The sequence below is a fragment of the Callorhinchus milii genome, unplaced genomic scaffold, assembly GCF_018977255.1.
Source record: "Callorhinchus milii isolate IMCB2004 unplaced genomic scaffold, IMCB_Cmil_1.0 Scaffold2, whole genome shotgun sequence".
Lineage (NCBI taxonomy): Eukaryota > Metazoa > Chordata > Chondrichthyes > Chimaeriformes > Callorhinchidae > Callorhinchus > Callorhinchus milii.
The window spans coordinates 112,760,394-112,832,482 of NW_024704743.1; the positions used below are offsets into that span (position 1 = coordinate 112,760,394).

Here is a 72,089-nt window from a genome sequence, read left to right on the forward strand (position 1 = left end):
GGATGACCTGGATTTTGTGAATGGTAGTGGAGGGGAGACCGGCGAGGAGAGCATTTGAATAGTCCAGCCGAGAGGTGACGAAGGCATGGACCAGGGTTTCGGCAGCTTTTGGGGTGAGATATTGGCGGAGACGAGAGATGCGTCGGAAGTGGAAGAAAGCGGTGCTGGTGAGGGACCGGATGTGGGGGAGGAAGGATAATTGGGGGTCGAACCTGACTCTTAGGTTGCATAGGGATTCGGAGAGCTTTAACCTAGTTTTAGGGGGAGGTTGGGTTGGTGGAGGACGTGAGAACCGTGCGATTGAAGACTTTGACGAGAGCCAAAGAGTATGGCTTCCGTATTGTCAACATTTAGCTGAAGGAAATTTGTGCTCATCCAGCTCCTAATGTCTGACAGGCAGGCTGACAGAACATCAGGGGACTGGGGGTCACAAAGTGAGGTGGAAAAATAGAGTTGGGTGTCGTCCGCATACATGTGGAAGTGTACCTCATGTCTGCGGATGACATCCCCAAGAGGGAGTATATAGATTAGGAAGAGGAGGGGGCCAAGGATGAATCCTTAGGGTACCCTGCATGTAACTGGGTGAAAGTGGGAGGAAAAGCCGTTTGTGGAGATGTACTGCTGGGCAGTTTGTGAGGTAGGACTCGAGCCAGGCAAGTGCGGTCCCACTGAGGTGGGTGACGGAGGAAAGGCGGTGGAGGAGGATGGCGTGATCGGCTGTGTCAAAAGCGGCGGAGAGGTCCAGGAGGACAAGGATGCAGAGGGAGCCCTGGTCACAGATAGAGAAGATGTCGTTTGAAACTTTCACAAGCGCAGTTTCTGTACTGTGAGCAGGGCGGAAGCTGGACTGGAGGGGTTCGAAGAGGGAGTGGGAGGAGAGGTGTGCGCAGAGTTGATTGGCAACAACGCGTTTTAGGACTTTGGCAAGGAAGGGCAGGTTTGAAATAGGGTGGTAGTGGCTGGGGTTTGAGGGATCTAGGCAAGGTTTTTTGAGGAGGGGGATAATGACAGCAGTTTTGAGGGGGGGCAGGGATTGATCCAGAGCAGAGGGACTGATTGATGACATCAGTCAGTGATGGGCAGAGGAGGGGAAGCTGGGTGACCAGCAAGTTAGTGGGGAGAGGGTCAAGGCAGCAGGTGGTGGGTTTCATCGAAGTGATGGTGGGTGAGAAGGAGGAAGGAGAGATGGGGAGGAAGGAATGTAGGATGGGGGTCATGGTAGGAGCTGATGGTGGAGAGGGTGAGAGGGACGGAGAGGGGGTAGTTTTGGGTGACAAAAGGCAGGAGGATGAGGCTGCCTGGCAGATATTATTTATTTTAGTTGAAATGAAGTCCATGACCTTCTCTCACTTGGCATTTGATGTGAAGATTGAGGATGCCTGAGGGGGCGCACAGAGGAGGCAGTGGGTGGTGGAAAAAAGGACTTTAGGATTGGTTTTTGCCTCCAAGATGATGTTGGAGTAGAAGGCCGTTTTTGCATGCGTCAAAGAACGGCGGTAGCTGTGGAGATGCTCGGGCCACAGTTGGTGGTGAATTGTCAAGGCCAGTTTTCTGCCATCTGTGCTTGAGCAGCCGGTTTGGGATTTTAGGCAGTGGAGATGGTTGTTATACAAGGGGGATCGGATTGGTTTGAAGATGGTCCTGGATTTCAGGGGGATGAGAGAGTTGAAGATGAAGGAGAGGCGATCATGGAGCAGCTGGACGGCCACTTCAGGATCTCTGCGGGTGGAAGGCCAGAGGGATAGTATATCGGAGGATGTGAGGACCTTTGTGAGGGTCTCAGGGGTAGCCTTTTTCATGGGCGATAGAGTATGGTTGAGGGCTTGGTGGAGGAAAGAGGAATGTGAGAGGAGAAGGAGATGAGGAAGTGGTCCAAGTTGGCCTTGTCCATTATGCTCAGGTCGGAAATGTCAAGGGTGTAGGTGATGAAGACGTCGAGGGCATGGCCATAGTTGTGAGTTGGTGAATTTATATGAAGGGTGAGGTTTAGGGAGGAGAGGAGGGCAGTGAAGTCAGAAGATGTGGTGCAAAGGGAGTTAGGTGGAGATTGAAATCGCCCATTATGAGCAGGCGTTCGGAGGGACAGGGAAGAGAGGAGAGTAGAGATGTCAGAGAGGATGAAGCCAGGGGGCTTAGGGGGGCAGTTAGACCAGAAGGATCTTCAATGGGCGAGAGGGATGGAAGAGGGTGAGGTGCTCAAAAGAGGGGAAGCATCCAGAGGATTAGGGGGAAAGACCAAGGGAAGCTTTGGAGAAGGCCACTCCGCCGCCATGTTGGTTTGGACGGGGAGTGTGGTGGAAGGTGTATCCTGGAGGGGAGGCTTCAACTAGGGGGACGGGGTCATTGGGGGAGACCCAGGTTTCTGTAAGCTTAAACCTTTCATAGGTGTTAAAACTAAGTTAAATTGAACCATTCGTGAAGCTCCAAGATTTTTATTATTATTACCTTCTATCAATGACTTTACTTGCTTGTCTGTTCCTCTTGATGTGGATTTCTTCTAACTTTGTGTCTGATACTCTGTAAATTTTGGGCAGCCAGTGGAATGGACGTGTGGAGATTTCTCTTTGCCAAATTAACAAATAGCAATCTGTTTTTCTGGGTGTGCTCTCTTTAATGAGCTTTAACATGCTGCAGAGTTTACATGGGTTTAGCATAGTGTTTCTTGAATCTGTACCAACTTTGCGCTATAGTTCTTAAGGTATTGTTAGTTTCACGGAAGTGGGTTGGAAGACCACCTCGAACATAAAGTCAGACTTCACAAAATTTAGAGTTTATGTACCTTTATAATTCACAGAATTCCACTCTGTGATCCATTTCAGCCGCGCTGGTGGTTTACCCAGGGCACAAATCTAATTGTTAGCAGACTTATTCTTCAATGTGCCAAAAGTAGAGTTCCTCTGTTTGAGTCAGTTATACCAGTTCACTGTAAAACAATTGTAGCTAGAAGCTTGGCATGCATTTGTTCCAGTTTTAACACCGCTTTAGTTATGCTGTAGTTTTGGATCAGCAATATTGTTCTGAAGTGTGGTCCAATGGGGAAATCGCTACCTTCTCTGTTAAAATGTACAGTTCAACTGAAAATTGACCAGTGGCATTTATTAATGACTGGACTATACTAATGCTGTAGTGTCAGTAAACTGAACATTTTGCCTGAGGTAGTAGTCTGCAATTCCTGTTTGAACACTATTCAGACATCTTAACAGACTAAAATAAGTTGGTGAAGTTGATCATTTATTTCAGCTGTTTAGATGCTGTTGACATTTTGACATTGACCGTTCCTGTTTCAAGTTCTATACGTTGAGTTGAGTTACAGACTATGAGACGGTTCTTTCATCCTTATATGCACACCCATGATACGGCTCGCTCTCCCTCACAGTGGTGTTCTCTGTGTTCAATTCTCACTAATGAATGCAAGTCCCTATAAATAGGTGTAACTTGACTAGTGAGTTCTTCCACAACAACAGGTACTACCAATTACTATTTAAATTGGTTTAAAGTAAATTGGGAAATTTCGGTCAATCAGAGGTTTATTTTACACCTCTATGACCTAGGCTGAACCTGTTTGTGTATTCCCTCCTTTGATTTTTCAAAGCGCTTCACAGAATATACAATAAAATGAATTGACTGTATATTTGTGGGTGAAACTCGGCAGCCAATTGCGCACAGCAGCGTCCCACAAACAGTCGTGGATTGATTGACCAATTTTTTTGTTTTTTTTGTGAAGGAATTATTACCCCCGGAAAAGCGATTCGCCAATCGGCTAACAACTGGGTTCCTACTTACTGCTAGGTAACAGAGGTGTGTGGAGTAAGGAAACTTGCTCAACCTTTTTGAATTAATTTGAATTAATCCCACATTTTATTGGAATATCTTCACTAATGTTTATCTGCTTCTGTTTCCAGCTCCCAGGACCCCATCAGAAGAAAATTTATTGGGGGGGGGGGAAACAGTAGATCACCACTGTAGGAATAATGGGTAAGTATTAATGCCAGGTGACATATTTAAAAATTGAAAAGCTTTCTATCCTGTGTGTAAATGTGTGTCAAAAACAATATTGTCGCGTGTCGTCAACAGCAGAATCACGTTACATCTAGCAGAGGGTTAAGAAGCATTGTTTTCCAAATTTCTTACATTCCATCCCTGTTAAGATGCTAAAATGTTTAAGATGTTCCATGGTCATTGTTCTGGGACAAAACGCAAGTTTCTTCACAACTAGAATTGCTAAGCAGGAGTCCAGAACCTTGGGGTCTTGTTTGACCCTCAACTATCCTTTCTACCCCACTTCTGCGCAATGACCCGGTCTGCCTTCCCCCACCTCCCCAACATCACCCGGCACAGCCACTGTCTCACACTGCAGGCCGTCGAAACCCTCACACGTACTTTCATTAGATTGAGGCTCGACTATGCAAACTCATTGCTTGTTGGTCTCCCCAACTCCTCCCTCCACAGGCTGCAGATCATTCAGAACTCTGCAGCCCATGTCCTCTCCCGCACCAGGCTCCGAGACCCTATCACCCCCATCCTTTCCCGACCCCACTGGCTTCCCATCACACAGAGGATACAGTTCAAGATCCTGGTCCTCACGTTCAAAGCCCTCCAAGGCCTTGCTACGCCCTACTTCTGCGACCTCCTAAATCCCTACCATTCTGCTCGCTCCCTCCACTCAGCGGGCTCCAGCCTGCTTCACGTCCCCCTTCTCGCTCACCCCCATTGGTGCCTGGGGCTTCCGCCACTCTGCCCCCACCCTCTGGAACTCCATCCCCCCAGTCTCTCCTCCTCGCCCCCTCCCTTGCCACCTTCAAGACCCATCTCAAGACCTTTCTCTTTGACCGTGCTTTCGATCTCCCTGCTTCCCCTCCTACCCTCCACCCTACCTGACTCACAGCTCGGGTCTGTAACTCTGTCTGTCCAGCGCCTTGGGACGTCCTCCCGATGTGAAAGACGCTTTACAAATGTAATTTTGTTGTTGTAGAATTGAATGAGTCCTTTGAAACTTCCTTGAAACAGTTATTTGTTATATTCAAAGGTCTTTTGCTCGATATGAATAGTTCTCTGAAAATATTTATCTGGGAAGGTCTTTTGGGGGGAGAATAGCCGGTCTGAACAAGAGATGAGAGAGAAGTGATGTGCCTGATTGTTCTCTGTACTGTGATGAAAAAGTACAGTTTTGCAAAGCAAGGAGTCCTACCTCTGAGCATATATCCAGAGGATTCGTCTTCATGCGGGCACAGCTGTTGGCCAAAGCCCCTCGCGTGAGGACTTGGATTAAACAACTAATGCTGCGTTAACTTGGTACTCAGCATTGGATTTGGACCTCTAGAACATCAAAAGCTCTCCTGTAAAGGTACTCCCATCATGCTTTCGGCAGATCTTTATTTAGGAATGTCTGGTCGGTCTAGCTGATGAGGAAACTCTGGGGCTCGGGGCGACAGCTGCTGGAAAGATTTAACTGGACTCCAGGATCGTAACCACAGGGAGTTCCTGGAACCTGGCGTCCAACTAGTGAGGGCTCAAAACTACTTTTCACATGTCAAATGATCAACTAGTGACTGTCCTCCTTGGAGGGGAGGTGTGTGGGTTCTCCTTGGAGCTGAACTGACAGTATTTCAGAGCACTCCTCATGGCAACGCAACCAGCCTGAGTCACTGGTAGGGCTTGGAATCACAGGGAATTCAAGGAACGTCCTCAGGCGCTAACAACCTTGTTATCTCAACATTGGTTTACAATATATCATTTATTTTTTTAAGTTGTGGTCAGACAGATATGTTTTATTAAACTGTATTAATCCATTCCAGATGGAGAAGAGCGGAGCTATGGAAGCTGTGAAGGCCCTGATGCTATGTACGTGAAGCTGATCTCCTCCGATGGCCACGAATTTATTGTAAAGAGGGAGCATGCATTGACTTCTGGTACTATTAAAGCCATGTTGAGTGGTCCTGGTAAGTTGGATGGACTAATTTATTAGCACATTGGTTATTATACAAAAGAACCATATAGCTTGTTGTGAAGCTTTTATTATGTATCCTTGTCAATTTGTCTCACCCCCTCCCACCCTCCATGGCCAATCTCTTTTGTAGCCTTCATTTGTGTTAAATTTTGTGACTATACACCAATGCCGTTATATGGTACAATGCAGAGTGGATCTACTTGGCTGATATACCAAATTTCATGTATGAGTCACTTAATGTCTTTTCCATACCTTCTCATCTTTAGAATTGTGCTCTTGGGCTTCCTTCAATTTTTATCCATTTACTCAGTGAAAACCCCATAAATGGAGAATAAACATTGTTGACGGGGCATTCCAAATCTACTTGTGATTCCTGAGCAATATTATTTGCTAAACACTGCAGATCAATTGGAACTCAGTGGTTAGAGCACTCGCCTCGAAAGCGACCTGGGTTTGATTCCTCGTAGGGTGTAACCTTGGGCAAGTTTCCTTACTCCACCCACCTGATAATAATCCCTTAAGAAAAAAAACTAATAATTTGATCACTCAATCATGACTGTTTATGTGACACTGTTGTGCACAATTGACTGCCGTATTTTGCCCACAAATACAGTCCATTCACATTTATAGTCTATTCTGTGAAGCGCTTTGAGACATCTCCATAAGACGTGAAAAGCGCTATATCAAATGCAAGGATTATTATTAAGTCTAGGTTTGAAGCTTGGACAACATCAGCAACAAGTACTGTGGTAATGGATCTGCCATTGCTGTGACAATAAGCCAGATAGAAACTGCTTTGCAATGATCACGGTTATTGTCATCTTCTCTAACCGAACTATGGCATTGTGAACAACAACAACTTGGTTTATATAGCGCCACTTACACAAGGTAGTGACCCGGAGCCCTTGAAAGTGGTGGAGCACGACAACGAACCGGGGGGAAGGGGGAGGTGACCGTAGGCACCGTCAATGAGGAAAGTCTTCAAGCGCGACCTGCAGATGGGGAAGGATGGGGTAAGACTGAGGGATAGAGAGGAAGAGTGTTCCAGAGTTTTGGGGGGTAGAACGCTGAAAGTGCAGCCGCTAATAGTGGAATGGAAGGTACGAGGGACATGCAGAAGGCCAGTCGAGTGGAGGCAGTAAGGTAGTAAGCAGATTCGAGAGGTAGGTAGGTAGGTGCCAGGGCAGGAAGGGATTTGAAAACGAGCGTGAGGATTTTGAAATCAATCCGTTCAGCAATGGGATGGAGCATGGCTAGAACTGGGTTGCAGTGTTTGCCCTTTTCTGATTAACAAATATTTCTGTATAATGCGAACAGATGAGAATGAATCAGTGGCACTTACTACTTAAACCTTTGTATTTTGAGAGAGGGGCAGAATAGTACAGGTTTTAAGGGATATTGTGAAAGGGTGGGCATTGGGGCCAAAAAGTCTGCCAGCATCCAATAACCTAGATCAACAGCCTAAATGGCTTCTTCTTCCTGTCTTAATATATTTCCTATTCATATCTTTTGATTAAATGTAGGAAACTACGTTTAAACAGATAAGAATTAAGAAATGGGGCAAAGTTATTGACTGATGTTCCATCTGAATGCTTAACCTCACATTGGGATCTCGTAGAGTATCCTAAAGTGCGAGGAGAGGTTTCTGCAATAAAATTGGTAATCATTTCAAAACTGAATAATTTTTTGTTGCTCTTTCAAGTAACATAATCTATAAGTATTTAACAAAATCTTTGGAGCTGAAAATAATTTGTGTCTTAACTTTGTGACATGTTTTCTTTTACAGGACAGTTTGCTGAAAATGAAACCAATGAAGTAAATTTCCGTGAGATTCCATCCCACGTGCTATCTAAAGTGTGCATGTATTTTACCTACAAGGTTCGCTACACCAACAGCTCTACGGAGATTCCTGAATTTCCAATTGCACCAGAGATTGCACTGGAGCTACTGATGGCTGCAAATTTCTTAGATTGTTAGAAAATAAAAATGTAACTTATAACCCCAAATAAGATGGTAAGCTTCTGTATTTAACCACTTGCACTTCATTTAGTGGGTGATTTAAAATGGTTTTCCATGTGTATCTGGTCACTCACACCAAAGTTTTTTTTTAGATCTATTTTTTTATTTTTTTGCGAGTTAAGGGAGAAGGTAATGGGATTTTTATAGCTTGTATATTACATGATTAAACGTTTTCACACATCCTGTAATGTTCTATATTGGTGTGCAGATGGCTCCAGCTGAGTTCTAACCATTTAACTTGCAAGAACATTTAGCAGAGGCAGTAGTTATACTTGCTTAATGTGCTGTTAATATGTTGACACGGTGCACAGCTGAGTTTCCGTCCGCTGCCCCTATAGAATTGAAACTAGTAATAAAGCCATTTAAAGTATCATAACTATTGTATTAGCATTTAACTACATTTCCACTGCACCACACTATTGCCAAAGAAGTCTGAAAAATTATTCTGATAGTTAAAAACGAGTGCTGAAACTAGATTTCTCACATCTTCATACCTGAAGGGGCTGCTATTGACTAAACTGCTCTTCAATCCAAATGACTAAAGCACTTTCTCTGTAATAAAACAGAAAATGCTGTAACAATTCTGTAGCTGTGCAATTAGTATTCTCCACCCTTCAAAATAAAAATTGAACAGATACTCGAAGTACTACTAATGTGGCAGCCAATAAAGAATTTTCCTCTTTTCATTCAAAAAGCCATGTTTGTGTATTAAGTACATGAGCTTCCTGGCTGCTGGAGTGTATTCGCTGGAGTTTAAAATGATGATAATAATAATACTCACATTTAATTTTGTGGCAGCCAATTGTGCACAGCAGTGTCCCACAAAGAGCCATGCAGTGAGTGACCAATTTTATTTATTCATTCAAAACTAATTATCATGCCATTCACATTTGACCCATTCCAGCAGTTTTTTAAAAAAAGTTGCTGTTGATTGTTTGCTCACTTTGGTTGTTAGCTTTGCTGTGGATTGATATAGTCATCAGCTAAGGATGTCCACGTTCAGTCATTGAACACTTCTGTTTTTTCTTCTTCTCGTGTCAATATTATTAACCTTTCAGGCTGGCTGCAGCACTGAGTATGTGCAAAATAAAACTATTTTCATTGCTGCAGCCTGTGAAGGGTGCTCATGTAGCACTAGAATAATTTTCTATGGGCTGGCACCGTATCACTGCCAACTAATGTCAAAACCTGGGCAGTTTGTTTGAGGTTGAGACTGACCAAGGTTCATAGATAAAACGTTTGGTAATATTTGAGGTGATGTTCCAGGTGGTCACCTAGGCATCTTTTTGTTTTTTCACTTTCATGAGCAACACTAATTACTTTTATCAAATAATTCCAAATTGAGAAATGATCTATTCTAAATTTATTTATTCTAGTGTCTGCTCTTTAGGTGACGATTGATTGCATTCTGCAGTATGTGGCAAGCTTTTTATCAACTGCGGTTGGGCAGATGTCTATAATTTCTAGGTTTCTTTGTTGCTTCTTTTTGAATAACANTTTTTTTGAGAATCCATCTAGCCTGGTTGCCATGTAGACGTTCAGATATTTAGTTTATTCAGACTATATGGTTAACTGATATTTGGATCACTGGAATCATTTTTGTAAAGCCTTGCTTATTGTAATGCATTGTCAGTTAATCATAACTGAATTTTTCACTTCTGAAAATAATTCTTATAATGCCTAGATTATAAAAGGCATATAATATATAAGATTAGATATTATCTATTATTACTATCTAATGATATATTAGCTAAGATACTAATATAATGATATTATTATATAATATATTATCTAATATATTACATTGGTAAATGTATGGTCCTCAGCAATATAAGTTTATGATGAGGAAATCATGCTTATAAAACAACAACAAAATTACATTTGTAAAGCGCCTTTCACATCGGGAGGACATCCCAAGGCGCTGGACAGACAGAGTTATGGACCCAAGCTGAGGGTCGGGGTGGGGGAAGGTGGAGGGCAGGGGGGAAACAGGGAGATCGAAATCATGGTCGAAGGGGAGGGTCTTGAGGTGGGTCTTGAAGGTGACAAGGAAGGGGGCGAGGCGGAGGGACTGGGATGGAGTTCCGGAGGGTGGGGGCAGATTGGCGGAAGGCCCGCCCGCCAATAGTGGGGCGGGTGAGGCGGGGAATATAGAGCAGGCTGGAGCCCGCTGAGCGGAGGGAACGAACAGGGTGGTAGGGGGTTAGGAGGTCGGAGAGATAGGGGGGAGCAAGATCGTGGGGTGCTTCGAAGGTGAGGAACAGGATCTTGAACTGTATCCTCTATGTGATGGGAAGCCAGTGGAGTTGGGCAAGGTTGGGTGTGATATGGTCGCGGAGCCTGAAGAGATGTTTTCTGACAGGCCGATTGTATTTCCACTCATTGAAAATAATTTTTGCACTGTTTGTTCCAAGGTCTTTCTGATGTCATATTTTAAATTGAAAGTTTTTGCCACTCATGTCGTCTTAACTAATTCAGTTTTGACTAAAACAAATATAGTATATTAAAAAAGTCTCAGAAATGATTTCAAAAATGTCTAATGTAGCTGGATTGAATGTATTTAGTGTGCTGAGTATAAAGTACCAGATCATTGGGAACCTTTTATACTTGGCTCAGGATTTTGTATTTCGGTATTCTGCTAGGATTAGGAATTATATATAATGAAGGGAAACAAATGGCAATTGGTTTGCTCTTAATTGAATTCTGCAATTACATCAGAATTGTGCTGGATGAAGCATTCCTTATTTCCAGAGATTAAGTATATAATTTGATTTTGTGATTTACAGTATATTTGTGTATCACCAATGTGTATAATGCGCAGTTTCTGCATTAATTTGTTAGGATGGATTTTCCTTTTCGCATAGTATGACCCAGTTTCTAGGAAAACACAGAAGTTCAATTCTGACTTCTGGCTCTGTAACTGGTAGAAGCTCAAGAGCAAAGAGCAGAGCTCAGGGATATGAAAGAAGAAACATCAATTGCAGACTATTCTGTTTCATTATAACTGGTACTTGGGTTCCACTACATCACTTTTTATATTTACGTAATCACTAATTACTTTTTTTTCTGTATAGGTGTTTTTTTTACCTCCTGTCCAATTCACAAATCAAAGGTATTATAGTATCTGTCGATCACTGAACCTTTAAGCTGGCAATAGGATCCTTCTGTCTGAGGTTCTAGGAATGTATTAATTTTGGTTTGACTAATAATTAAAATAGTTCAGTATCTCATTTAAATATGATGTAACAAAATTCAAATCTGGTAATTGAATCAATTTGACTAGAAACATTGGGTTACTTACCTAGTTTACATAAGCAACTCACATTTCACAAGATTACAAGGGAGCTCTAGATGAAGATCAATCAGTAATGCTCACCGCTGAGTCAGAAGGTTGTGAGTTCAAGCTCCTACGTCAGGACTTTGAGCTTACCCTCGATGCTGCCACTGCACTGCAGTTCTGGAGGTTGCTGTATTAATAATAATAATCCTTGCATTTGATATAGCGCTTTTCACGTTGGGAGGATGTCCCAAAGCATTTCACAGAACACACTGTAAAGTGAATTGACTGTATATTTGTGGGCGAACGCGGCAGCCAATTGCGCACAGCAATGTCCCACAAACAGTCGTAGATTGAAAATGACCAATTTATTATTCTTTTTGGTTTTGGAGGGATTATTATTAGGCTCTTGTGTGGAATAAGGAAACTTGCCCAAGGTTTCGCCCTGCCTGGAATTGAACTCAGGTCTCTCGCTTGCAAAGCGAGTGCTCTAACCACTGAGCTACAGGACTCCACAGTCCTGTATTGTCTGTCATTGTTTAGATGAGACGCTAAACCAATGTTTTGGGTAGAGATTAAAGATCCCATGGCTCTGTCCTGAGCAACAATCGCCTTAATAAAATTAGTTATTCACTTCAGGTGTTTGTGGGACATTGCTATGTGTATCAAATGCAAGGATTATTATTATTAGAAGAAGAGCCTCAGCCAAGACCACCATCTGCAAATGCTAATTTTCCAGCTGATTCATTAGATAATGGGCTTATGTGCACTGAGTACCATGTGTTTCTGTTTTGAAAAAGTATATTTGATGCAAGATTCACTCCTCATAGACCAATCCAGGAAGATAAACCAGATGCCACAGATCTGAGGCTTCTTAAGGGTTAAACGTGTGGAAGAGGTAAAATAATTTAAATGTTTACTTTCTGTGGGGAATGCAGGAATGGATAAAGAAACAAAAGGGAGTTGTTCTGAAACTTTTACTAGTTCAATGCTTTTTCTTACAAGTGTGCTTTGTTCTGAATACAATGATTGAGAAACACAAGGAAATAAATATCACAAGATTGCTTTGGATGAAAAATGTCCTTCAGCCCACTTGTTCTCAGCCTTCAAGATGACCCAGCCTACAACCCACCCATCACAGCATAGAGGCATTGAACTTTTTTTAAATCAGTCCAGCATCTTGATCTCAACTATCCTCTCTGGTAGCCTGCTCCAGTCTTGAATTACCCACTAGCAAAAGAAATACTTCCTGGTTTTCCCACTGCACATTACAAATTGATTGGTATTGTTGTATTGATTGAAACAATAGTCTTCATTGTAAGCAGTTAGCTTTTAAAGTCTTGGCTACAAACCAAGGTCACCTCCTATCTGTAATGAATCTAATAACTATTTCCTGTAGGTATAAATGTTAGTAGATCAGCACTTCAACTGAATGAAAGAAGCAGAGATTGTTATAGAGGTCACTTAAGTTATAGAGCTCAATCATCATATCCTGTGGAGTGAAAGAACTGGCTGCAAAGATACACAACTGAAAACGCAAAAGTACTATAATTCAATCGAGTGAATATTAGATTTTGCAGTATGTATTCTGTACTGTGTTCAACAAAATAATCCTTTCCAATAAATCCTGTGAAGTGCTTTGAAACTTCCCAACCTGAAAGGCACTGTATTAAATGTAAGGATTATTATTAGCTTAGTAGTTAGAGCACTTGCTTCCCAACCGAGAGGACCTGGATTCGATTTCTGGGCAGGGCGAAATGTTGGGCAAGTTTCCTTACTCTACACTACTCTGTTTACCTAGCAGTAAGTAGGAACCCGGTTGTCAGTTGATTGACAGATCGCTTTTCTGAGGGTAATAATCGCTTCAAAATAAATATAAACAGTACATTCTGTGAAGCGCTTTGAGATGTCTTGAAGATGTGATAAGGCACTATTATCAAATGCTAGGATTATTTAATTATTTATTCCACTGACACTGTAACCATCCCCCTAAAGACATTCTGATATCACCCCTACCCTCAAAAAAAAAAACTTTCCCTTGACCCATCTCTGCTCTCCCAACTACCGCCTCATTTCAAACCTTCCTCTTCTATCAAAGGTCATGGAACAAGCTGTCGCTTCCCAGCTTTTTCCCAGCTCTTTCCTCTCCCAGTGTTCCCTCCGTGAACTGCTCCAACCTGGGTTTTGTGTGGCTCACAACAGAGACAGCCCTGGTCAAAGTGACAAATGACCTGTCCACCTGCAAGCATAGCTCTCTCTGTCTTCTCAACCTCTCGGACGCTTTTGATACTGTTGACCATTCTATTCTTCTCCACCACCTCTCCTCTCACCTCAATGGTTCTGTTCTTGCCTGGTTCCAATCCTACCTTTTCCACCTTCTGCACTTTGTGGCCACCAACGGCTTCTCCTCTAGACCCTACACTGTCACATGTGGCGTCCCTCAGGACTCCGTCCTCGGTCCCCTCTTCAATCTGTTAATGCTCCTGCTCGGTGATCGCTCGCAGGGATGGGGTCAATTTCCACATGTATGCAATGATATCCAACTCTCTTGCCGCCAGAAGCGTTGATATTCTGGCTAATTTTCTGTCTGACATCAAATCCTGACGAGAGCCAACTTCCTCCAGTTCAATGTTGGCAAGACAGAAGCTCCTGCTTGGCTCCCGGTAGCGCCTCCTCACCTCAGCCACTGACATTATCACCATTCATGGCTGCACTCTTCACCTCACTGAGCCAATCCGAAATCTCTGTGTCCTTTTTGACCCTCAGTTATCCTTCAAACCCCACATTCATGCTGTGACCCGTTCTGCCTTTCCAAACCTAAGCAACATTGCCCACCTCTGCCACTGCCTCTCACCGCAGGCTGCCTAGACCCTGATCCACGCTTTAATTATGTCCTGGTTTGACTATGCCAACTGTCTGCTTATTGGGCTTACCAACTCTCCATCCACAAGCTGAAGATTATTCAGAACTCTCCAGCTCATGTCCTCTCCAGCACCAGGCTCCCGGAACCTATCACCCCCGTTCTTGCCCAAATTCACTGGCTCCCCATTCCTCAAGAGAATCGAGTACAAAACCCTCCTTACCTTCAAGGCCCTCCAAGGTCTTGCTCCGCCCTACCTCTCCGACCTCATAACCCCATATCAGCCTGTCTGCTCCCTCCGCTTGGCGGGCACCAGCCTGTTTCAGGCTCCCCGCAGTTCCCATCCCACCATTGGCAACTGGGCATTCAGCGCCGTCTGAAGACCTTCCTCTTCAACCATGCCTTTGGCCACCTCCCGCCCACTCCCGCCCTCCTCCCCTTCTGACCCCAACTCCCAGCCTTCCTCCCAGCTGACCCCAACTCCCCTGATTGTCCAGAGCCCTGGGATGTCTTTCTGATGTGAAGGGCGCTATACAAGTGTAATTTGTCATTGTTAAGGATTATTATTATTTTTCTTTGTCCAGATCATTAAAAGTAATAACACACAGGGATTGCCATATATGTAATGGTTTAATATGTAGTATCCAGCAAAAAACCCTAACATTTAAGTGTCAAAATTACAGTATTCCTTATTTATTGTTGGCAATAACGTATTTGTATGTAAATACAATCCAGAATGCTCTATTGCCATGTAGGCTGTTTAAATTTAGAAGAGAGAACATGCCTACTAGCAATGATCACAAGAAATTGTATCTATACTGTAATCAGATACAATGGTGTATATGGTGAATTTAGAGAGCTAAAACCTGTAATAAAAACATAGACTGTATAGGTTATACTTTCCTTGTGTTGCAGCTTCATATTTTAAATTAGTCTTTTTGCTAAATATATACACTGAGCTCAGTCATAACAATCCAGATCTCAGTCTCTTCAATAACATCTGCGATTCTGATCTATTTCCGGTCCTTGACCACTGGTCTATTCTTATCTCTCCTCCCAGTCTCAGATCAGCACCTGGTTGAATCCCAAATGCATGAACCAATTGACATATATCATGATTCTCCTTAACAAGCTGCATTAGATAATAGTTAATTGTTGTACAATAAAGAAATAATGCTCCGCATCCATAATAATGCTCCGCATCTTAAACACCTCCACATGAGGTGTTTAAGATGATCAAGGGATTTGATAGGGTAGATACGGAGATGCTATTTCCTCTGAGGGGAATCCAAAACAAGTGCGTAGTCTTAAAATCAGAATCAGGCCATTTAAAAGTGAAATCAGGAAGCATTTTTTCATTCAAATTGTGATAGAAATCTGGAACTCTCCCCCAAAAGGCTGTGGATTCATCCATACTTTCAAGATTGAGCTTCCTAGATTTTTGGTTGGTCAGGGTATCAAGGGATATGGGGAAAAAACGGGAAATTGGAATTGATAGGATTAGTTGAGGTGCAGATCGACTATGATTTAATTGAATGGCGGAACAGACTCAAAGGGCTGAATGGCCTACTCCTGTTCCTATGTTAACAAAAATAATAATCCTTGCATTTGATATAGCGTTTTTCACGTCTTTTAGACGTCTCAAAGCGCTTCACAGAATAGACTGTAAAGTGAATTGACTGTTTATTTGTGGGTAAAATGTCTCAGCCAATTGCGCACAGCAGTGTCCCACAAACAGTGTTGGATTGAAAATGACCAATTTATTATTTTTTGGTTTTAGAGGGATTATTATTAGGCGTGTGGAGTAAGGAAACTTGTCCAAGGTTTCGCCCGGCGTGTATGTTCCACAGCACGGTGCAAATAAAATTGGTCATTAATTTCATGGCTGTTTGTGGGATATTGCTGTGTGAAAATTTGTTGCTGGATTTGCGCACAAAGCACATAGCCATTGCACTTCACAGTATATCTTGTGAAGCACTTTGAGACGACATCCCAACATGAAAGTTGGCATACCAAGTGCAAGGATTATTGTGATTTATTTATGTTACTCCCTTTTGAAAGTTGTTATTGAATCAAGCTTGCTCAAGTGAAGTGTAAAAGCAGGCTGGGGTTACTGAATCTCTTGATTTTTCTTCTCTCCCAGTAGCGAAGCAGCAAGTCTCTACTTGGTGCCTTTCCTGCAATACAGCTGTTTTTGAGAAATAGCCATCTGGAGAATCACAGGCATCAACAATGTTTTCAGGCGTCCAAAATGACTTTAATTAGCTTTGTATATTGTGCATATCTGGTGGCTATATAGCACCAATACTCCCAACCTCTGGAACTCCCTCCCACAAATGCTCCATCTCACCCCCTCCCTCTGTAATTGTCTTTACAGCCTGCCTAAACACCTAACCCTTCGACTGTGGTATAGTTGCCTCAACCTCTCCTCCTTCCTTGCTCGGTTTCCAACTCCGTCCTATTTTTGTGAGCATAAATATAGACAATGGTGAATTATTACTCTGTGCTACGCAGTGTGTTGTGACCTTCCTCTGGGTGAAAACAAACTCATCTCTTTGCAGGCGAGACAGATAGTTTATTGCGGTAATGCGGAGTCACGGGACAAAGGGATACTTGGGAGTCACTGGACAAAGGGAATGACACAAAACTGCACACCCAATTATGTTATATTGCCAACAAACTAAAGAGGACAGACCTCAACCCTGAACACAAATTGTTTTACTTCCACCAAGTGGAGTCCTGTGGCTCAGTGGTTAGAGCACTCGCTTTGCAAGTGAGAGACCTGAGTTCAATTCCAGGCAGAGGGCGAAACCTTGGGCAAGTTTCCTTACTCCACACAGAGCCTAATAATAATCCCTCCAAAAAAACAAAAATAATAATAAATTGGTCATTTTCAATCTATGACTGTTTGTGGGACATTGCTGTGCGCAATTGGCTGCTGCGTTCGCCCACAAATATACAGTCAATTCACTTTACAGTGTGTTCTGTGAAGCGCTTTGGGACGTCCTCCCGACGTGAAAAGCGCTCTATCAAATGCAAGGATTATTATTATTATTATTAGATGTCATTGGATTGGATTGTCATTGGATTGGATTGTCATCGGATGTCATTGCAGTTGGAAATTCCCCACAGTGAGGCAGAGGCTATGTTCTTTCTCGCAACCTTTGCATTTATTGCTACAGTCGGCCCCAGTGAAGGAATCATAAAAGAAGTCATGTCAGTCGAGCTGTAACCTGCAGCCACTGCAGCCAAGACAAGAAGCTCCACCAAGTCACACCTCACTGCTGGGTGGCTCTGCACGTAGCTTGCGTAGCGCGGTGACGTAGTGACGCAGACGACTGACGCTCGGAGGGACGGACGGAGGGGAGGAGGAGGTGGGGGAGGGGGGGGGTTCCATCATGGCGTCGATGCAGGTGAGCGTGTTACCGACTCGGGACCGGGCGCTGCCTGGCGGCGGGCGGGCGGGGCGGGGCGGGTCGGGCGGCCGCGCTCGGCTGCCCGCGCACCGAGAGGCCGAGTGGCGGCGGGTACCCGCCGGGGTCCGCGGGGAGGAGCGGGAGGGCAGCGGCGGCCCCGCGGGCGTCCCCATACGTTGTCCCGGCTGCTAAATCTTTGTTTTGAAGTGGCCGGTGGGGGGGAGGGGAGGGGAGGCCGAGAGCTTGGGCCCGGCCCGTGCCTGTGCCTGGCGGCCTCTCCGTTCAGGTGATAGGCGGCGGCGTCAACATCAAACGTAGTTGCCGGTTTCGTACCGGGTCCTGAAGGTTACAGGTGTCAAGAGGCCGAGTCCGCGGCGGCGGCGGCGGCATAACCGCGGGGCTGAGTGAGTGAGTGAGGGAGAGAGTGAGTGAGGCGGCTCGGCTCGGCTCGGCCCCCGCCTGGTGCTGCTCTGGGTTTGTCTGTGTTTTAATCAAAGGAGTTTGTCGCCCAAAGAACAACGAGCCGCTCGCTTTCTGACCCCGACTTCGGTTTGCCCTGTTTCTCTCTCTCTCTCTCTCTCTCTCCCCCCCACACACACACACACAAAAAGGACCGTGTGCAGTCACGTCCTTCCCAAACTATATAACACGACCGAGGGATTTGTTGTTGACTGCTATCTCGCAGGCGGTGCAGCCTTGGCTTTCCGTCGAGTCTCTTTTGCGTTGCATCTCTTTAACTGTGTTTCTATCTGTATGGCGTCTCTGTGTGTGTGAGTGTGTGCGTGTGTCTGTCTGTCTGTGTGTCTGTGTAAAAGAAAAGATCATCAGTTAAACAGGAACTCGAAATGCGGAGTTGTTTGTGGTTTTGCCGACCCGTGTCCCACGTCCATGGGACTGGAGAAGCTTCAGTGCCGCCGACACAATTTTTAAAAAAAAACACAACCCAATGGTTCACGACCTAAAGCTCAGTAAGTGTTAGCTTTGTTGTGGGATCCATTAGACCGCAGGAAAAAGGTGGAGGTACGGTCCGTCAAATCCACGTCTGGTATTTTCAATGTACTAATGCAGTGATCGGTTAATACAATTACAGTTTGTAACCAGACATACTTATATATAAGTAACGAAAGCCCCAAAAGGTAGGAACCTGTGGGATTTGGTGAAAATGTTGTTCCATACAAAATTTGCTTATGTTTTGGTTCAGTGCTGTTGTTCTGTACTCCTGTCGAATAAGATTATTTTGTTTTACAGAAAGTCAGCTTTAATCCAACACTGTTTCACAAAAGTAAAGATTTGATCTATCAGAATTAATGGAATTATTTGAACAATTACACTTTGTTTCTTTGTTTTCGCCCACAAAGTATGCAGTCAATTCACTTTACAGTACATTCTGTGAAGTGCTAAGAAACATCTTGGAGACATAAGGTGCTATTTCAAATGTGAGGATTATTATTATTATTGTTTCTAACTACTGTATGCATTCTCTTATTAGAAAAGACTACAGAAAGAGCTGATGGCTTTGCAAAATGATCCACCCCCAGGAATGACTTTAAATGAAAAGAGTGTGCAAAATTCAATTACACAGTAAGTAGTTTAAAATATTTTCAGCAATTTTAAAATGTCTGCAAAGCAAGCTTCATCCTTCCTGTACAATTGTCTAGTTCTGAAGATCTCTGAACCAGTTGCATAAAATTTCAGTTGGATGCAATTTCAATTCGATAAATGCTGGTTATATTCTGGCAGAATAATAATAATAATCCTTGCATTTGATATAGCGCTTTTCACGTCAGGAGGACGTCCCAAAGCGCTTCACAGAACACACTGTAAAGTGAATTGACTGTATATTTGTGGGCGAACACGGCAGCCAATTGCGCACAGCAATGTCCCACAAACAGTCGTAGATTGAAAATGACCAATTTAATTATTGTTTTTGGTTTTGGAGGGATTATTATTAGGCTCTGTGTGGAGTAAGGAAACTTGCCCAAGGTTTCACCCTGCCTGGAATTGAACTCAGGTCTCTCACTTGCAAAGCGAGTGCTCTAACCACTGAGCTACAGGACTCCACAAGGAAGGAAGTGGTGTAACACTCTGAGACTCTACCCTGTGGGGAGGGTGCTATATAAGTGCAAGTTGTTGTTGTAAGCAGATGAAGAAAATTACAAGATGCTCACTAATGTTAACACAATGATGCTAAGTAAGATGATTATCGAATCTAACCATGATTACTTAAGAATTACATAAGATTACATAAGAATACATGGTGACTTATCTGTTCCGTCATAATGTGAGTATTTAATGTTCAGTAAAATTTTCATGGAGAAACATAAGAGTATAAATCTAAAGCAAACATGAATGGATCACATTTATATAGAGAACTGATGTACTGTACNTTTTTTGGTCAAATGTTTTTGCAAAACATCTTGTGCCTTTATTTTGATTGTAGGCACATTGTTTTCAAGAAATTCAAGCTATATTGTTTGAGGACTGAATAAAAACATGTTTTATAAAAGGAATATTTTGTTGTGTTTAGCACACATCAGCAATCTGTTTTCTTTCAAGTATGTTCGCATATATTTATAGAATGAGAAGTTCCAACCTACAATAATATCGATTTTACTTAGTATGATGCAGCAAATTTTTTTCTCATGATAAATAGCTATTTTGTTTACTCTTGACGTGCATCTGGACTTAATATTTTTCTGAGCAACTGTGGAATGTTGTAATTTTTGTATAATAATAATCCTTGTGTTTGACATAGCACCTTATGTCGTTGATACGTCTCAAAGCACTTCACAGTAAAGTGGATTGACGGTATTTTGTGGGCAGCCAGTGTGCACACATCAATGTCCCACAAACAGCCATTGAGTGAGTCACAAGTTTTATTTGGGAGATTTGTTAGCCAGGGCAGAATAAAACTCTTTTTTTGCATCCATTGAAGAAGAAGTGCATTTCAATTTCCATAATTCAAGCGTTTTTGCAGTAAGATTGTTTGACTTTGGGATACAACTGATTATTTACATTATTTTTTTATAAACCTTTTTACTGCTATTGAATAAGCAACAAACTCTCACCTTAATTAAAGGTAATAGATAGGAAATCTATAAACTACATTTTATAGCACAGTGCACAGCACCAGCTCCCTCTTGGGGGAAACTTCTCCTGGGGTCACCACAATGGTTCTGTATTTTTGTTCAGGCGCAACCGCACGGTGCTCAAAGAATATCCCACAACACTCTCTTTCCCTCCCCTCTCCCCCACACAATTTAATTCTCCTGTAAAGGGATATGGGTTTGTCCAGCAGAGAGATGTAGACTGATGGGTACCTTAATCATTAGGTGGCATGGTGGTAGAGGGGATGTATAGCTGGAACTGGAGCTGACCATTTACTGTCCTGAGAGAATGCATGGATGGGATGGGGGCTTGTGGTGTGGAAGAAGGCACTTGACAGTTGAAAAAGGTCTTCATTTTAAGATTTCATCCACTAGCATCAGTTCTGAAGAAGATCAGGTTTTCATAGAATAGTATGGGGATGAAAAGAGATGTATAACCCTCAACTAAAGAATGCTAGAGAGAGGATAGTGCACTCAGATGAGTTTGGGGGAGTTGTATGTTTTAATAAGGAGCTAATCTTTTCAGCCTGGCATATTGACCAAAGTTGCTGTTTTCACATTGGTGTGAAAGAGTTGCACTAGATTTTTGCTGATGATTTGGTTTCTAAAGACCCAGCCAGTATGTAACTGAGGAATACTAGGCAAGAGGAGGTTTGTTTTCTGAGTTAGTTGATCTTAGTTGGATAGCAGTTAGGGTCCACGGTTTGCCTCATTGCACTATAATCCTTGTATTTAATGTAGCACCTTATCACGGCTTCTAGACGTCTCAAAGCGCTTCACAGAATATACTGTAAAGTGAATTGAGTGTATGCTTTGTGAGCGAAACGTGGCAGCCAATTGCGCACAGCAGTGTCCCACAAACAGTCACGGACTAAGTGACCAAATTATTATTATAGTACTCGGGAGGGAAATATAGTATACCAAAACTTGTTAGCTAAGTAACTACATGAAGAATGGCCTTTTGGTTAAAGTACCGAAGGATACCCATGGAACTACTCAAACTGATTACACCAGCAGAGAGGGGAAAACGCAAAGGCATGTCTTATCGCTGAAGACCTTGTGCAGTAGAATTCTGCTGTGCTTATTGATAAAAAATCCTGTGATGCAAGAAGATATAATGTGCGTATTATTATTCTGGCTCGAAAGTTTATGGTTTGAGCCATGTTGGTACTCAGTCTAGGCTGATATCAGGAAGCACAGCATTGACAGAGTTGCCTTCCTTCTGCTAACACGTTAAACTGACGTTCTTTATGCAGGTTGGGGTGAGCATTAAGGATCTCGTGACTATTCAAAACGAGTAGGGCTTCCAGTGTCTTGGCCAACAAGAATTTACTGTGAGCAGTCTGACTATTGTGTTTATAAATAGTCGCTACTCTTGACAGCAATTACCTGTGAAGTGTGTTGAGGCATTTTGAGATTATAGGTTCTATATTAAATGCTAGGTTTATCTATTATTTATCTTCATCTAGTTTGAAGACCGTGAGAGCTTTTTTCGCATGTGAGCAGTTTTGCTCAATCTAATGCAGTCTATTAAAAAATAGTTTTCACAGAAAATTAAACTAGTAATCATCTTGTCGGCAGTCAAGCCTGTGTGAGCACATTTGATCTGATCTTCCAGATCCTGTTCTACAGAAGACTGCTGGCATCATTTCAATAATGAAGTAATTGCTGGACTATATTTTTACTTCTTGGCTTATTAACTAGGTGGAATATGTAATCGCTGAAGCATTAAATGTGATCTGAAGCTTTTGATTGTGAGCCATGTATTGCTGTTGATTAAATAATAGTAAGCCTATTATAAATTAATTATTTTTTCGCATATAAAACATTTGACACGTCCTTACGCTGATCATTTACAAATATATAGTCAATTCACTTTAAAGTATATGCTGTGAAGCGCTTTGAGACATTCAGAAGACGTGGAAAGCGCTGTATCAAATGCAAGGATTGTTATTATTTATGTCTTTAATGTCTTGCCTATTTATTTCAACAAAATTGTTTTTCAAACATGTACTAAAGTTTGGCCAAACACAGAACTATTTTCACCAAAAAAAGTTTAAATATATTGTAGACCTTGAATATTACAACAACTTGCATTTATATAGCCCCATTTATGCAGGCTGGTATCTCAGAGTGCTTATTAACACATTTAGACAAATCTAATCTTGTTGGAATGCTGTGAGGAATGCATAAATTTGATGGAGTAAGGAGTTGGTCAATACTGTTCTTTATCTTATATAAAATAGGTAATTTTTCTACTTTTTTTGATGTTTTGTTGATGGGTTCACCTGATTTTATTCTTGTCCATGTAGCTGAATTAGTGTGCCAGACGAGGATACTTTAATATTTTATGATTTTTTTCCTCTGCATTTTCAATGAAAGGTGATGATCTCCACATGGTTAGTCAATAAAATATTTGGTATGTTCTCTTCAAAGCGAGTAATTTTGGCTTCTAAGAGTGAAATTGTAGGAGTTAATTAAAAAGGGAAATGGAGACTGAAAATCCAAATTGTCACATGTTACTGAGGCAGTTGCAACTAGTTGAGCATTTCAGGCACTGACCCAAATTTCAGGCAATGAAACGTGGAAGCCAGTTATTGACGTATCTGTAAACATTTGGGTTAAGAAAATGGATTGGCACAAATTAATTCAGATTCTTTTAGTATTAAAGTAAGGATTGAAGGGTCAATTGATGAGGTTTCTTCCTTTCATGGGCCAAATGGATTGTTTTCATCACTCTTAATCTGGTTATATAGTTGCATTTGTATAGTAAGGATGGGATTTCATGTTCAATTTTATCTATCACTTTGTAACTGTTACCTAAAATTTTTAACTTGCTTGGTTTAAGATTTGCTGATGACTAGCAGATGGTTAACCCTAATGTGACCATTGCAATATAAAAGTATCAACACACATGAATATTAAGCATTTATTGCAACTCTCCTGATGCTTATAGGTAAACAACCCCCTCCCCTCCCACCCCCCACCACACAGTCCAGTAAGGGAAATAAATCTGCCAGTTCCTATTCCTAATCGCATGTGTGGAAGTTAGGTCGGAACAACATTAAGCTTGGTTGTGAATAACCAGACACTCGTGAAGAATGGCTCCTTGGTTAAGCTGGCTGGAGGGGTGCTCATTTGTGGAAGAGTCAATGCCGTTCAAAAATGCACATGGTTTGATTTAAATACAAGGGTAGTATCTTTATTTTTTTTACTGCTTATTTCATTACAGTTAATGAGATCCATTGAAATAATAGTTTCTATTAATAAACAAATGTTTCATGGAATTGACGTAGCTGGATAGTGTACATTTCAAAGTAACAATGCACATTTTCCAGTAATGTATCTGAATTGCTTTGAGGAAGTTTGGTTTGATGTGAAGATGTATTGATTTGACATAAAGATGTATTGCTAGATTAACAACATTTTACATTCAGTAATTGAATTATTTCTATACTGCCTTAGGCAGATATCTGATGTTTGCACATCTCAGAATTTGCTGTACCTCTTTTTAAGATTCAAAAATGATTGCAATTGAATCTAAGTATGATGTACCACTATGAAATCAACAAGCTTTCCCCCCCCCTTTTTTGTGAATGGGTACATTGAAAGAATTTTTCAAGTATTTTTTCTTATACGTGCTTTTAGTGCTATATTTGGTGAGTGTTATACATGGAATGAACAGAAAGATTGCTAATTCTGATTTCCATAATCAATGGTAATTGTTGGGTAGTTCATATGTAAACAATCATGTTTTTCTCACTTCATGTCTTTGTGTAATATCAATTTTATTTCACAGCAGTGTCAGGGTTAGTTGCATTTTTGCTGCTCAATTGGACTGAATGTATCTATTGTTTATTGGCTTCTGATTGCTGGTTTGGTTATGATTGATTAAACAGTTGAGAGGGTTTGTTACTTTTATTAATCAACATATAAATTGAAGTACATTTTCCGGCAGGACTCCAAACCAGCTGTTTTTATGCAATAGTTATCTACAGGACTTTTCTTGTGTTTTTTGAAGCAGGTTCCTAATAAAAAGACACTGTTGAAAACTATTGTGATTACATACTAGGAAGGCTGCCCATGTTTTCAATACAGTCGTCCGCTTTTCTTTTACACTCATAAAATAAGGAGGATGTTGGGACTGTACAGAATCTCCTTCACTAGCTTGTATGTCTGGATTCAGCCTTCCGTCACAACTGCATTCCTTCTCTCTCTGTTTAGTCTGTTCTGTAGAGTTATTACAAATGAAACCAAGGAAAGAGAAACCACAGAAAGGGCAAACTGAAAATATCTGCTGTGAAAATGCGTGTTTTGAAAGATTGTTTAATATTGTGTAATATTCGTATGCTCCCTCATCTCTGGGTATTTAACTTTACAGCATTTTTAAAAAAAAATTGGCAGTGTGCTGGAAACTCAGTTGATCTTGCTTTGCATGCAAGTCTCCAGATCAGAGAAATTGTATCAGTCCCTGAAGGATATTCTACCTTGGAAATGCGCATTAACTCAAGGTGCCCTCAGTCTGCCGTCATTGAAAATAGTACCCAAGTGAAGTAGCAATATTGTTGTTCTATTCTTTCATGATCTTTTTAAGAAAATAATATTGTTGAAGAAAAGTATTATGGCAGAATCCAAATTATCCTTGCATTTGATGTAGCTCCGCATCCCATTGATAAGCCCCCTCCCGGGCTTCAGTGATTTTGACTGTAAAGTGTAGTGACTGTGTATTTGGTAGGGGAAATATTGCTGTTCTGTTTCATGCTAAAGCAAACTGCTTTTTTTAAAAATAGTAAATTCAATTGTTTGTGAAACTACAAGCTGCATTTTACAAGCTTGAAGTTATTGTGCCTCGAGTGTATATATGAAAGTGTGGAGAGCTCTGGATAAATCTCCAGATGGAGTGGTTGAACAGATCAGTCCCTGAGAGTGTAAGTGATACCAATAACGTGTTATAGGTAAAGAAGAGCAGTTCTGGCCAAGACTGAGGAGTGCTGTTTATCCAGTCTTTATCCATTGGTTTATCCATTGAGCATGTATTTTTTCTCTTCCACAAATTGATCTGGAGAGGCTGATTATTTTGTGATCATACTCTTATCACTTTCATAAACAGTTTAGATACTCCAGTCATTCTAGAATAATTGATATGGTAATCACAGGATTTGTTTGACTGAATACAGTTCTCATTCAGAATGATCAAGATTAACCCATCTTAAAAGCTGCTAATATACATTCCAATGTGAGTTCATGTCTTATTTACATTTGTAATGAAATGAATTCCTCATTCCTAACTCACTTTGTTGTTTTTAGTCGAAGCATAAACTGTTGGGTTCCCATTCAGAGCTCCAGGTTTGAATCCCAACATTTTAATTTGTTTTAATTTAATTTTAATTTTACCCTCCAGACCATGAGTAAATTTAACTCATTCCGGGGAAAATTATTATATGGGATGCTTTACTTCCAGGCACAATGAGGGAAGACTCACTGTCAGGTCTTGTGGAGTGTTATCGGCATTAATAGTTGTAAGAAAATCTGTGAAGTTGTTTCTGTGACAGTTTTTCTGCTTTGCTGAAAGAGGAAATTTGAAGGTAGACCGATGAATTCTTACATTTGGCATAAGGCTTTCACATCGGGAGGACGACACAGGGCACTTCACAGAATATACTTAAGTCCAGTGACTGTATGTGTATCTTCTGGTGTGCTTTACTGTGGCTGTATAAACACAAAGGCTTTTTGCAGCTTTGACATTTCAGTGCTGAGGCCTAAATTCAATGAAGCTCACATTGTTCTCATTGTGGAGTCCTGTAGCTCAGTAGTTACAGCACTCGCTTTGCAAGCGAGACACCTGGGTTCAATTCCAGGCAGGGCGAACCTTGGGCAAGTTTCCTTACTCAACACGCCTAATAATAATCTCTCCAAAAAACAAAACAATAATAAATTGGTCATTTTCAATCCACGACTGTTTGTGGGATACTACTGTGTGCAATTGGCTGCCTCGTTTCGCCCACAAATATACGGTCAATTCACTTTACAGCATATCTTGTGAAGCGCTTTGAGACGTTGAGAAGCCGTGAAAAGCGCTATATCAAATGCAAGGATTATTATTATCATTATGAACTAGTCAATATTGTATGAGTTCTCTGGGCTGCTCCTCCACCCACCGCACCGTCACATGTTTGGATCTCATCAATGCCTCCATACCTTGGGCACTAACAGCATCACTCTTCACGAATGCACTCTACACCTCACGGAGCCAATACGGAATCTCGGCGTCAACTGTTCTGCAGCCCCCACATCTGTGCCATGACCTGCTCTGTCATTCCCCACCTCCGCAATATTGCCCGGGTCTGTCACTGTCTCTCACCTCAGGCCGTCAAGACCTTCATCCACGCACCCATCACATCCAGGCTCGACTACGCAAACTTCCTGCATGTCGGCCTCTGCAACTCCTCCCTCCACAGGATGCAGATCATCCAAAACTCTGCAGCCCGTGGCCTCTCCTGCACTAAGTTCCGCGACACTATCATTCCCACCCTCACCTGGCTCCCCATCACTCAGATGATACAGTTAAAGATCCTCACCTTCAAAGCCCCCCATGCCCTCACTCCTCCCTACCTCCATGATCTCCTAACCCCCTACCAACCTGTCTACTTCCTCCGCTCAGCAGGCTTCGGCCTCCTTCAAGTCCATTGGCAGGCAGGCCTTCAGCCTCTCTGCCCCCACTCCCTGAAATTCCATCCCACAGTTCCCCCGCTTCGCCCCCTCCCTTGCCTCCATCAAGATCCGTCTCAAGACCTTCCTCTTCGTCCGTGCCTTCCCCCGCCCCCACACTCCCTGATCCCCAGCTCGGGTCCGAAACACTGACTGTCCAGTGCCGGGTGATATCCTCCTGATATGAAAGGTGCTATACAAATGTAATTCTGTTGTTGCCTGTTATTCAAATGGAATTCTATGTTTTGCAATTGAAATCTTAGGCAAGTTTCCTTACTCCACACACACCTCTGTTTACCAAGCAGTAACAAAGAGCGCTTAACAGTAGCGGATCCTGCCTCCGAGCCCAGGGGGAGGTGGCCGTAAGCACATTCGAAGAGGAAGATTTTCAGGCAGGAGGTGAGAGAGGGGGAAGGATGGAGGGATTGAAGGAGAGTGTTCCAGAGTTTTGGGGCATAGTTACGGAAAGCGCAAACTCTGATGGTGTGGCGGAGGGAGGGAGTAGGAAGTAGGAACCTGGTTGTTAGTCGATTGGCGGATTGTATTTCTGGGGGTAATATTCTCTTCAAAAGAAATAGTAATTCATAATAATTTGGTAACTCAATCCATGACTGTTTGTGGAACACTGCTGTGCGCAATTGGCTGCCGCGTTTTGTCCACAAAATATGCAGTCAATTCACTTTACAGTGTATCCTGTGAAGCGCTTTGAGATGTCTCGAAGACGTGATAAACCACTGTATCAAAAGCAAGGATTATTATTATATGTTCCTGTGTCAACAAATAATATAGTAACCAATATGGAGCATGTAATTCTAAATTAAAAGGAAATTATGACTACGTTGTGTTGCATTTACTTTGAAGATTACCCAGAGTGGAGAGAGGGAAAATGTAAAGTCCCTGATGTATCGAAATATTTAGTTTGGATAACGATGCATAGGATACAAGTTTTCTAAATTTACTAAATGGGAGAGTGAAATTGGGAATGTTGCTCTTCAAGGGATCATAATGATAATAATTATCCTTGCATTTGACAAAGTGCCTTTCATGTCAGGAGGATGTCTCAAAGCACTTCATGGGATATACAGCCAACTTGCACATAGCAATATCCCACAAATAGACATGAAATAAATGACCAGTTTTATCTGGGGGGATTATTAGCCAGGATACCGGAAATGACTTCCTTATCGTATAGTGTCATGGGATTGTTAACCTGAACAGGTAGATGGGACTTTGGTTTAACATCTCATCCGATATTGTGCTTCCCCAGCATCACATGACTTTCTGACTCGGCCATACTGACACTGATTGCTGTATGGGAATGATAAGCTAGTTTTGAGACTGACGTACTAGTTCAAATTTCAGTAAGTTACCAAGTGTCATCATACCATATCATGGATGTACATAGACTGGCCAACCAGACTATGCCGCTGTTTATACTCCACATGACGCTCCACACACTCCTCTACCATACCCTTCTATTCCCTTCTTTTTCCCTGGTGTGTATATTTAGCTTTCTCTTAAATGTATCACACACTTTTTTTTAGTAAATTATGCAAAACATGAACATAACATACAATCATTGTTTCGCCCACAAAATATAGTAAAGTCACTTTACAGTATATCCTGTGAAGCACTTTGAGACGCTTCGAAGACATGATAAAGCGCTATATCAAGTGCAAGGATTATTATTATTGTTGTGAACAGTGTTCCGATTACATTATGTCAATCTTCTCAATCTTTTTGATACCATAGACCCGCTCAATTTTCTAAAGAAATTGTTGATATCCATTGCCCATGCGGTTAGCATACACCAGTGCTGTTGCTCAGACTACTCATTGCTACATGTGACTGTTAAGAGTGTTCTGATGTGAACTTACGGTAATTGCTACTTGTGTGCATTACTATGGAGAACAGATTATTCTGCTTCCGCTGATTACATTAAGTGTGACTGATTCTATCATGTAACTGTAGTTTCTGTGAGATCGTTGCTGCATCCTTAAAATGGCAATTAATAAAACAAATTGTTTTGTATCATCCAAAGGACAGCACTTCCAACACTGCAACACAACTCCAGCACTGCATTGGAGTGTCAGTTTAGACAATGTGATTCCAAGTTCCAACGTGGGATTTGGACCCACAACCTTCTGACTCGGAGGCGAAAGTGCTACCGCTGCATCAGGCTGACACACAAACTAGTCACTGAGCCCTTTCCCTTTGGAGTGATGAGTTATCAGGAGCTTACTGTAATTTGTTGACAAGCTTTTTACCAGGAGAAAACAGTTATGATTCATGTGATAATTGCATTGGAGGAAAGGGAACCATAAACTGTTTCCGTGTTGGCTCCCACTTTCTGGAACTCCATCCCAAATTCCCTTCGACTCACCCATTCCCTCACCTCCTTCAAGGTTTACCTCAAGAACTTCCTCTTTTGGCCAGCTTTTTCCTCCCGATCTCCACCCTCAGCCTGGGTACATACCCTGGACCGTTCAATACCTTGGGACGTCATCCTGATATGAAACGTGCTATAAAAATGTCAAATTGTATTGAAACAAGGAAGCTTTTTTTTAAAAAGCACCTTCCGAGTCGTAAGTTTACTGCCGATGTCACTTTCTTCACAAAGTGTCATTGGGGCTTTCTGTGCATATCTTGTTGAAAGTGATGTCGGGAGTGAGTGACAACTTGGCAGCTGGCCTTTTTTTTAAATTTAGAAGCAAGCCAGTCAGTGCCGGAAACCGGTGTACCCCAGGTCCACAGTATATACGTGCAGAGTTAGACTTGTGCTTACCCTTATTTGGTCATCCTATCGTTTTTGTCCATTGCATTGTGATCTATCTATGCTAAATGTGTGCAAAGTGCATGCAAGTTAAGTGACCAGGTTGCATATTCCTCTCCAAGCATACTCAAAACTGCCCTAACAAGTATCCAGTGTAGAATGTCACTAGATCAGCTTGTTCATGATTTATTTACCAAGATTTACAAATGTAGTGGTACTCATTCCAAAACTTGGGTGTGTGAGTAGGTTTCTTTATTAGTAACTCAGAGCATGACAAGCCATTAATCATAACAGCTAGTAGACTGTAACATGACCTTTTTTGACTTTTTTTCTCGTCTTTCCTTTGCTTTGTGTTGGGTGGTGATTGGGGGCGGCAAGAGTGGGAAAGAATTACTGGGGCAAGTCCATCTCCTGCCCCTTCTTGCTGCTATTTTTATAGCATCCCAGCACTTTTTTTCTACATACAATTTACATTTATATAGAACCTTTCATGTCAAGAGGATTTCTCAAAACGCTTTACAGTGCCGGATAAGCATTCGAGCTGTGGGTGGAAGCTGAGAGGGTTGGGGTGTGGAAGGGCAGCAAAATGCACAGTCAAAGAGGTATATTTTCGCCCACAAATGCACACTGTCACGACACTTTACAGTATATCCTGTGAAGCGCTTTGAGACATCTCAACAACATGATAAGGCGCTATATCAAATACAAGGATTATTATTTTATTTTGAGATATGCCATATAATAATAATCCTTGCATTTGATATAGCGTCTTATCATGTCTTCGAGACATCTCAAAGCACTTCACAGAATATACTGTAAAGTGAATTGACTGCATATTTTGTGGACGAAATGAGGCACCCAGTTGCGCACAACAGTGTCCCACAAACAGTCATGGATTGAGCGACCAAATTATGTTTTGTTTTTGAAGGGATTATTACCTCCGGAAAAGCGATCCGCCAATTGACTAACAACCAAGTTCCTATTTAGTGCTAGGTAAACAGACACATGTAGAGTAAGGAAACTTGCCCAACATTTCGCCCTGCCGGGAATCGAACCCAGGTCCTCTCGCTTGCGAAGTGAGTGTTCTAACCACTAAGCTACAGGACTCCACGCCTTGAAAGAGGAGAGAGGGATTGATTTTTCTAATCTGCTAAATTGGTTTTTAAATCAAATCAATTTATAGTTGTTAATGTAATGCATTCTTAGAGGTTGCTACTAGATTTTCCAAGAAATTGGGGTTCATATCTTGAACTCAAATTAACTGAAGTGTCAAGTTACTCTTTCTATTATTTTTGCTTCAGTACAATGCGCTGTCCTAATTTTAATGATGAATCGTCTTTGGGAGGAACTGGACCTAAACAATGATCATCAAGCAAAGCAATATGTGAATATTGTATCTTGGCACAGGAAATTCACTTTAATGAAAGTGGTACAAGATTTAACTTTCTGTTCATCCCTACCCTTTTCTGAAAGAATAATGGCAGCTATCCATAACAAGATAAAATTTAGTGTGGGTGTGCTTTTGCAGGGTATCGAGTACAATTCATCCCCTTAGCACATGATCTTATAGGTAGCATCCCAAACTGAAGCAACTTCCCCTTAGAGGAATACTGTCTAGGAAAAAAGATGAGCAAAAGCAGTTTATTTCTTTAAAAAAAAATTTATGTGGAAGCTGAGAACATCTTTGGTAAGGTTTTTTCAAATGTGCATGGATGAAAGGATGTTTGAAGTCCATTGAAAAATGAGAGTAGGAAGCTGTAATTGGAGGATTTAGAAATAGTAGAGGTGTTTTATCCCCTTTCCCGACAACTGTTAACTCTTCTTTCTGTTGGGGCATGGTTTAACACTTGCTCTTTATATATTTTATCCAACTGCCCATTGCCTATATATTTGAATCATGATATAATAATCCTTACATTTGATATAGTGGTTTATCACATCTTCAAGACGTCTCCAAGTGCTTCACAGAATGTACTGTGAATTGACTGTATACTTTGTGGGCAAAATGCGGCAGCCAATTGCATGTAGCAGTGTTCCACAAACATTCGGGATGTCCAAATTATTTTTTAAAAATTTTTTTGAAGTTGCTTATTGCCCCTGCAATCCACCAATCGACTAACAACCAGCTTCCTTTTTACTGCTAGTAAACAGAGGCGTGTCGAACAAGGTAACTTGTCTAATGTTTTGCCCTGCCCGGGAATCAAACCCAGGTCCTTTCGCTTGCGAGGCAAGTGCTCTAACCAGTAAGCTACAGAGCTACACCATGATGATCCCCAGTTAGAGATGAGAAGGCAGGAGCGACTTCATAAACTAGGGTTCTTCCGAAAATTTCTGAAACTGTAAAGCTGGTTGTGTATATCCAAGTAGATTTTTTATCTTTGAAACTGCAGATTGATATAATCCAATCACTTTCTAGATGATAGACATGGTAACTGAGGTTAGATGAGATGAATAGGTTAATAAACAAAACTGCTAGAATGCTTAATTTCTGTGTTATGTTTGCAGGTGGATTGTAGATATGGAAGGAGCTCCTGGCACACTATATGAAGGGGAAAAATTTCAGCTACTCTTCAAGTTCAGCGGTCGTTACCCTTTTGATTCACCTCAGGTAAAGTTTGCACCCAGAGCCTGGTGATCACAGTATCTGCAAGGTTTTATTTGCATAACAGAAAGTTGGTCAAAGTTGATGTAAAGTTTATAAACTGGGTCACAATGAGTGCAAGTGGTTAGCTGATTATTTTTTATGATAAATTCATGGAGGTTATGGATGGTAGAATTAAGAAGGTTGGCAAAGAGTGCATTTGAGAAGTCTAGCTGGGTGTTAACATGAATGAATGGGGATTTCAGTGGCATTTGATACAAGAAGCGGGCAGTGGCAGATAATGTGGAGAAGATGAAAAAAGCAGTCTTGGTCAGGGACCAAATCTGGTGATGGTAGGAGAGCTGAGGATTGAATTGAATGCCAAAGCATCACACTTGTTTGATGGGTTTGAGAAAGGTTGAGGAGATCTTGAAGCAAGGAGACATTGCCAGGAACCGAGGAGACTCGTTTCTGTCTTGTCCTTGTTAAGCTGCAAGAAATTGCAGCTTATCCAGGCTTTGATGGTTGATTGGTGGACAGGACATCATTGAACCTGGAATCAGAGTGGAAAATCAGATGGTAGCGTGAATGCATTAACCCAATGTGATGTTATTCATGACTTGCCATAATCCAGTTTTCTGATGATCCTTACAATTCAGTATTGCTCAGATAACCATTCTCAACAACTACCACCATTTGAATAGCTAAATAATTATATAGATTAAAATGCAATATCTAAAATCGCCATCTAGTGAATAAACCATGTTGTTACAGCGCTAGCTTGAAGAGAACAGAGTTGGTCTTGGTGTCTGCCATAGAGTCATAGGATTTTTTAAACACAGGGACCATTTGGCCCATTACCTTTTTCAATACATTGAGCCTCGTTATAATGTGGTGGTTATGGGTCCATATAATCCCAACCTATCTTGTAATGAGGCTGAGATGGTAGACGACCAGTCAGCAATACTTCACCTTATGCTCGATGAACTGGTGACTGTTTTATAAACTTTCTAATAAGTTAGTGACTTTGACTACTGGACTTATTTTATAGTAGTGAAAAATTGGCTCAAATGAATATCCTTGCTTATTGTTTGATTAAAAACACTCCCTCTCCTCCTCCTCCCTCCCCCCCCCCCCCCCCCCCCCCCACCCACTGCAATAGCCCATAGTCAGATTTAGACCTGATTTAAATTGAGTTTCTTTGGCTCAACTATTACATTTCTGAGTCAGTTACTGAAAAGGGCATTGTGTGTACAATATGTAGATTGTCTTGATCCTCTACAGATACTATGACAGGAGAATGTAACCTCTGGAATACACTAAGCTATGACTGGTGATGCAGCACATTTCTTGCTTGGAATAATGTATGTCATGTCCTTAAAGCTGATTGGTTCCTGCAAGTTGCTTTATTTGATTGGTGATCACTCAACACTGTATCTGGAAATTATAGAAAATACTTGAGATGCCAAATCATCCAGCAGATTTTGACACTTCAAAATTGAATTTTTTGTAGCCTATAGTTAGTTTTGAAATTAGTTTTGTTTTCCCCTTCCTCCCCGTACGCTGCTGTTTGACGTTTTGAATAATAGTAACACCCACAACTGCCAAAGTGCCATTCTTGGATTCCTGCTAAGCCTGCTGTTTTCCAACTTGGAGTGGGGTTTCAGGCATTGCTTTACAGGATATTGATTTAGGTAAGTAGTCATGCTGTAAGCAGCAGTGACAGTTACACTTGCAGGATATACAATTTAGATTTATCTTGTGACTTTCACTTTGGGAAGAAGTCTCAAAACGCTTTATACATGCTTGTTTGGCAGCCAAACTGTTGGGATGGAATGGGAAAGATGACTGAAAGTACAGTCAAAGGGGGAAGATTAAGGCAGACGTTAACAGCAGCTATCCTCTTTTGGAGGGGTGTGGAGGAGGTAAGTGGGGTCGCCTTGAAACTGACCTGCCTCCAGGGTGACAATAATAATAATCCTTGCATTTGATAGCGTCTTCACGTTGTTGAGATGTCTCAAAAGTGCTTCATGGAATATATTGTGGAGTCCTGTAGCTCAGTGGTTAGAGCACTCGCTTTGCAAGTGAATTGACTGTCATTTGAGGGCGAACCGGGCAGCCAATTGCGCACAGCAATGTCCCACAAACAGTCGTAGATTGAAAATGACCAATTATTATTGTTTTTTCTTTGAGGGATTATTATTGGCGTGTGGAGTAAGGCTGCCCGGTTCGCCCTACCTGCCTGGAATTCACTCAGGTTCTCGTAAAGCGCTTTCGGAGTGCTCTAACCACTGAGCTACATCAAAATGCTTATGAATTATTATTGTAAAATGGATTGACTGTATTTTGTGGGTGAAACCCTCTGAAAGCAATCCACCAATCAACTAATAACTGAGTTCCTATTTACTGCTAGGTAAACAACAACAACACAATTACATTTGTAAAGCGCCTTTAACATCTGGAGGACGTCCCAAGGCGCTGAACAGTTAGGGATCAGGACCTGAGCTTGGGGGCCAGGGTTGGGATGAGGGAGGACAGAGGGGGTAGGAAGTGTGTGGAGTAAGGAAACTTGCCTAAGGTTTCACCCCACCCAGGAATTGAACCTTGGTCCTCTTGCTTGCAAAGTGACCGTGCTAACCACTACCTATGGGACATGTTTGGCAACGGAATGTCAGAATTGAGCCAACCCTCGCATGTCCACAGTACATCAGGCGCCACTGCTGATGATAGCCCAGTAAGCCTAGTTCATTGGCAGGCCTTGGAAAGGCAGACTAGCCACTGGGGGCAGGGACTCTTCGCATGCAACCCGTTGGTTTGCAGGGTTAACAGGAACTAACAGATAAAGTGGTCCTAGCTGGATACCCAGTGGGAAAGCTTGCCAGAGGGTACTTTCAATGGCAAGTAATGCAGTTTTAACTGGTCAGACTCCAGCAGTACCCCATGCACACTCTGTGGTCCTCAAGCTTTGGCTCTAGCCAACCTGTGCCTAAGAATCTCTGGAATTAGGTACAAAGTCCCAACCCCCTCTCAAAAGTGGCGTACTTCAAGGAGGCATTGGGAGCCCTGGTCATAGACAGAATTGGAATAAGTTGTTTTGTTGCTTTCTTCTCCTTGGTACCCACTAATAATTTCAGAGTAGAAATACCTTGTGATTGCATCAGCCCAGAGGGAACTAATTGAAATTCACAATCATTTATAGACATTATAGTTGCACCCTGATCTGTCACCTAATTTGTGGGTGGGGGGGAATGTTGGAGTTGGTACATTGCCATTTAATTAGAAAATGAAAGATCTGCTGGTTAGCAGATCTGCTGATAATAATCCCTCAAGAAAAAGAATAATAAGTTGATCACTTCAATCCATGACTGTTTGTGGGACACTGCTGTGCGCAATTGGCTGCCGCGTTTTGCCCACAAAAAATACAGTCAATTCACTTTACAGTATAATTCATTTTGTGGAGTCCTGTGGCTCAGTGGTTAGAGCACTCGCTTTGCAAGTGAGAGACCTGAGTTCAATTCCAGGCAGGGCGAAACCTTACTCCACACGCCTAATAATAATCCCTCCAAGAAAACAAAACAATAATAAATTGGTCATTCTCAATTCATATGACTGTTTGTGGGACATTGCTGTGCGCAATTGGCTGCCACGTTCGCCCACAAATATACAGTCAATTCACTTTACAATGTGTTCTGTGAAGCGCTTTGGGACGTCCTCCCGACGTGAAAAGCGCTATATCAAATGCAAGGATTATTATTATTATATTCTGTGAAACCCTTTGAGACATCTAGAAGACGTGAAAAGCTCTATATCAAATGCAAGGATTATTATTAGTCATGAGTTTTAGTGCTGGCCTCGATTGCCCCAATCCCTGCTCTTAATTCCAATTTTGTAATCCAATGAGTTCAGTTTCTTCCATAATGACGGTAATGGGCTGTAAGGTGCTAGTTACATTTGTGTTATAGCTACATAAACACTGATTCTTGTTTCCCTTATTTTTAGGTTATGTTCACTGGTGATAATGTTCCTGTTCATCCTCACGTTTACAGCAATGGACACATCTGTTTATCCATCCTGACAGAAGACTGGTCTCCAGCTCTTTCTGTGCAATCAGTCTGTCTTAGCATCATCAGCATGCTTTCCAGTTGCAAAGAAAAGGTAATCCATGATTAGATTTAAAGCTGCAATTGACCAAATAATGTTGCTCTTCACTGACCTGATTTCTTTTAACAAAAGGAAACTTGGGAGGCGAAAGAGAGAAATTCCTCTCGAGATTTTATATGAACATGAATTTGTGTGATGCACTAGAAAAGCAATTTGAAAAATATTGCAGAAAATAAAACTAGGTACTGCCACGAGAACCAAACCTGTTTTCAAAGCCTTTCTCTTGGTTAGGGAGAGAAAACAGTGAGTTACTGTATACTGTATACTGAGTTACTGTACTGTATACTTTCTAGCTGTGATTGGTTTAAAGTGGTTTAGGCAAAGGCTATGGCATTATGAATAACTATCCCTAAAAGAACCGTGAATTAATGAAAAGGAAACCACAAAGGCCTTATTTATTTCTGCAAGTATTTGTAGCACCTTCTGATTCAATTAAACGATTTAAAAAGTATGTTAACCATCAAATGGAATTAACCTTCAGCAGCAGATGTGGTGACCAGCTTGTAGTGTAGAATGTTCAGTTAGGGAAACTGCAAGTATCTGAGAATGTCTTAACAAATAGCATGAAGAATTCATGCTTAGAATCACCTGTTTACTTCAAACAAATTCTTACCAATTCTCTGGGCTCCCAAAGCCGCACAGCTGTTCTGTGAAAGAGCTCAAGACACTTGCTCCAGGAATCTGTAGTTTCAATAAAAAGTGACCTAAAATTGGGAGGAAGTGGTCTCCACTCCACTGAAGCACTTGGATAGATTTGGAAGTGCTGAACCAGCACTCATCACTTTGAGACAACAAGCACACTTTTATTACTTAGGAACAATTTAGCATGATGGTTTAATGTGAATCTATGAAATATAGTTAAAAGGGAAAAAATCTAGAGAGAGTACAATTGTTTTCCCACTGTTTTTTGAAAACATTAGCCTGAGGATAATTGTCATTTGATGTCAATGTTCGTACTGGTGTGGAGATCTTTGAATCTGGTTTCCCTCACTACTTGTCTGCTTCTGCAATGTCATTGAGTTCCAATGTGTGCTGTAATTGATCCATAGGAAAGGAGAGGGATAATGACCTCAAACTGAATGAAAGCTAATGTGGAACTACAGAAATTGTGAAACTCATACATTTGGGGTTCAGATTTTCAAGTGTCTCGCTCTGCTTAGGTCATTATTCTTTTATATAACAGGGAATCTAAAATACACTTTTTGATTCTACTTACCTTTTTTTAAAAAAAGCACTTTCTCGAGCATCAGTTTATTCTGATGTTTTTTTTTGCTGAACAACAATCATCTGAAATTTCATTTCCACTGGGCCAAAATAGATTTCAATGTGCAAAAAAGCTACTGCAGTTTTGAATCTTGTATATAAAAAAAGTCATGTCCCCTGAACATTGCTACATGTAATGATAACAGCAGCATTTATATCGCTCCCTTCACTCGGGGTAGCGTCCCGCAGAGCTTGACAGTGGCTGAGTCTGACCCCAAGCCAGGGTAAGAAGGAGGTGGACAAGCAAATCAGATATGTAGGGGGGTGCGAGAGCATGAAGGGATTTGATAACGAGTGAGAGGATCTTAAAATTGATCCGTCCAGTGATTGGGAGCCATTGGAGCCAAGCAAGGACCTGTGTGATGGGGGTGCAGAGTTTTATGCGGGTGAGAATCCAGACAGCGGAGTTCTGAATTAGTTGAATTTTGTGTATGTTGGAGCTGGGGAGACCAGTGAGGAGGACATTGGAATAGTCCAGCCAGGGAGTGAAGAAGGCGTGGACGAGTGTTTTGGTTGCTTTTGCTGTGAGGTACGACGGAGGCGGGCAATGTGATGGAGGTCGAAAAAAGTGGTGCTAGTCAAGGAATGGATGTGGGATAAAAAGGAAAGCTGGGGATCAAACCCGATGCCTAAGTTGCACATGGTTTCGGTGAGTCTGAGGGAGAGCCCAGGGAGGTTGAGGAGTTCAGACCCACAGGAGAGAAGATGTTGACGCAAACCACATGGCATTTAATTGATTTGAACTTGGGGTCCGGTTTGAGCTGTAGAAGCTCCCTCCCCTCTCTCTGGGATTCTAGCCCGCAGTCCCTCGACCTCCTCCTCCCCCATTTTCTTCCCACCTCAAAAACCCACCTTTGATTGTGCTTTAAGCCACCCTTTTCCCTGCCCCAACTCCCAGTTCAGGCTCCCATTTAGATATGTGAAGCCCTTTCTGAGTGTGTCAGATACCTGGCTGGCTGGCCCCCCAAAATTCCTGAAGATTGATTGTCTACCTTGATTTGCCAAGTCTATGTTTGAATGTGACAAGCATGCTCATAATGGTGCCAATCCATTTATATCGCAGGTTACAGGAATTTACTGACTGAAGGGAATTCTCCATCAGTGGTGGTCAGCCTCTATGGTCAGCCAAAAAAAAGTCTTGATTGAATGAGTATTTCTTGATTTATCCATAAATCAAGAAATATTCAATCAAGGAAAAACTGAAAACACACTACCAAGCGAACATGGGCTTACCTAGACCTGTGCGAATGATCAGGGTGATGCTCGACGGCCTGGCAATGTGGACCATTTCCTGGCTGCACTTTACTTCTGTAAAGTAAAGAATGATAATTTAACAAATTACAACACAAAAACTGCAGTTTGCATTTGCTTCATTATTATACGTGTGCTAAATTTAGCTATAAAAGGAATTTTATTGGGCACTCAACCGAGCTGCATTCCGTTCTTTATTGCCAGCAGGTATCAGTGATTGTTCTGTTCCTCACTGACCTCCTTAATAGCAAAAGACTAGATACAATTGACATCGTTTAGTAAGCAATTTCTAACAGGACTGAGATTAGCCAATCTCATTTAGTGTTTTCTGAATATGATTAAGTCCATGGTTTATCTAAAGTATTATTTTGCAATTTGAAACTAAATTTCGTTCCCAAATGTCACATTGACGGTTTAAATAACTTCCTTTTAGATTTGTTCTAATCGTTCGAGTTTAGTAGATTTGGACTTGAGATTTTTGTTTTCATGGATGGGCTCTCCGCCTCACCGAGCCAGTATGGAACCTTGGTGTCTTTCTTCGATCCTCAACTGTCCTTTAAACCCTACATGGCGAAAATTAATATTGTCTAATTCATTTCTTTGCCAGAGGCAATTGGGTGAGGTCCACATTACACAAGTATTTGAAACGTCAGTGCACCTAGTGAAAAGGCAAATTGAAGTAGACTTATCAAATACTACTTCATAGATGTTTAGCTTTACTTTTTGTAGCAAGCTTCTTAGGCTTGTATTAGTCATAATGTTGGCAAAAATACCTATTTTAAAATTGTGTCACAGGATCTTTTAATATTCTCCTGAATACCTTGTCTGAAGGACCATACCTCCACCAATGCAGTGCTTCCCTAGTATTGCATTGAACTGCTTCAGGTGTACTTTGCGTAGTTGAAAACTATAGAATGAATCTAGTTAACTGCCCCTTTTTTGTAATTTTTTTTATAAACTCCTTGCAGAATCTCAGGGAGTGCAGAAATGCTTCTTAGTGTCTTTCTTAAAATTGTACTTCATAATCCTGAATCTGTAACTTTTTGTCTTGCTGACTTGGATTAACTCAAAGTATTGCTTTGGGTTTATTTTTCCATCACATTTATTATCTTAAAAATTCCCCTCTTAGATATCTTCTTGTCATGGTAAAAGAGCTCAAGCTTATTATATGCTGTTATTCCTCATAGTTCACCCCTCTAAATGCTGGGAATCATTCTTGTTCTCTCCACTGCCTTCTAGGGCATTAACAGTCTCCCATTATCGTGGTGATTGGAACTGTATGTACGAATTGTAATGCAGACCTAAGGGCAGGATATCAATGATTCTCTTCAATATAATGATGTCAGGCTGAAACTTGCACCTCAGTAAACATGAGGATTTTGAAGGAACATTGATAAAATTTCCACCCTGCAAAGCTTGTAACTTGTGCTGGAAGCTGTAAAAGCAAATCTACAAGATTTCTGTACTGCAAACATTTGATGACACTGACATTTTCATTTTTGAAGCACTGCTGAAACAATTTCTATTGTTACTCTCCACCAGGATCAGTAACCATTTTATTGCTTTACTATTGTACTGCTAGGCTTTTTATGGTTTGGATCAATAAGTATTGAATGTTATCTACCTCCACTTTGAGCCATGCATCAGGTTGTTAAGAGTGTTTTTTTTAATTCTCTTAATACAGAAAGTGCTTTGGTAAGTATTTACATCCAGTTAAACCTGAGTTCCAGTTGTAATTGGAACAATGACTTGTTCACCTTGTCAATCTTACTAAATTAGTTTTGAAGTTTATGGTTGAAGGTTGCAAGGTTTCATTCATTTTAGAATTCTTCCTTGTTAACTAATACGAATAATGTATTTTTAAAAATCTGCTTCAATAAATCCGTATCCAGTCTGGCCCAGTTGGGAGCACTTTTTCCTCAGAGTCAAGATCCACTGGAACTCGTATAGTCTAAGATGATATTCCAATGCAGTGCTGAGTATGTGCTGTTTTGTTGGAGGTGCCATCCTTCTTATGAGACATTAAACCAACACCCCATCTGCCTGTTCAGGTGGGTATTCCCATGGTATTTGAAAATAGAAGGGAATTTCTGCCGATGTCCTGACCAATAACCCCTAAAATTGGTCATTCACTTTATGGCTGTGGGGCATTACTGTGCACAAACTGGCTGCCATATTCATTGATAAAACATACAGTAATTGCACTTCACAGTATTTCCTGTAAAGTGCTTTGGGACGTCCTCCTGACATGAAAGGCACTGTACCAAATATAAGTGTTATTATATCCAAAAGTCATAATCCTCTTTCTTATGAGATGTAATACAGTATTTATGTATATAAAAAGCAAGCAATGTCACTCCAATTCTGAGGAATAAGCTATCTTATCATATAACAGATTGTAATAATAGATGCATTCCAGTGACTTTTTTTCCTATATTACAGAGGCGGCCTCCTGATAATTCATTTTATGTAAGGACGTGTAATAAGAATCCAAAGAAAACAAAATGGTGGTACCATGGTAAGTGTGGGAACTTGAAGAGTTGACTGTATTGTTCCAGAAATACTGGTGAATTTCCATCAAAGATCAAAACCATAATTTATTTTTCAGAAAATTTTAGGTGCAAAATTCAATTGTCTTCTGTTGATCATATATAAAACGAACTGGAATATTCAGTTGTATTATTAAATCTTTGAACGAATACAAATAATGCTGTTTGAAACTCACAATGAGTAGAATCGCCGGCAAGAGAAGTCGTTGTACTTTACAGTAAATCCTGTGAAGTGCTTTGTGATGTTCCTCCAAACATGAAAGACACAATATCAGATACAAGCATTATTTTTATTTTCTCGGTGGTATCAAGAATGCCATTTAGGTATTTTACTTTATTTTGACCTGACACATTGTTGGGAGCAGGGAGGAGGATAGCATTATTCTGCAGGTTAACAGATATCTAAAATGGAGAAACTATTGCATTTCTCAAATTCACATCGCTTAATAACCACAAAAGTCTCCCTTCTTTCTTCAACCCTCACCTGCTCAAAAAAAAAAAGATGGTGCAGTGGGAAAGAACACTGGAATATGAATTCCTTATCCCACAGTTGAATATAGATTCTGACCTAAAACTGCTGGCATTCCAATTTCAGCAGCTTTGTTTTGTTGACCATGAAGGAAAAAAACTAGCCAGGGAGTAGCAGAGAAAAACTCTGGAAGCAGGTGACTTGCCCCTTCTCTTAAAGAGCACATTGCCTGGCATAGACACAGCAGACAAAATGGAGGTTAAAAAAACATGGGAGCAATGTGCACAAAGGAATATTCAGTATGACAGTGTACAATAATTAATATCAATTAACTTGTTAATCTACTGCAAGATCTTGTGATGCCATTTAGACATTCTTCTTTATTTCAGACACCCTTCATTATACCACTGGGTTTCGGCGCCGTTGGGAAGAAAATGTGAAAGTAACAAAGGGCAACTTACCTTTAAAACTGATCTAATGATGTTGGACACTCACATACACTGTAAACACACCACCATCCTTTGTTTTAGTTTACATTGCCAGGAAAACTTATATATCTGCCTTGTGCTAGAATTTTTCCTGTGATTGGGATAGTTTTCTTGGTTTGTACTTCAGGATCGTTCATCACTTTTCTTGGTTGATCCCACATATTTATAAAGATGCACATGTAAATGTGATTTTTAGTCATATTTCTCATGTACTGGTTCAGTAACAGTTATTAGGATCTTCGAGTTTTAGATTTGAACTATATTTGGAACCAACCATAGCACGTTTTATGATATCATTCTATACTGACAAACACTGCGTCCATTGCAATCCAGTCTGGAGCATCACTGACTCCCGTGATTGATCTCTTCTGGTTAACTTCTTACAAACGTTTCTGTCCACTTTTGTGTGATTTGGCAAGTTAAAAGACTGGCACTGATCATGTGCAAAATCTTAACCTCGACTGGTTGCCAATGTGCACTGTAGAGTGGCACAGTTGGCTTGAGCGGATCCTGCTCTATTGAAGCTTTGAACAAATCATCCGACCGTGTTAGGTTGGTGTGGGGGGGGGAGCAGGAGCCAAAACTGCTTCATTATCAGGACATCAGAAGAATTCTATGCACTTGATGCAGCAAAGGACCAAGCAGAAAGGTACATTAACGCAATTCAGCACTGAATCGGATACTGCCTCATTGGATTCAGATTGAGAATGATTGACTTCCCTTTTTTGCCACAGTTCTAGACAATCTTTCTTCACTATTTGGCAAAATCTGAGTACAGCTGTTGATTAAAAAGAGAAGGGCAATTTGCACATCAGTTGTGTTTGCAGTTGTACAGGTGTGAGTTGGACCATCTGAAGCACCTTCAGTGGGCTTTCTCTTTGCTTACGATCATTGATCTCTGACTGTGACTTTGTGTGGTAATGTAGGAACCTAACCTTGCCTAGCACCCTGATTCTGCTCTATCTCCGTTGCACTATTGGGCCTCGCGCTTTCAGCAACTATGCCCTGAAACTCTGGAATATTCTCTCCCCTTTTTCAAGTCCCGCCTGAAAACCTTCCTTTTCGACCATGCTTACAGTCACCTTCCCCACCGACTCAGAGTCAGGCACCGCCACTGTTAAGTGCTCAGAAATGCTACCCTGCATGCAAGGCGTTATCATAGATACAGCACAAAAAGAGGCCATTCGGCCCATCAAGTCTGTGCCGGCTCTTTGAGAAGAGCAATGTAATGTCAATCCCACTCCCCAGCCCTTTCCCCATAACCCTGCAAACCCATCCTCCTCAAATACCCGTCCACCGCGTTTTTAAAAGTCCTCGACCATCCTTTCAGGCAATGCGTTCCAGATTTGAACAACTCGCTGCGTGAAAAAATTTCTTCTCACCTCCCCTCTGCTTCTTTTAGATACTATTTTGAATCTGTGACCTCGAGTCACCGACACACCCACCAGTGGAAACAGCTATATAATTGCAAGTTGTTGTTGTACCTAAGTGACTAGACTTTTTGATGCAGTTAGGCTTCAATCTGAAAATCCAAACGAATGAGAAGAAAACTACCATCAGATACGGTTTCTTAGAGTATTTCCCAGCTTTAGGCTCTGATTAGTGCTGTCAAAGCTTTTTGAAGGACCTGTCCATAAGCAAAGAATCCCCTGTTTTCACTCTTTCTCCAATTATGTAGCATTATTGCTGAAGTTAAGTTCGGAGATTTCTTGCTAAAAGATATAGGAAGATGAAATAACTTTCTTGCTTAAAGCAGCTGGAAAATGCTTCCAATACCATTTTACCAAAAGGCTCGGGAAGAAGAGTTCCATTCCTGAATGTTCAATCAGTATCGGTACAGCTGAGTAGACTAAGATGATAACAATTACACAGGTTATTAGCGCAGGGTTCATGAAATTTGCTGACCACTGTAGACCTAAAGGACATTATTTTTTACAATAATAATAAAAAATGCTCTCTTTGAAGTAGTGTCTCATCAAGTCACCAAGATATCTCAAAGTGCTTTACTGGATATACTGCAAAGTAATGTTGCTGTGTGTATTTTGAGGGCTCATTTGCCATTTGGGCTAATTGTTGCAGTATCCTGAGATTTAATTTCCAGGATCACATTTAATACTCACCTTTGCTCTTTCCATTATTGCAGCTCTTCTGACATTGCTGTGCTTGCATGACTATCCTTATTTATACCTATTTGCTGAACTCTCTGTCGAGAGGTTCGGATAATTACCAATGGGTGTTCAACATGTTCTGTTCGTAAATATTTATTAACAATGGAATATTTGATAGATTCAGAGCAGGATAGTACATTTATAAGTGCCTTCTTTTGGACATCTCTGAAGTCTTCCTGCTCCCCACCACTTCCTTATTCCTTCAAGCACCAGTGTCTCCTAAAACTAGGTGACTAATCTCTGCTGAACACTAACATTGTTTGATGGCAAAATTCATCTTTATATTTTAGTTGGCGATACTGTCCATGCAATCTCTCCAACTGAACCTGGTTGAGTAATGGTATTTGTTGAACAAACTCACCAAACTAAAACCTATATCATGATGATATAATGATTCCACTCACGATGGTTTCTCTGTACTTTGTTCCTATTGGGGACGAAACCCAGTATTTTATGGAGGGTGCCCTGTCAGTTAACTATGAAGACTGCACAAGGTAGGTAGTCTTTTGCAGTAATCTTGTTTTTTCTTCTCTCCATTGATATAATTGGAAGGTGTTAATTTTTTATATCCTCTTGAATCCAGCATCTTGGGATGTCATCCCAATGTGAAATATGCTATATGAATGCAATTTGTTTTTGTTTTGATTGAATTTCTGCCTTGTAATCCACTTGCATGCATTGCTTACCAATGTATTTTTGTCTTACAACCTGAATATGAAATGATAATAATCCTGATTTGGTCCTTTCCTGGAGTTTATAAAGGGGGTATAGAGAATTACTTTGCAAGGGATGCTTTGAATTAGCCTACCTTCAACTGTTGTCGCCAACAGTTTACATGATCATGACATTGAAAACGTAATTGTCTTCCTATGAATCTGAAATGCTAATTTCTTGACTTGCTATTTACCTTGGTGTATAAACTGCACTTCTGTGCAGATTTGATGCCCTCTAAATTTAAAGTTAAATTCTTGGACCACAATTCTCAGGATAAATTGGTGTATTCAGTTGTGGGAAATTGCTATTTGCAAGATGCCTGCCAATTTTGCTTACAGGTGGTCACTACAATTGAAGCACTTTACAGGGAATTGATTTGATGTTTTATCAAAATATACGACTTGTCACTCCCATTTTCAGACATCTTAATCCTATGGATTTTACAAGGATCCGTTTGCACAATTTCACTAAACCTAATGAGGAAATTCAGTTTTAAACTGATGCATTTATAAAACCTAGTTGAGCCATATTAAACTTGTCCCTTCAAAAAAAAACACTCGTAATTTTAATCAATCCAGGTTAGAACTACTCTTGGCAAAATCAAATATTTAAAGTGATGCAACTACAGAGGCTATTAATTATACAGACTAGGAGCTGGGGAAGGGAGGATGGACTTACTCGAGGATAAATCTGTTGGATAAATAGACAACCTTCAAAAGCATCTTGTGACACATTCGTAGCAACCAAATTAAAGGCACCCCATTATAAGGAGGGTTCACTTAGGCTAGGCTCTGTGGACCTGCAATTGGCTTCAGGGTACAGACCACCACACTCCACTGCCCTAAAAAGGCCAACGTCTGGGTTGTCAGTTTGCCATTAATGCCTATTCCTAGATGCATGATGCTTGCAAAATGTGCAATTGATGTAACTTTGAAATGACAAATCAAAAGGCAGCCATTTGTCAGATGGGGCGTTGATAAGCTACTACACAGAGCAAAACATGTACAAACTGAGGCCATTGGCGACCTGAAGTTGGCAGTTCATTCATGTTTGTTAAATCCAGGCTTGAGACATTTGACCCAGAGAACTGTTATAATAATAATAATCCTTGCATTTGATATAGCGCTTTTCACGTCTTCTAGACATCCCAAAGCGCTCCACAGAATATGCTGTAAAGTGAATTGACTGTATATTTGTGGGTGAACGCGGCGGCCAATTGCGCACAGCAATGTCCTACAAACAGTCGTAGATTGAAAATGAACAATTTATTATTGTTTTTGGTTTTGGAGGGATTATTATTAGGTGTGTGGAGTAAGGAAACTTGCCCAAGGTTTCGCCCTGCCTGGAATTGAACTCAGGTCTCTCACTTGCAAAGCGAGTGCTCTAACCACTGAACTACAGGACTGAACATACCTAAGTGCAGTGGGAAAATATGAAATAAAAATACTCTGGAATGCATCAACAGGAAATTGAAAAGGAAAATGAAGCACAAAAACGATGGTGGAGCTTGGGACACACATGGAGTTACTGATTCATTGTTGACAAATCTTGCAATTTAACCCCTATTTTATCCCAACACAGTAATTACTGACTTGGATCTGTTCTCTGTTTCCACAGATGATACATGTTGATGCTTCAGATTCTTGATTCTAGTAGAGGAAAAAATACTACTGAGTCCAAAAGCACTTTGAACAGTCAATCTTTGAACTTTGAACTTTAATGGAGAATGGCCTGCAGGCACTGAAGACTACTTCCTATACTGCATTTCTACTAGTGTACATCTGGGCGCATGCTGATAGCTGGTTAAGTCCTTGCAATTGGCCCAATTTGGTTTATTAGCCAGTATTAATGCAGCATTTAGGAATATGTTGTAGTTTCACCTAGATAACCATCTTTTATTATTTGTTTACTGTGAGGATATACCTTGTGAGAAGGTTTGAAGCCCTCCTATGTTGTGCAATAAATAAACATTGATGCATGCGTGGAGATTTAAAAAACGGAAATCTATGTGCAATAATAGCAAAGGGATCCATTTTTAATCAACATTCTCAAATTTATTGTACTAAATTTAGTGCGCTATGGTAATATGGCAGGGTATGAAAAAGCTTATGGCATATTTTTGCCATGCCCTTCACAGCAACAAATTGCGTTTAATGAAGCATTCCAAAAATAAAGGAAAATTTAGAATATTAATTGCCTCATTAGAAAAGGTGTTCAATTAATTTTAGTTAAGTTGAACCAAATGGCCTTTAGAATGACTTTTGTGTATTTGCCAGGGTCATTGACTAGCCTTCAGTGTGGGCCCTTTAGTATCCCTTTCTCTCCCCAAAATGCAGTTTTAAACTGGAACACAAACCATAATGTATTGCTTCCCATTAACTTTTGTTTTTCCAATGTCACTTTTTTGTTGTCATACTTGAAGAAGCTTCTAATATGAAATATATTTTGAATGAAAGGCTGTTTCGTCATATTGTTTTGTAAATTATTTTCATTTCACCTGTAGATGGTATCTTGTCTTTAATTCTTTACTATATAAAAAGCCTGATACATTTTGAAGGATACAGTGATGTTCTGACATTTTTTATTACTTAAGTGTTTAACATAAAATGTGTTATGGGTTATTAGCTTCTCTTTATAATGTAAAGCATAGAGGTAGTCTTTGTATTACCACTATTTATGAATGAAATTAAATGCCATAAGTTGCAATTTGAAAAGAACTGACTGTTAAAATACGGGACTGAGGCTTATTTACAAACTAACAGAAAATTATGATAAATGCACAACAGGTCAATCAGTGTCAGAATGTGTGGCTTTCTAATAGTCAGATTTAAAATATTAACCTTTTCTTTCCATGCTGATTGATCTGCTGTGAGTTTGTGAGATTTTCTGGTTTTATTTTAATTTCAACTTTCCAGCATTTGCATTTTTTTCTTCTACTTATTGATAATCTGTCTCTATATGGCATATATTCCTAGCAGCAGAATTTAGGGCTAGAAGCTAGATGGAAACATTTTCAGGGCACAACCTTTTAAAACCTCCAAAGATATTATTTGAATTTGAACACACGGTTGGTGAACTTCTTGCAAAAGAGTGCTGATCTGTATAGGAATTTAACACTGAATATCCTAAGCAGTTTTCCAAATTACTTTTTTTGTTTGTGACCCTTACACAACCTCTTTGTAAATGTTGAGAACCTGTAAATAACTATGTATTTATTCAGAGTATGCTCTGAATAAACCAAAAGCATTGAGAAGGCTATTATTAATGATGTAGAGGCAATTGTAGACTTCAAACGGTTAAATACTATGAACATGCTTTCCCCTTTAAAGTATACAAAATAGTGATCATCTTACTATTTATTTTCAAAAGATATTGAAGGATGAATTAAACAAAAACAGGTTATCTTTAACTAAGCTTCTTTTAAAAAAAATGGATTAGCAACTCTCCTTGACTTTGCTATGGTTGGTTGTTATTCACTAATTATTATTATGCACAGCACTCAAATTGCTTTGTCGGGATGTAGCCTTTAGCAGTTCTGTGCGCTGTGATAATTTTGAGCAGCATTTTGTAAATTCTGACCTGCACTCTTTTTATTTTCCACTGCTTTACTTCAATCTCCAGTGCCTAAATGCTACATGGATTTACAGTTAGCCATATTACAGACAAAACTCTGTTTTTTGGAATATCAAGAATTACACCCATTGATTGAAACTTCAGGTTCAATTGCATGCAAACAGTCTACTGACTGTCATCAGGATTGTTCAATTATTACATAGTAAGCTAAAACTAGGATTAAAAATGCAGAGAGTTTGAATATCAACAACCAAGCACTGTGAGACCCTTTTTCAGACGAGCATGGATTTTTTTTGTACAAAGATTATGACTCATTAATGCTTCTATTTTCCCATCCATCGTTTGAATATAGGCTCCACAATGCACAACATTCTAGGAAAATTTTCATTTTTCTGTAAATACCATTTTTTTTAAAAAGCAAAATAATGTGAAATCATTGCCTGAGCAGATCAGCAGTATCCCAGTGTCCAATTTGAGGTGGAATTCCTGCAGGATCATTTCTTTTAACTAGATTTACTTTTATTTCTTAATTTTTTTTAAAAAAAGAAAAAAGACAATAAATTGTAATGACTAGCTAATTGACTTGATGTGACCCGAATGTAGTTTGTGTTCAACTCCTCAAAACCTTATACTTGTAAAAGATTTGCTTTCAGCAATTGCCATTTTTCAATTAATTTATCAATTTTCAATGTCATAGGCAGTTGGATTAATATTTTTGTTGTCTGTGATTAATTTGCCACTGTGATGAGTCAAACTTGTACATTGCTTAGTCACACATATGTAATTTCTTTTGAGTGTTGCACTATTGGAAAATATAGAGATTAATTAGATAAACAGTAAAAGCAAATCTTAGTTTTATACAATAGGACACTTAAATGTACACATTTTATTTCTTAATAATTGACAGTACACTTTTAGAAAATATTCTCTGAGTATCATTCAAGCTTTCTTTTTACAGCTGTAGTGAGGACTCCACATATGGGAATTTCTTGCTCTGCTGTGAGGTAAATTTTCGTTGTGAGATGTTCCTCCGGTTTTAAATATTGTAGAAATGTTGCAGTTCTTCAGTGGATTTTGATCCATTCCATTTAGATCTTTCTTAACTGTGCTAAGGCAGAATTCTATGGTCTGCCCTCTGCTCAACAAGATACCTATTAAGAATTTGTATCCTGAGTTTTGCATCAAGTAATTGATTTAAGTACGTGAGTTAAGAAATTCTTTGATTAAATACTGAACATTGTGCATTTACAGTGTAATTGGTAGTCCGAGACTACCTCTAAATCGCCCAATGCTAACCAGCTTGTGAAGATATGGATGTGGTACTTTCATCTGGTACAAAAAGCCTAACCCTCTGGAAGCTTGGTGCAGATTTTGATGTAATTTGTGTATGTATATCGCACGGTGCTGAAAGCAAGACCTATATGTGTGAAGTTGTGCATAGGTCTGTTTGGGTTTAGGCAGTAACAGAATGTATGAGATTGAGATTGTTTCAACCAAATGTATTCCTACAACGAGAGTCAATCTATTTTAAGCAGTACATTGTACTTCCCTGCTGTGTCTGACCTTGCTTCTCTCACTGTTTCTACCCAAGTACGGTTTATTAGTCCTTTATTCGATGCCCTCTTCATCCACTATCAACCTGTTCTTTTACAATGTATGGTGTTTTCCCCAAGGATGCTATTTTTAGGTAAAATAAACTCCTGAGATTTCCTCACCCCCATGACTTGGGGGTAAATGTACTTTGTTGTGGTGTTGAGCCATGCAGACCAGAAAAGTAACATATTTCATCTGTGGTGAGTTTGCTGATATGAGTTGGGAGGTGGTGGTGGGTCTGCTACAATTCTCTGAGCTAAGAAGGGAAAGCTCATAGCACCAGCCTCAGCTGTCACATCCCAAGTGGATGAACAACCCACCAGTATTCGCTCTTGATTAGGAGTCACTGGCTGCAATAGATGAAGAGGAAAGCTGGCCTGCCCTCAGACATGAAAGAAAGAACTTGCATTTTTATAGTGCCTTATCAAGTCAATATTTCAATGCTTTCCAAGTAATTGCTGGCAGGTGTTGTGTTTGCGTTTACCACCAAAGGTAACTATTTTGCACCAGTAAGAGATGAATGACCAATCAATTTGGAAGATTTGGACCAGGATGCTGGGACAAACCTCATTCTCATTTTGATTTGTCATGAGATTCTATAATCCACTCAAACAATCTTTTCAACGTCTCACCCAAAAGATGCAGCACCAAGAATGCAGGGACCCCTCTGCTCAGCCTAGACTATAAGCTAATTTTATTACTACGCGTTTCTTTTACCACCATCCTCCCACCCCCACCTGCCCGGCCATAATATGAACTGTGCCAGGCTCCTATAAGGACTAGAACCTATTTACCAGTAGCATGACTGAACTTTCCCACATCAAAAGTATTTCCTTTAAAGATTAATGACAATTTGCAATTGGAATCTCCAAATATATCCCTTAAACCGCTCATGCTTCCTTCCTATCAATATGAATCTTGTAATCAAATTTAGGAAGTTGAATAAAAGTAGATAGGCACTATATAAATGTAAGCTGTATAATTTATGTAATGAACAGGCTTAAAGATAGCAGTGGGTGACATTAAAGACTCAAAGCATTGTTATGGTTGTCTACTCTGAATCCCTCTATCAAATTACAACCTTTAATTCCCACCTAGTTCCTGATATCTGATATTTCTGTTTTAGACTTCTTGGTTTGTACAGGTTTATGATGTCATTTCTGTGAATGTGGTATTTGCTGCTTATGCTCAGTGGGAACAAGATGTGGTGATGGACAGTCATGGGAATCACTTCTGTGAACATGTTCTATATTAATAAATTGCCTGTATATTTTATAATCTTCCGATTACCTACAGAAGGTGACATTTCATACTTTTGATTGTGTTTTTTCTTTTCTCCCCTTTTCCCACAAAATTAATTTCATTCTTATGCAAAAAAATGACATTCAACATAGTTGTTTAAAATAATAAAAATTAACATAAAAATCTTGTCTGGTTTTCATTTGTTTCTTAAATTAAAGGTGAAAACTGTAATGCAAACGGTAATAGGGAAGTGCTTGTGTCTTGAAAATTCTGTGAAATTGATCTGACCCTGACTATTTCCTGATCTGTTCAATTACATAAGTATAAATTATTGAAATTTTCCTGATTCTTATCCACAGTTTAGCAATCCCTGCTGGAAAGTATTTGTGGACAACAGCATGCTGAAATTTTTTTTAAAAAAATTGTGGGAATAATTGTTTAGAAATTAAGTCTCAATTTAAGAATCAACGAAAATTCTGCATGATCTTTAACTTAGGACTGTATTGAGGCTACGAAATGTTGGACTTCAGCAAGATCGAGCTATGATGTGATGTTCCTCTGTTGAACAGCTTATGCACTCAGGGCCCAAGTCATACATGGATAAAAATGTGACTCTTGAGCGATATCAGAGTGCTGATGGTCGCAGGGAACACACAGCAAGTCAAGCAGCACCTGATGAAAGGTCATTGACCTTAAACGTTAACTTGCTTTACTCTCTCCATAGATGCTGCCTGACCTGCTGCGTGTCCCCAGTGATTTCTATTTCAGATTTCCAGCATCTGCAGTATTTTGCCTTTGATTTAGAGTACTGATGGTGTCTGACTTCAGGGTTATTGAGTTAGTGAGTTGGCCAGTTGCGCACATGCTCAATGAACAAGGTCCACAGTGCACCCATGCTGTAAGTGAACTCTTACTGTAATGAAACTGCAGTCGTTATAATGCGGCTGCACTGTAGCAGCGGCACAGACAAAATATATATTTTTAAATTAACCCAAATAAAATCTCCCAATTTGAGAAACCACAAGAGAAGAAAAATATAAATAAGTTCCAATATCTCATTGGTTCTAAATAAAGTGAAGTAGAGATGCTGCTTTTTAAACTTTTCCTCTTTCGGACTCGGTTTCGTTGACCACTGATTCGTTGACCACCGAATCTTTTTTTTCTCCAACTGTTGTAGTGCATGATTGCTGCCACTTGGCGGTGCGCTTTGAATGGTATTGAAATAGTTACGATTATGACCAGAGATCTGTGTCATTCTGAATATACACTGATTAAATATAAGGCTTTGTACGTGTTTGCCTACAACACATTACAGTCACAACACTTTACACTATATCCTGCAAAGCACTTAGAGATGTTCTGTCCAGCAAATCCCGTCTTAAAAATCCATGTTTGATCAATTTCAGCAATCGCATATCTAACTTACTCCCAGCTTGGGTTCCCATTCAATCATTGTAAAGTGCTTTAGAATGTTCTCCTTATGTAAAATTATTGTTGACTTCTCCGCTGCTTTTGATGCTTTAGACCATTCCATCCTCCTCGACCGTTTCTTTTCCCTCTGAGGGACTGCACACTCCTGGTTCCAATCCTACTTGACCCATCACCTCCACTTCATCTTCACCAAAGGTTTTCCTCCCACCCTCACATAGTCACTATTGCCTCCCTCCTTTTCCTCATCTACATGCTTTGTCTTAGTGATACAATCCACAGACATGGTTATTTTCGTTCTGTTTGCAATCCAGATTTACTGATGTTCTGTCTGCCTGCCTATCAGGCATGAAGGTCTAAATGAGCTCCAACTTTCTGCAGTTCAACAGGGACAACACTGAAGCCATCATCCTATAATCTTGTCTCCTCACTTCCAACTCTAATCTCGTTGGACTATCCCTAAAACCCATCAAACAAGTGGAAAACTTAGCAGTTTGATCCTCAACTGCCCTTCTTACATTTGGTCCCTGACCAAGACTACTTTCCTTTGCCTCTGCCATATTGCTCACCTCTGCTCCAACCTCACTGCAAATTTTGCCGAAACCCTCATCCGTTTCGCCCACAAATATGTGGTCAATTCACTTTACAGCATATTTTGTGAAGCGCTTTGAGACATCTAGACTAAGTGAAAAGCGCTATATCAAATGCAAGGATTATTATTATTATGATTATTATTATCCACACTTTGATCGCCTCCCACCTTGGACTTATCAAATGCATTCATTGTTGATCTCTCAAGTTCCACCACCTGCAAGGTTTAGCTGATCTAAAACTTTGCTGCTTTTTATAGGTTATATGTTAGTTGTTATTGTTTGTTATGGATTATTGTTATTGTGTGCTATTTGTTGGTGTGTTGGTTATAATTTGTTGCTGTTTAAGCACTCTGGGACACTCCCCTGGGTGAGGGCGCTGTATAAATGCAAGTTTTTGTTGGGTGTTATTATTTTTCATAGAATTCATAGAATGTTACGGCACAGAAGGAGGCCATTCGGCCCATCGAGTCTGTGCCGGCTCTTTGACAGAACAAGTCACTTTCACTAACCCCAATCACCAGCTTTCTCCCCATAACCCTGCAAACCCATTTGTTGTGTTATAAGTTTTGTTTGTGTTTTTGTTTGTTGCATGTATTGGATGACACCCAACTGTGCCTCTCTGCTTCCATTCTTGACTCCAGAACCACCGCTGTCCTGATAGAATGTCTGTCGGACATCAAGTCCTGGATGAGAGCTAACTTTCTTCAGTTGAACGTCAACAAGACGAGGCCCTTCCGATTGGCGCTGACAGCATCACTATCCATGGGATGCATATTCCACCTTACTAAGCCAGTCCGGAACCTTGGGGTCTTGTTTGACCCTCAACTATCCTTTCTACCCCACATCTGTGCCATGACCCGCTCTGCCTTCCCACACCTCTGCAACATTGCCTGGCTCCGCCACTGTCTCACACCGTAGGCCGCCGAAACCCTCATATACTCATTCATAATATCCAGCCTCGACTATGCAAACTCCCTGCTTGTCAGCCTCCCCAACTCCTCTCTCCACAGGCTGCAGATCATCCAGAACTCTGCAGCCCGTGTCCTCTCCTGCACCAGGCTCTGTGACCCTATCGTCCCCATCCTCGCCTGACTCCACTGGCTTCCCTTCATACAGAGGATACACTTCAAGATCCTGGTCCTCACCTTCAAAGTCCTCCATGGCGTTGTTCCCCCCTATCTCTGCGACCTCCTAATCCTCTACCAACCTTCACACTCCCTCCGCTCAGTTGTCTCGTGCCTTCTTTGCATCGGGTCCGAAACTAAGTTTCCAGCACCTTGGGATGTCCTTGTTTTGTTATTGTGTTATTCGTTACTTAATCTTTGCGGACCTGCCCTTGCCTGGTTTGATTCCTCTCTCTCTCACCATCTCCACTTTGTTGCCTCTAATGGTTTCTCCTCCAGTCCCCACATTGTCACGTCTGGCGTCCCCCAGGGCTCTGTCCTTGGCCCTCTCCTTTTTAATATCTACATGCTCCCCCTTGGTGACATCATCCACAGACACAGGGTCAACTTGCATATGTATGCGGATGACACCCAACTCTATCTTTCTGCCTCCACCCTCAACTCTAGGACCACTGCTGTCCTGACAGACTGCCTGTCAGACATCAAGTCCTGGATGAGGGCAAATTTCCTACAGTTGAATGTGAACAATACTGAGACCCTACTGATTGGCTCACGCCATCGCCTCAGCACCTCAGGCTCTGGCAACATCAACCTCCATGGTTGCACACTTCAACTCACCAGCCAGTCAGGAACCTAGGTGTCTTGTTCGACCCTCAACTGTCTTTTTTTCCCCACATCCAAGCCATGACCCTCTGCCTTCCCTCCCCTCTGTAACATCGCCCAACTCCGCCACTACCTCACCCCTCAGGCCGCTGAAACTCTTGTTCATGCCTTCATCACCTCCAGGCTTGACTATGCAAACACCCTGCTTGTCGGCCTTCCCAACTCCTTCCTCCACAGGCTGCAGATAATCCAGAACTCTGCAGCCCGTGTCCTCTCCCGCACCAAACTCCATGACCCCATCTGCCCCATTCTCGCTCTACTCCATTGGCTCCCTATCCTTCAGAGGATCCAGTTCAAGATCCTGGTCCTCACCTACAAACAACAACAACACGATTACATTTTGTTGTCATTACATTGTAATTACATTTTGTTGTAATTTGTTGTATTCTGCCCCCAACCTCTGGAATTCTATCCCCCAATTACTCTGCCTCGCCCCTCCTTAGCCTCCTTCAAGTCCCACCTCAAAACTATTCTGTTCAACCATGCCATCGGCCACCCCCCCTCCCCTCCCTTCTCCCCCGACCCCAGCTCGGGTCTGAAATGCTGTACACTGTCCAACGCCTTGGGACATCCTCCCGAAGTGAAAGGTGCTCTACAAATGTAATCTTTTTGTTGTTGTGTGTTAGTTGGTTATTGTTTATGTGTTGGTTGTTGGTTATTATTGTATGTTGTGTGTTATTTGCTGGCGTTTGATTGTGTATTGATCGCTATTGTGGATCACTTTTCCGGGTTTAATAATCCTTTCAAAAACAAAAAATTTTGGTCGCTCAATCCATGACTGTTTGTGGGACACTGCTGTTCGCAATTGACTGCCGCGTTTCGCCCACAAAATATACAGTCAATTCACTTAACAGTATATTCTGTGAAGGGTTTTGAGCCCCAAAAGACATGACTAAGGTGCTATGTCAAATGCAAGGATTATTACTATTGTCTGTTGTGCGTTATTTGCTGGTGCTCTATGTGGAGTCCTGTGGCTCAGTGGTTAGAGCAGTCGCTTTGCAAGCGAGAGACCTGAGTTCAATTCCAGGCAGAGGGTGAAACCTTGGGCAAGTTTCCTTACTCCACACAGAGCCTAATAATAGTCCCTCCAAAAAAACCAAAAACAATAATAAATTGGTCATTTTCAATCCACGACTGTTTGTGGGACATTGCTGTGCGCAATTGGCTGCCGCGTTCGCCCACAAATATACAGTCAATTCAATTTACAGTGAAGCGCTTTGGGACGTCCTCCCGACGTGAAAAGCGCTATATCAAACGCGAAGGATTATTATTATTATGTTGCGTGTTGGCTGTTATTGCCCTCCGGGCCTGCAGGTGGCGCTGGTGGCGAGTGGCGGGCGGCGGAATCGGCGCCGGTTTATTGACGCACATGCGTGGCAGAGGCCGGGGCGCGCGGGCGGGCGGGCGCTCGCACGCTCGCTCGCTCGCTCGAGGGTTGATTGAAAAAAAACGGTCGTCGGCGTCGGCGCGCGGACTGCACCATTCGGCCGCAAAGCCGCGAGCGGGCGGGGGTGGGGGAGGGGGGGGCGGGAGAGGCGCGGCCGGTGCCGGGGCCAAAAGCCGATGACACGGTCGCCCGTCGACAGGGAAGGGGAGTGAGGAAGGGGCTGCCGGCTCGGAGCCGCCATGAGCCGAGCGACGGGTGCGGCGGCGGCGGGGCGGTGGGGAGGAGTGCGTGAGGAGGGGCGGGTGGTGCAGTCCGCCTCCCTCCCTCTCTCTGCTCCCTCCCCCCGCGGGGGCCGGTGTCATTTCTCTTTAGTGTTTGCCGATGTAGGAGCTGTATCTGGGGGTCTCTCCCTGGACACAGGTAGGAACCGGCCCCGGGGGCCGCATAACACCCCCCCCCCGCCCCACACACCGCTCCCTCCCCCCCCCCTCCCTCCACCCCGCTCCCTCCCTCCCGCCTACTCTCTCACCTACACTCACACAGCTTTCCCAAAGGAGGAGGGGAGCGAGCGGAGGTGAGGGGCCTGGGTGGGTGGGTGGGTGTATCGGAGGCCGTGGGAGCGGAGGGGAGCAGAAGGGAAAGGGAGACCCCCCCACCCTCCCCCCCTGAATGTGGGCCGGGCTGGCAGGACGCGAGCGGGGCTGCAGCCATGATGTCTTGAGCCTGATTCAATGGAGAGCCATGAGCCGCGGGCAGTCAGTCAGTCAGTGAGTGAGTGAGTGAGTGAGAGCCTGGGCCGTGGGGGAACACCTGCTTCCTCTCCTCCTCACTCTCTCACTCACTCACTCACTCTCTCACCCTACCTGCCCAGCACTACCCCAGACCCTCGGCACCAACACCCCATTACAACAACAATTTGCATTTATATCGAGTTGCATTATATGGTTACATTTCAATTTTTTTTGGGTGGGGGCGAGGGGGTGTCCGCACAGGTGTCTTGACACATGCGGGAAACCCATCACCATGTTTTAAGAGTGTCCAAACTAAGCTGAGATTCCCATGCGTCCCACCTACACGTGGAAATCCCAGATAAAGATGTTGGAATGGACTCTCTCCCCGGAGGGACGCATCCTGCTTATCTAATTCCGGAAGGCATTAGGCGCAGGTTGGCAAGAGCCAAGGCTTGGGGACCCCAGAGTGTGTGTGTTGGGGGTACTACTGGAGTCTAACCTGCTAAAACCACATAGCTTGCCCTTGATATTGGTGTCTGGCAAGCTTGCCTGCTGCTTGTCCAGCTAGACCACTCTACCCGTTAGGGTTTTGGCTTGCAGGCGTAACAGGAGCTGAGTGGGAGCATTCCCTGACCCAGTGACTGGTCTGCCCTTTCAAGCCCTGCCAATGAGCCAGGTTGGCTGTGCTGTCATTAGTAAGGAGTACAGCAGAACTCCTGGCTCAGGAACCAGACTACCAAGACCAACACAGAGGGCTCATGCGATGGGTCCTAGCAGATAGACGTGCATGCAGACGATGGAACCCATGACAACAACAAATTGCATTTATTTCACGTTAGAATGACACTTTCAAACCTGGCAACCCCAAGTTCCCTAACACTAGCTACAGTGGAGTCCTGTAGCGTAGTGGTTAGAGCGCTTGCCTTGCAAGTGAGAGGACACGTATTTAATTCCCGGGTGGGGTGAAACCTTAGGCAAGTATTCTTATTCCACATGCCTCTGTTTACCTAGCAGTAAGCAGGAACCCAGTTGTTAATCAATTGACCGATTGCTTTCCAGGGGTAATTGTCCCTCCAAATAAAAAATATTGTCTCTCAATCCACGACTGTTTGTGGGATACTGCTGTCTGCAATTGGCTGCCGTGTTTCACCCACAAAATACACAGTTGCTCCACTTCACAATATATACTGTGAAGAACTTTGAGACTTCCCAATGATAAGGTGCTATATCAAATGCAAGGATTATTATTGTTATAATACAATTCCCCCCCGGATCCCATTCCCTGGCACTAACCATTTCTGGGACCTCAGCAGCAGATACCCAATACATGGCACTACTAAGATTCCTGCACCCCCCAGTTAAAGGGACTAGGCAACATCACATGAGTACTATCCCAACTTGGAACTTCGGTTCAGCCCATAACAGGCTCTACAGCTACCTTCTGCTTCACACCGTTATGCAAGTTCTGTTGTAAATTTCCCCTTCTCCATGTTCAAAATCCTGTAGAAGTACCCATTGCAGGACACAGCCAACCTGAGGGCTTCCTGCCTCCTCCCAGGGCTGTGTCACATGATGGTGCCTATGACAACACATTGCATTAATATAATGCCTTTTCACAAACCCAGATTAGATAGTTTTAGGAAATAACATTATGGGATATAGTACAAAGGTAGTTTGGGACATATGTGCATGCGACTGCCAGGAAGGTGGAAGGCAAACTAGATGGAACTTGGTCTTTTTTCATCTAGCAGTTCTTATGTTCATATTAAGATGACACTTCTGAAGTTGGCACCCCTAAGTTCTCCTTGGGGTTTTTGTGTTTTCTGTGTGTGAGTTGCGCTCATTCCTGGTTTTCTCACTGAGTTCTCACTGGGTCTCGTAGCACCCTTTCTTGGTCTGCATATCTCAATGGTCTGCATATATCTTCTCCCCTTCCCTGGCCCTACCTGACATTTCACCTCTCTGCCAATGCTCCATGTATATGTGTAGCTCCACTATGTACCTTACCTTTTTCCTACTGTATTGTGGCATAGGGAAATAACATGAGAAAATCTTGCATGTATATTGTGTATATCATTGGTATTGGAGGGACACAGACATTGTATAGGTAAATACAACAATAGCAGTTGACTGTGTTCCACTCTTAGTTTGGAAAACAATCATGGTGATTATAATGTGCCTTTCTTTCTAAATATGATTTTGTAGCTTTTAGTTTATTGAAATGTGGACTAACCAATGTAAAAGACTATTAAAGTCAGCCTGGCCTAGTTGGTAGCACTCACCTCTGAATCAGACGGTTGTCAGTCAAGGCTGACATTCCATTTCAGTTCTGGGGGATTGCTACATTATTGGGGATGACAGTTTTGGATAAGATAAACCTAGGATCTGCCTTTTCAGATGGACATAGAGTTTCTCCTGGTGTTTTGGTCAATATTCCCCAAATAAATTGGTCATTTACTTCACGGCTGTTTGTGGGGTATTGCTATGCGTGAATTGGCTGCATTGCACTGTCCAGTGCCTTGGGACTTCCTCCTGATGTGAAAGGCACTATACAAATGTAATTTATGGTTGTTATTTACTTACAAAATATATAATAATAATAATAATAATCCTTGCATTTGATATAGCGCTTTTCACGTCGGGAGGACGCCCCAAAGCGCTTCACAGAAGACACTGTAAAGTGAATTGACTGTATATTTGTGGGCGAACGCGGCAGCCAATTGCGCACAGCAATGTCCACAAACAGTCGTAGATTGAAAATGACCAATTTTAATTATTGTTTTTGGTTTTTGGAGGGATTATTATTAGGCGTGTGGAGTAAGGAAACTTGCCCAAGGTTTCACCCTGACCTGCCTGGAAATGAACTCAGGTCTTTCACTTGCAAAGCGAGTGCTCTAACCACTGAGCTACAGGACTCCACATATAGTCACTATACAGTAAATCTTGTCAACTTTGAGATGTTATCTTGATGTGAAATGTGCTATACTAAATATGTATTAAGAGAAGTATTGGTTCATAACTTCTATCTGTCTTCAAACCAACGTTTCAAAGAATACTTTGATATATTTTAAGGCTGTCTTGTGCGTTTGCTTTAAGTCTACATTTTTTATTCCCCTTCCATTTCTTTCATCACCTGAGGCTGAGGTGAAGATGTCTATAATTGAGGAACTAAATCCAAAGCACTTATTACTGATCCTTCTGGAAGAACTTTGGGGTACACATTGCTTCCAGTTATGCTGCCCCTGGTCTTTGGAACTTCATCCTGGAGTCTTCCTGCATTACCCCTTCAAGCCACACCTTTGAAGCCTACCTTCAGACCTTTTCAACCATGCTTTTTGGTTATCTTCTTCCACCCATCCCATCATTCTCGTTTTTCACTACTTCTGGCGCAGGCTCCCAGTCTGCTCTGTACACTCTTTGTGTAAAGATGTTAAACGCGCTATGTAAATGTGAAGTTGTTTGTCATAAAATCTGCAATACATTTTTGCAGTAAAATGCCTGATATTGTGTGTTTAAATTCATTTCTTCCTAAAAGTGAGTGCAGATATAAGTGTCAAGTTTCCTGCTGTTCCTCAAAGGTTTAAAGTGACAGGTGTCAAAAGCATCCCACAGAAATGTAGTTGCGAATCATGAAAATATGATAAATAAAATTGGTGAGCACTATGCAACAACAGCTTGCATTTGGATAGTGCCTCCACACCGGGTGGCGTCCCAGAGCGCTTAATACTTGGGATACTTAGGAATTGGGTAGTATTTTTAAAACTAATTTCTAATTTCATCAGCCTGGTTTGCAAACTTTTTGATAAAGTTTCAGGTGTTCCAATTGTAGCAATGTTTGTTGCCAAATGATAGTGTCCATGGGCTGATGTGGACCTTCCAGCAACAGCTCAAAGGACCACCCTGTTCCTAATTAAAACTCATGTTTCCTATATACTTAAACTTTGAGATGGATAGGTTAATGTTACTTTCCCTGAAACATTTGTTTCTAGCATTCTTTCCCCTCTCCCCCTCACTCCCATTTTACTTTTTTGTGCAAAAAATGTTCCAGGAAACATCTTTCCTTTCAGTTAATGTCTTCCTTCACCTTGCTGTATCCTCCAACAATCTTGCAACCCCACACACGTGGGGGGAGTGGCAAGAGATTGCTGGAGGATGCAGGTCGAACAGGGCAAGGGGAGAAATGAACTGAAAAGTTTCGTATCCCCTTTCGCTCTACCCCATCAACAGTGAGCGAGCTTTCAAATATTCTGCCCCTGCTCTCTGGAACTCCATCCTGGAGAACCTCCAACCCACCGTCCCATTTTTAAAGCCTGTCTTTAAGACTTGCCTCTTGGACAGCACTTTGAGTCATCTTTCTCCTCCCCCTCCCCCTCCCCCTCCCCCCACCCTTATCCTGCTCAGTTTCCTCACCCCAGCTTGGGTTAGCCAGCCAAATATGTTGATTGCTTTGAGAAGTCCTGGTCAAAGTCCATCTGCGACCAGGGCTCTTTGCCTCCTTGTCCTCCTCGACCTCTCCTGCCTTCGACACTGTCGACCATTCTGTCCTTCTCCACCGCCTCTCCTCTCAGCTCATCCTTCACGGATCCGCCCTTGCCTGATTCCAATCCTATCTCTCCCACCATCTCCACTTTGTCTCAACCAACGGTTTCTCCTCCAGGTCCCCCACGTGAGGCATCTCTCAGGGATCTGTCCTTGGTCCCCTCCCTTTCAACATTTACATGCTCTCTCTTGGTAACATCATCCGTACACATGGGGTTAATGTCCACATGTATGCGGATGACACTCAACTCTACCTCTCCGCCTTCACCCTCATCTCCAGGACCACTGCTGTTCTCACAGCCTGCCTGTTGGACATCAAGTCCTGGATGAGAACTAACTTTCTCCAGTTGCATGTCAACAAGACCGAGGCCCTCTTGCTTGGCTCCCGTCAGTGCCTCGGGGGCTGACAGCATCACCCTTCAAGGATGCACTCTATACCTCACTGAGCCAATACGGAACCTCAGAGTCCTGTTCGACCCTCAACTGTTCTTCATCCCCCATATCTGTACCTTTCCCCACCTCCTCAACCTTGCCTGGCTCCGCTACTGTGTCTCACCGCAGGCCGCCGAGACCCTCATCTGCGCAATCATTACATCCAGGCTCGACTACCCAAACTCTCTGCTTGTCAGCCTCCCCAATTCCTCCCTCACAGGCTGCAGATCATCCAGAACTCTGCAGCCGTGTTCTCTCCCACACCAGGCTGCGCACCCTTATCACCCCCATTCTCGCCGGCTTCACTGGCTCCATATCACTCAGAGGATACAGTTGAAAATCCTGGTCCTCAAAGCTCTCCACGGCCTTGCTCCTCCTGATGGATTGTGAAACTCCATCCCACAATCCCTCCACTTTGCCCCCTCTGGCCTCCTTCAAAACCCGTCTCAAGACCCTTCTCTTCAACTGTGCCTTCGGTCATCCTCCTACCCCTACTCTCCCTGCCCTCCATCCCTCCTGATCCCAACCACCAGCTCAGGTGCAGATCCCTGACTGTTCAGGGTTTTGGGACATCCTCCTGACGTGAAAGGCACTATATAAACGTAATGTATTGTTATTGTCCTCCTGATGTGAAAGGTGGTGTATAAGTGTAAATTGTATTGTATTAGATGAGTACAGTGACCGTAGCCTCTATCATTTGTAATGTTACAGCTATCAACTATCCTCTGTGTAAAGAAATACTTACTGGTATCTGTTCTAAATCAACCCTTCACAACTCTGAAAATGTGGCTTCTTGTCTTGCTCCATTTGGCTTATCTGAAGATTTATTCTATTTTTATTTAATCCCATTAAGAATATAAAGTAAGGAAGTTATTACAAACCTTTATAAAACATTGGTTAGGCCTCAGCTAGAGTATTGTTCAGTTCTGGGCACCACACTTTAGGAAGGAAGTCAGGCCTCGTAGAGGGTGCAAAGAGATTTACCAGGATGGTACCAGGAATGCGGGACTTCAGTTATGAAGAGAGGCTAGAGAAGTTTGGATTATTCTCCTTGGAACAGAGAAGGTTAAGGGGAAGTTTAATTGAGATTTTAAAAAATATGAGGGGGTTGGATAGGGTGAACAGGGAGAAACTGTTTCCACTGGCCAGTGGGTTAGTAACCAGAGGACATAGATTTAAAATAGTTGCCAAAAGAACCAGAGTGGAGTTGAGAAGTTTTTTCACACAGCGAGTTGTTCTGATCTGGAATGCATTGCCTGGAAGCCGATTCAGTAACAACTTTCAAGAGAGAAGTAGATAAGATATTTGGTGAGGGACAAATTTTCAGGGCTGTGGGGAGTGGGACTAATTTGGATAGCTCTTTCAAAGAACCGGCACAAACATGAGAGGCTGAATGGCCTCCTTCTGTGCTGTATAGTTCTATGATTCTATGATTAAGCATCTTGTATATCTCTATCAGGTCTCTTCTGTGACATCTCTATCTCGAATGAAATTATGTATCAAACTGGCTAAGTTCGTAGCACTCTTGAGTCAGACGGTTGTGAGTTCAAGCCCCATATAAGCACTTGAAACTGGGAGTATGCTGAAATATCGGTGGTGCCATCTTTCGTATAAGGCGTTGAAATCAAGGTCATGACTGTCTGTTCAGCGATCCCATGGCATTCAAGAAGAGAGTTTATCCAGGTGTCTTGGCCAATAATCCCTAAATAAAATTGGTCACACAATTGTGATATTGTCGTCCCATTCACCGACAAAATAGTCACACCACTTTACAGTATATCCTGTGCTACATTTATCCAAGGTGTCGTTTGAAACATTTTGTATATTTCAGGCCCCTCTTAAACAGTATTTCTGAATAGAACGATTACTGTTTCATTGTTATATTTAAGTTCAGAGGGAATTTCTTCCTGTGTCCTGACAGCAATCTCCCAAATAAAATTTGGTTATTCACTTCATGGCTGTTTGGAGGACATTGCTATGCGCAAATTGGCAAGAATGCAAGAATTATTATTTGTATTTAATGGTTTAAAAAGATAAAATATGGTATTTTTCATGGATATTTTGAGATCTTATTGCAATAGACTGACAAAAACATTTTTGAAGGATTGTCATCAGTACTTTATGAATAGCATTCCATACTTGTAATAATGCTGTACTTCATTTTAGAATAATAAAACATAGAAAGATAAAGCAGAGAAGGAGTCATTTGGCCCAGTGTGAGCAGACCAGTTGATTTACTTGGGGTAGTGAAGAATGCTGTGCTTAAATCTGATATATAACTGGGAATGTTTGTGCTATACCAAGCCATCACATTTGTGTATGAATGCTCGCCATTTTTACAATACCTTGGTAACAGGATACTTTGCTAATATGAATGAATTAATGTAGAGCTCTTAAAATCCTAGATGAGAGGCTTGTCTACCAGTAGGTGGTTTTAGTAATATAGAAAATAAACTAACACAAAGACTGTTTGTGGGACACTGCTGTGCGCAATTGGCTGCCGAGTTTCACCCACAAATATACAGTCAATTCACTTCACAGCTTTGAAACATCTGGAAGACGTGATAAGTGCTACATTAAATGCAAGGATTGTTATTATAAAATATTGTACAATAAACCTCACTTAAGTCATATCAATTGGTTCCACACCTTTGATATGACTTATGCAAAGCATGAATTATGTCAAACTTGCATAGAATATAAACTCTTGAATGGGACTTGGGCAGATGCTCATTATAGCTATTCCATGCCCAGCTTGTTGGGAACACTTTTCCTAACCTTAGAAAATGCTCTCAAGAGCAGAAAAGTGTCTCTGACATTTTTTAACTAGAGATGTTCCATTTTTATTGTAACTCATCTTACATTTTCGGAATGGACAAATTGTTTAACTGCAGTTCTCGATAGTTGTTCTCCTTCTGTCCTGTCACCTCACAGAGCACAGGACAGAGTTTTGAGAATAAGTACTGTCATAATCTATAAAACAGATGGGGAAGGATTGGTGTTTCCTCAAAAAATGTCTTGGTCATTATTGTTTGTTTTTTCCTCCAACCCCAAGTGGTCAGATATTAACTGCCTAGAGATAGTTTGTGTATCTGCTATCTTTTTTTCCGGGAGGGGAATGGCTTTTTTCTGCTACTTTGATTTCAGTCACTGTATTTACCAAAATCACTATCCAGTGTGTGTATGAACTTCTTATTAACAACACGATTTGACTAATTCCTTCCATGGTCAAGCACCCTGTTAGCGTTTACTGCCTCAGATTAAACATGAAAGAATGTAGTTGGCAAGGCTCCATAAGGTACTGTGGAACTGCAAGAGTTGGCAATTTAAGTTGGGGTGGGGTGGAGGAGAAAAAGTTGGTAACATGCATTGTGTTTAATTAAATAATTGATGACATTGAAATTTAAATATTTTAAAGTAATGCAGCAGCTTGAAGACTTGTATTGTTTATATTGTATATTAAATTTGAGTGCCCATTTTGACTATTGTTAAATACAATTTAAGTATTGCTGACATGATGAGGAATGGTGGTATTTATAGGATGGAATATTTAATCCACCCAGTTGCTGGTGTCGGATACACTCAGGTTATGTATATCGTTAGGTAAATGTGAGAAGGGCACATTTATACTATAAGTTTTTTGTCACTGTTATGACATCTTTTGGATGATGCAGAATCCAAATGTGGCACATAGTGCTGCAAATGTGCAGTCCACACCGCGATTTCTGACAAATCAGCAGTTTGAGAGCGATGTCTTGCCCCTATTGCAGAGCCAATTTTTTTACCTTAAAACTTACAGTCAGCTGTTTTCTAACATTATAAATTTCATGGCAGTCATAAACCAGCGTGCAAAGCTTTGCACACATGTTTAAGTACAAAGCAGAGATCTGGTTTTCCTAATTCAAGATTTTTGGGAGGGGGTAGTATAAACCAGTCTGTACTTAGCAGTGCTCTAGATAATGCAGTATAACTAGGCCGTGGTTCCCGACAATAACCCTGTATCAAGAGAGCACTTTCTTCTGAATCACACTGTTCAATTTTCTGCTGTGAACAAGCTCCCAGTGGCATCTGGATTGAGACTATACAAACTAATCTATTTAAGTCTGTCAGAGAGGAGATTTTCTTCCCATTAGTGAAGTCTGGATTTGAGCCAGGTTCTGGGGATGGTACTCAGGCACTTTGAATCCTCATTTACAAACCATTTTGATTTTGTTCCATGGATAAGTCAAATGCCATTTATTAGTTATGAGTTCTGTAAGTGAGGGAAACATTTTTTTCAATATTGTATACAGATTTACCATTGAGTTTTGTAAATATTGAAAAAAATTAAATCTGCTCAATATATGTTATATATAATGGAAGCATAAATCAGTGTGGAAACTGGAATCACAGTTGTAATTGGCACATCAGCAATTTTGAGAGACAAAGGGCAAGGATTTTATGAGGGGAATGGAAGGAGTAAAAAAAGAAGCTTTATATACTGTGGTTGCAAATGGATGATGTGGTTAACTATTTTCGTCTATCTTGTGTAACACTGCAATACACAGTCTTGTGCTGCTATACTGAATGAGTTTTAATATGTGTACAAAGTATAACTGCATTGATCTTTTTTCTTATTCAATGAGAAAATCAGTTGCTCTAAGAGATAATCAAAAGCATCAGAAGAAAAAGGAAAGTAATGATCATCAAAACTCAATTTTTAGTGCAGAGTATCCATAAAGCTTTTAATTTAAGGAAATGTCAATGAAAATTCAAGAAGGGGTTCTTTCTTATTGTTTGAAGTTGACTGGAAACCACACATAATTGTGGATAAACTTATGAGAGCAACCTAAAGAAACCAAGCGAGTTTGGAATGAATATTTTGGCTAAATTTTGGAATTTCAGACTTGGGGGCTAGCATGTTCAAAATCAAAATACTCACTATCTTGTTTTTGTTTCCTTCATTTTCCAAATGGTTTAGGATCTATGAAGGATCTAACTGGGAACCATAAAGAAAAGTTTGGCAGCTCAAGGATTTGGAAGTCTTAAACGATCCAAATAGATCTCGTCAACTATAAATATAATTGTGGGAAATTTGACAGACTAGAGTTAGAAATCTACAATGTACAAAGGTACCTGAAAATGATCAGCAATATGCAGTAAACTTTATCCATTATGGATTTTCACAACTCATTCATTGAGAAATTTAGATGTATACTATTGCAGATCTTCAATCTTTATAATTGCCTAATTCCCCAAAAGTGAAACATTTACAACAACAACAAGATTCCATTTAAAGAGCGCCTTTCACGTCGGGAGGACGTCCCAAGGCGCTGTACAGTAGGGTCAGGACCCGAGCAGGGGGGAAATGGTCAGGGTGAGGGGAGGGAAGGGAGTACTTACAGTACTTAGAATTCCTAAATGCTTTCTAATATTACATCAAGTCCTTTCAAGCCATTAATATGTATTTAAGATCAATCAAATTCTTTTCTTGCAGTAATAGAGAATGGCGCAAGTTAAAGTCCAGACTGCAGCAAACCTGTCGGGGTCTACCCTAGGTGCCACGGTGCAATCACCATTGGTTACTAGTGCAGCTCCTCTGGGTCTGCAGCCTTCTGTGAATGGGTCAGTCCCAGCCTCAACTTCCAGCTGTGTCAGTCCTGCAGCTGGACTTGTGGATTCTACTGCTTCACTTAATAACTCACCAGGTAAGATTTTTTTTATTTTCATACTCTTTCAAATTTACAAGTGGTAATGCCACCCTGTGACACTTTAGTACAAAGAAATGTGTGAAAGTAATAGAAGGTAAAAATCGGCAGAATCAATTCAACAACAACAAATATAGATTTATATAATGCCTTTCACATCGGGAGGATGTTGTAAGGTGCTTGACGGTCCTGGCTTGTCTCCTGAGCTGGGGCTGGGAACCAATGGAGGTGGGGAGGGGGGAGGATGACCGAAAGCACGGTCTTGAGATGGACCTTGAAAGAGGCGAGTGAGGGGCCGAGTAAGAAGTATCTTTGGGATGGAGTTCCAGAGAGTGTTGGCATAGAGGCTAAAACCTGAACACCGATGGTGAGTCGGGTAAAGTGGGGGACATGAAGCAGACCAGTGGGTACTGAGTAGAGAAAGTGGCCGGGTTGATACGGTTTGAGAAGTTCGCAGAGTTAAGATGGGGCAAGGACATTGAGAGATTTAAAGGTGAGGGGCAAGGATCTTGAACTTGATCTGCTGGGGAATGGGGAGCAAATAGAGCTGCGTGCGGATTGGGGTAATAGGCTCATGGAGCCTGGTGCAGGAAAGGTCACAGGCTGCAGAGTTCTGGATAGACTGCAGTTTGTGTAGGAAAGAGTTGAGTAGTCTATTGAGCAGAGCTTTGGTATCAAGCCTGCATATGGTAAATGCATGGATTAGGGTCTCTGCAGCCTGAGGAGAGAGGTAGTGATGGAGGCAGGCAATATTACAGAATTTGTATGATTACTGATTTTATGCCAACTTGCATTTGATCTAGGGCTTTTTACATCCAAAAGTACTTCATACAACAAGTTGTTTTGGAAATTTGTAAACTGAATTTGATTACTTGCAACATTTTGCATGACTAATAACTGTAATATGATGTGAAGTATTCTGTCAGCTAATCAAATGTGGAATCTGCAGTGCTTACTGAACAGCTAAATAAAATGAGTGTTTCTAGGATGTAAAATGATCATATAAATTTTTTATGGCTGGGGTGATCTTATGAATTTGAAGTCTCTTGGCCTAAAATTCCGTCTGTTTTTAGACTGTATGAACATTTTGTTTTAAAATTAAAATTGCTCAGAATTGTGTAATATTCTTAAATTCAATCTCAATTTGGAAACCCACATTTAAAGATTGTGGAAAACTGACTTCCAAATTCAGATGAATTTAAGAATTTTCCACAATATTGCGCAATCTTAAAATACGACAACATAAAACGTCTTCTGGGTGGAATTCCAGGCTTCCTGTGTCCAATAAATGAAGTTTTCTTTCAAACAAGTTTGAAAGTTGCGAGAGATCAAGGAGGCACAGGAACCTTGGTTGTAGACAGAGGTTGTCATTTGTGGCTTTGACCAGAGCTTTCTCAGTGCTATGGATGGAGCGGAAAATTGATGGTCTCATAGAGAGATTGGTGGGCAAGGAAGGAGTGTAATTCGTCAAAATAGTAAAGCCTTTATTTTATTAATGCTCGGGGGATGAGAGCTTTGTATCACAGAGCTATAGAATGTTAACACAATAGTGACCTCTGTTGGACATACAAGAATATCCAAGAAATCTTCAGAAATCACTTTGTGTGTAGAGATCCTGAAGGATGTATCTTAGCTTTTTCAATTCAATTCCCATTAAACCACAGAAAAATAATAAATTATGTTGCAATTAGATGATTTTAAATTTAATGAAGAGGTGTGTTTACACTGCTAGTATTCTGTGCTCTAGCTGTAACTAATGCAGATGTTATGTAATTTCTCTACCAACTCTTTTCCAACATAAGAGATTTCAAATGAACGGGAAGTCAGTGAGCAATGCATGCATGAATGTGTCTAATATGCAGCTCTGCTGATGTTGGACTGGTCAAAGAGAGCCTCACAAGCAAAGTTGCCCATTCTCACCATTCCCAGACATACTACAGAAGCAGCAGTTCTCAGTGTGTTTAACTTTTCTTCATTCACGCAAGTGTTTGTGACAGTGTTGGAGAAAGTAATGCATTTCAACCGTTGCTATATATAAATGTAAGCTGAAAGGTAGTGTACTTGTAAAATTTAAACCTGTTAAAAATGTTGGAATAATTTTATAGTTGTAGTTTATTTTCATAGCTTGGCGTTTAGTTTATTTGTTCAACATTTGAAGTCTGGTTGAGAATCTACTGTGAAATGTGTGTTTCTGTTCTTATTTCTATTGTTACTGAAACCATTTGACTTGAATAGAAAGCAGATGACCTAGCAATTACTTTCATTATTTTTTGTGTTTTGTGTCTAAGTTGTGTACTCAGGGGTTAACTATATATTGCTGCAAAGGGAGACTTTCAAATTATCAAAATGATACTTGGTTTCAAATTATGGCTAGGTTTTTGAAGAAGAAGTAAATTGTAAGATGTGAAGAATAAGGAAAAACTGCATATTTACTCAGGTCCTCGACCACCCGTTGGAATCGGGGGAGATAGTGGAGCTAGCTTGTAGGAATTGGAGCCCACCTGAGCAAAGCAGAATATCTTTTTGTCCCGCTCAATCTTTCATTCATCTTTGGTTCCCATTTGTGAGTTTTAGATTAGGATCGAAAATTTTTAATTTTGTTAGAATATTTCTACATTATTTGCCACTGACATACCGATCAGCTTGGATTATTGGCTCGTGTTTATACTGGTGGCGATTTCCACGTTTAATTTGGGTTTAAGCATAAATTAACAAAATTGCATTAATTTGAAAAAATCCAATTTATCCAATCCAATTAAATTTATTATTGGCTATAGCATTGCCTTTAGTTATCTGTACTTCAGTATATTGTAGAGTCATTAAAGTAATAGATAAAGTTGAAGCAGAGTGAAGAACAAGTACATTTCTAGGGAGACATTTTTTAATTTGGAGAGTCCACTATAATTATGCATTACTATGTATTTGCACATGGTATATTTGCTTAAAAGGTTGGCTACAGTTTCTTTCCAGGAAAACATGGCAAACCCCAAAGAGAAAACCCCAATGTGTCTGGTGAATGAGTTAGCCCGTTTCAACAGAATCCAGCCCCAATACAAGCTTCTGAATGAAAGAGGGCCTGCCCATGCCAAGGTAATATTTCCAGTTACATGAAAAAAAGTTTCCATTGGAATTTTACAGTATGTCAAGAGTTGCTTCTCTTGACGCACTGTAATACCCAATGCGTCCAAGTTTAGTGTTTTGAGTCATAAAATTATCTTGACCTCATTATAATTGTTACGTATATAATAAAATTAGGGTGTGGTAAACCAGTGATCCTCTTATGACAGTGTGGCTTGATATGTCTTGAGTAATGCTTACTTATGAATCATAGAATTATATAGCACAG

At 41.3% G+C, this 72,089-nt stretch overlaps 3 protein-coding genes across 8 annotated transcripts in view; all 3 read left to right on the top strand.

Annotated features, from left to right (window-relative positions):
- Positions 1-3,724: 3,724 nt before the first annotated feature.
- Positions 3,725-7,950, top strand: eloc (elongin C; the record flags this gene model as incomplete). The annotated part of the gene is given in 4 exon segments (NM_001292727.1): positions 3,725-3,807; positions 3,903-3,975; positions 5,796-5,939; positions 7,734-7,950. Coding segments are annotated over 3 exon segments (339 nt in total). The 3' UTR covers positions 7,925-7,950.
- Positions 7,951-17,458: 9,508 nt separating this feature from the next.
- On the top strand, positions 17,459-48,310 carry ube2wb (ubiquitin conjugating enzyme E2 Wb). 4 transcript variants are annotated; one of them, XM_042331849.1, is made up of 7 exons: positions 17,459-17,516; positions 19,009-19,100; positions 32,613-32,715; positions 36,688-36,843; positions 41,806-41,881; positions 42,771-42,823; positions 47,369-48,310. In XM_042331849.1, the coding sequence occupies exons 1-7, from the start codon at positions 17,502-17,504 to the stop codon at positions 47,396-47,398; spliced, it is 525 nt and encodes a 174-aa protein (XP_042187783.1). In that variant the 5' UTR covers positions 17,459-17,501; the 3' UTR covers positions 47,399-48,310. The 4 variants fall into 4 exon arrangements, with proteins under 4 accessions (XP_042187783.1, XP_042187785.1, XP_042187786.1 ...); XM_042331850.1 differs by lacking the exon at positions 17,459-17,516 and adding an exon at positions 18,172-18,487; XM_042331851.1 differs by lacking the exon at positions 42,771-42,823.
- A 9,354-nt stretch (positions 48,311-57,664) lies between these two features.
- Positions 57,665-72,089, top strand: part of stau2 (staufen double-stranded RNA binding protein 2) — a 139,139-nt gene continuing 124,714 nt past the window's right edge. For 2 of the 3 annotated variants that reach the window (XM_007886987.2, XM_007886990.2), the window contains exons 1-3: positions 57,665-57,774; positions 68,533-68,743; positions 71,703-71,833. In XM_007886987.2, coding sequence (XP_007885178.1) covers positions 68,542-68,743; positions 71,703-71,833 — 333 coding nt within the window. In that variant the 5' untranslated portion in view covers positions 57,665-57,774; positions 68,533-68,541. Of the gene's footprint in view, positions 57,775-68,016; positions 68,168-68,532; positions 68,744-71,702; positions 71,834-72,089 lie in introns of all 3 variants that reach the window. The other variant, XM_042332306.1, reaches the window with a different exon arrangement.

What these genes read in the sequence shown, in the direction of transcription:
- ube2wb (XM_042331849.1), top strand. An exon ending in ACCCTTTTGATTCACCTCAG is followed by an intron (nt 32,716 to 36,687) that starts GTAAAGTTTGCA and finishes CCTTATTTTTAG; the next exon opens with GTTATGTTCACTGGTGATAA. An exon ending in AACAAAATGGTGGTACCATG is followed by an intron (nt 41,882 to 42,770) that starts GTAAGTGTGGGA and finishes TCTTTATTTCAG; the next exon opens with ACACCCTTCATTATACCACT.